Source organism: Anguilla anguilla, chromosome 13, assembly GCF_013347855.1.
Source record: "Anguilla anguilla isolate fAngAng1 chromosome 13, fAngAng1.pri, whole genome shotgun sequence".
Lineage (NCBI taxonomy): Eukaryota > Metazoa > Chordata > Actinopteri > Anguilliformes > Anguillidae > Anguilla > Anguilla anguilla.
Window position 1 is genome coordinate 39,330,274 of NC_049213.1, and position 72,089 is coordinate 39,402,362.

General features: G+C 46.4%; 2 protein-coding genes across 3 annotated transcripts; both read right to left on the reverse strand.

Annotated features, from left to right (window-relative positions):
- Positions 1-9,396: 9,396 nt before the first annotated feature.
- On the reverse strand, positions 9,397-26,301 carry LOC118210759 (protein Wnt-2b-A-like). 2 transcript variants are annotated; one of them, XM_035387168.1, is made up of 7 exons: positions 26,203-26,301; positions 25,716-25,916; positions 20,773-21,710; positions 17,086-17,306; positions 14,203-14,480; positions 12,906-13,170; positions 9,397-10,922 (listed from the first exon to the last, which is right to left on the reverse strand). In XM_035387168.1, exons 3-7 carry the CDS (start codon positions 20,967-20,969, stop codon positions 10,693-10,695), a joined length of 1,191 nt encoding a protein of 396 aa, XP_035243059.1. In that variant the 5' UTR covers positions 20,970-21,710; positions 25,716-25,916; positions 26,203-26,301; the 3' UTR covers positions 9,397-10,692. The 2 variants fall into 2 exon arrangements, with proteins under 2 accessions (XP_035243059.1, XP_035243058.1); XM_035387167.1 differs by lacking the exons at positions 25,716-25,916; positions 26,203-26,301 and adding an exon at positions 23,422-23,533.
- A 5,065-nt stretch (positions 26,302-31,366) lies between these two features.
- On the reverse strand, positions 31,367-57,539 carry cttnbp2nla (CTTNBP2 N-terminal like a). The gene is made up of 6 exons (XM_035386818.1): positions 57,418-57,539; positions 52,854-53,003; positions 37,606-37,851; positions 34,781-34,888; positions 32,449-33,155; positions 31,367-32,349 (listed from the first exon to the last, which is right to left on the reverse strand). Exons 1-6 carry the CDS (start codon positions 57,421-57,423, stop codon positions 31,863-31,865), a joined length of 1,704 nt encoding a protein of 567 aa, XP_035242709.1. The 5' UTR covers positions 57,424-57,539; the 3' UTR covers positions 31,367-31,862.
- Positions 57,540-72,089: the final 14,550 nt, after the last annotated feature.

Consider the following 72,089-nt stretch of genomic DNA (forward strand, 5'->3'; position numbering starts at 1 on the left):
CCCCCCCGAGCGGTCCACCTGACCGTGCTTCTGTGCACCTTCAGCTAACAAGGGCGAGAAACACTTCCTGTTCCTGCATGAACTTCTGTGACCTCTGACCCCTGTCAGAGGAAGGAAAGGCCATGGTCAGTCCGTAAGGAGCAGCATGTGAGTGGAGTGTTACTGGAGAGGAGAGGGGGGCCTTTGTGCTGATAGATCTGTGCAAAAATGACTGTGAGCCACTAATGAGAAACCCGTGTTATTCCCAGAGGACATGACAACCCCCCCCTCCTCCCCAAATAGGTGAAAGCCTGGGAGGTAGGTCCCAGATTGATTGGTTATGCGTGAGAGCGTCTGTGTGTGTGTGTGTGCAGGTATGGAACACGTGTCTGTAAGTGTGTGCACACCTGTGAAAGGCATATGTGTGCGCAGGTATGGAACACGTGTCTGTGCGTGTGTGCACACCTGTGAAAGGCGTGTGTGTGCGCAGTGGTTTGTCCAGACTGAGACATTAACCAGTGCCTTCTTTTCGGGCTGTGTGACGCAGTGCTGCCGGGGCGTGTGCTGTAACACTCCTGAAGCGTGACGTCGTTTTAAAAAAGGCCATTTCCACAGGGTTTGTGACCCCCCCCCCCCCCCCCGTTCCCCGGTATCTGTGGCATGCAGTTGGCCGGTGTGAACGCGAGCGCCGCGCGGCTCCCCGCCAGCCTCGCTAGTCTGGAGGGAGAGACGCTGTGCGTGAGGCCTGCCCAAACCAGAGCGGAGATTTACCGCCTTCGCTGCGTCTGCAGTGTACACAAAGGGCCCCGCTCCGCGCTCGCCGCCGCACGGCGCCTCGGCCTCCACGTCACCCCGGCAACCCCGGCGATTAGCGCTGGTCACGGCATGAGGCTCGCGCCCCTGACACGCCGAGTCGGTGTTTTCCTCTCTCTCCGCTCACGCAGGTGGGCCGCGTGCAGCCAACGCGCCACGCCCCACTCTTAGGCCCGGTCGGCTGCCTCTCGACCCCAAACGCAAGACTTGTTTTTCTCCGCACTGAGTTTCAGCGCAATAAAATGAAAAAAATAAGAAAATTCTGTTGGCCCCGATTCAGGCATGTGACTCTTCCGATTGGCCATAATGAAATACTGCCGTGTTGCCGTTTCAGTTCCAGTAAAAGTGGTGATATTCTCACTTTACAGCGTCATGACCGTGTGAAATGTGAAATCTGTCATCAGCAACTATCAGTGCCCTTTCAGTTTCTACAGTGTTTTGTGTACTTTTCGGTCAGTGAAATGTAAGCAAATGGGTGGGCCGCGTACAGTGATATTTCCAAACGCTCGTTGCATTGTCCTGTAATTTATCCTGATGTGCTGTTGAGCAAGCTGAGGACAGACTGAGTGCTTCTGCAGAACAATGTGGCTAGCGTCCGTGGCGGGGGGGGGGGGGGGGGGGGGGGGGGGGGCGTCGGGATAAACACTTTAACAGAGAGCAGATTTTTATATTTACACACAGAACCACTGTGCTCTGCTGATGCTGCTCTTGTCCTTTCATCAGCGGAGGCTGCGGGCTTCTCGTGTCACGACCGCATGCTTTGCGCTGAACGGTAAACTAAAATAAGAGCAAAGCAGCAGTCAGTCACTCTCGCTGGGGAAACGCTGAGATTGAAATCAAAGCCTAAGTGAACATTCTAATGATGATGTCACAGTCACTACTGGTAATCGAAAGCAGCGGAGTTCTAGAACACTGGCGAAGAGTTTTGAAAAAAGAATTAAAAAAAATAAATAAAAATCTGCTCTTCAGAGGGTTAGGAGTTACAGCCTGGAGGTGGTCAGGCTTGGGCCCCATGGCCTCATGGGAAGGCCATGTCCTCCTCCTGTGCCGGACAGCAGCAGCTCTGTTTACTCTCGCGTGTCCAGCGGGGCTTTTGGGAGGAGGGAGAGCTGGAACTGGAACCGCCAGCTCTTCAGTGCTCAACGGCTGAACGGCGTCCAGGGTTTGGTGTGCAGAAATGAACAAGGGTCGCATGACTGCGAATCATCAGCAGAACTGCACTTCCTCAGCGGGGGCTGTGACAGCCAGCGCCTCGTCTTCTCACTGCAAGTCCCTTCATGGGGGGGAGTGTGGGCGACAGTGTAAACCTCATTTATCAGCAAGGGCGGTCACAAGGTTACAGTGCAGTAAAATCATTGGTCATACAGCGTTGCGGTATCCATTTTCTGGTGTGTAGGGTGAACAGCATTGTGTGTGCAAGACTATAATGGCTACCGTTCTCCTTTGTTACAGCTTCACTCGTGTCCAAGTCTGGCTTGTCTGTGGAAAACACAGATGGAGGGAGGGAGGGTGGGGGGGGGGGGGGGGCGGGGCGGGGCAGGGGGGGCGCAGGTGTGGGCAACAGTGTGAACTGCGACAGAGGAAATACTTCCGTATAATGAAATTATGTTTAGTGATTGAGTGGGTCATTTAAATAAGGATACAAAATAAGAAAATACTACCAGCACACTGCTATTATGCTCCCAAGTGATTTTTATTTAACTAAAATCTGTGAGTAATGACAACGTGACGAAGACCTGACGAAGACCGAAATGGTCGAAACGTTGTCATTACTCACAGATTTTAGTTAAATAAAAATCACTTGGGAGCATAATAGCAGTGTGCTGGTAGTATTTTCTTATTTTGCATTATTCTTCTCTTTTACCAGGCACCTGCGCTAAATTTTGGATGTGCTTTTGCCTTTATTATTATAATTACGATCATTTAAATAAGGAGACTTTTCTGCAACACGCTCTCCCTTTTTAGAGTAGGCTGTGCATTTTCACTCAGACCACCGCACTCCTTTTGACGGAGACTGAGTGTGTACTGTAGTGGTGACCTCACTGGGGCTTCCAGTGTTTTCCCATGCTAAGCTAAGTATGAAAACGAGGTTGGAGCACGCAAGTCTGACTTTAGAAGGGACGGAGTCCGGCCGCGCGTGTGATCTCTCCACTTGGGTTCAAGTGTGGCGGCGCTGGGGCTGGATGCCGTGTCAGACGCCAGCGATCACGCCTGGGAAAAGTCTCTCCCCGGCGAGCTGTTTACAGACACGTTCCAGCGTGAAGAGGCTCCGGCGGGGGGTCCGTACACATGTTCGGTGTCACCGGGAACCCCAGACGGTTGAGAAACGCGTCGCCTTCGCCTCTTCCAAACATTTCAAAAACAAACAACGGGAAGCAGAGTGGTGCCTCTGAACTGCTGCGCGGAGTAAACAAGTGAGTCCTTAAGGGGCTTATCAGCCGAGGCTCATCCAGGATAATCGCCAGTGTGCTCCTATAAAATGGCTGAGGGTGGTAGAGTGGGGCATTATGGGTAGGGAACTGGGGGGAATTCAGGTTCGGTTCCCCGTTAGGGCACAGCCATTTCACCCCCAAAACAAGATGCTGAACCTGAATTATTCAGTGAATATCCAACCGTGTGAATGGACTGTATGTAAGGAAAGCGAACTGTGTGAGTTTCTCTGTATCTGCTGAATAGCAGAATTAGTAAAGCTCTGATGAAGGCTCATAAACAGTGGCTGATGATGATGAATTTGTGAATCTGTGGCGAATTTGTGAACATCTGTGTTCTTTAGAGGTGTCCAGTCTTATCAGAAAAGGATTGGTGTGGGTGCAGGACTTTGTTTTAGCCCACCACTGCAACATCTGATTTAGATGTTCAACTAATCATGCTCTTCAGTAAAGACCTTCAGTAAGTAGAATCAGGCGTCTTAGGGCTTGACTAAAGCGAAAGCCTGCACCCACTCCGACCCTTTGTCAGATAAGGTTGGACACCCCAGCCACAGAGGCACCTGCTGTGCGGTCAGATAGACCCAGAGGTGGTTGCAGCGGGTCGTTGCGCTGCGATGGGCGCCGCCCGTCACTGACCGGCTGCCTGACCTGGCCTCGGTCTTAGCGCCGCGGTTTCCCACAAACCCCCCCCCAGGCCCTCGCCCCCCCCCCCCCAAGGCCCTCGCCCGACGGCGGTCTGGAATTCCCGTTATCCGTCCAGGCCAGCGCCGTCTGCGTCCCGTCAGCTTGAGGAGTGAACGTCTCCAGAACCTGCACTGCACGAGATGTTCCTCTGCCCTCTGTCACGCTTCACACACACACGCACACACACACACACGCACACACACGCACACACACACACACACACACACCTTGCCTTCTCACCGTTAAACGAGGGAAGGAATGCGGAGCATTTGACCCAGAGTGCTTTGTCCAAGCGGCTGAGCCTGACCCGCTTTGCTGGAAACCCCATTATGACCGCGCGTCTGAAAACCGCTCTCTGTGGGGCACAGGCTGATTTATGCAGGAAAGGACAGAACAGTACGACACACCCATTTGGCAATTTGTGACTAAATAATGGTAAATGGACTGCATTTATATAGCGCTTTTATCCAAAGCGCTTAACAATTGATGCCTCTCATTCGCCAGAGCAGTTAGGGGTTAGGTGTGTGGCTCAAGGACACTTCGACATGCCCAGGGCGGGGTTTGAACCGGCAACCCTCCGACTGCCAGACAATCGGTCTTACCTCCTGAGCTATGTCGCCCCAAATAAGCAAGAGTTATGCGCTTTGCCTAAAAAGATCAGTGTCCCTCAGTCAGACCTGCTTGCGATTATCCGACACCAGGAGGAAGAGGGCAGCAGCTGTAATGCGCTGGTCCCATCTCCATGTCAGCGTTCCTGCATTCACATTATTTGCAGCCATAGAGACTGTAGAGCTCAGCATGAAGCAGGTGGCTGACAACGAGCTCTGGAGGGTCACCAAGCACAGCCTAGTGCACGTGGAGGATCCGCCAGATTACTGCCTCAGGAACAAGGCCGCAGGTGGGTCCAGATCCCCTGAGATACTGCGGAGCCCTGGGGCACCATCACATTTAAGCTTTTAACAGACACTCCAGACATATCCAGAGCAACCTATACAGCTTATATTCTTCACATTCATACAGGTGGATATTTACTGAAGCAGTTCAGGTTAAGTATCTTGTTCAAGGGTACAACAGCAGTGTCCCACCTGGGAATCAAACCTGCAACCTCAGAGTTGTAAGTCCATAACTGCTGTGTTAACCTGCACCCTGTGAAGTGTTTAAATGGGGCTGATCTTTGACAATGGGTGGAAATAGGAGACGGAGCAAATTGTACAGAGCACATTTTCAGAATCAGTCATACTCTTGTTTCAGGAGACCGGACATTTGAGAGGCAATTTTCATCCGTGTTTATTATATCTATTAAGAGTAGACGTCCTGTATTTATGTCTCTTTCCAGACAATTGTGTTATAAATGAAGCAATTCAGGTTAAATTTGTTGTCTGATTCCCTAACCACTGTGCTACCCTGCTGCCCATTAAGCAAGGGTGCATCGCTCAGAAAAACATTTGCAAAGACATTTTTGCCTTTTAACCAGAGCAACTTGCACAGTTTACGCGCTTGTTTGACAGTTTTACGGCTGTAAATTTCACAGAAGCACTTCAGGTTAAGTGCCCAGCTCAAGGGTCGAACGGCAGTGCCCCGCCACGGAATCGAACCCACAGCCCTCGATGATGCTGTGCCCGGTTCTCTAACCACAACGCACCGCACTGCACAGTGTCCTGGATACAGTGCCCTATGAGAGGCATTCCTGTCCCCTGACGCAGAGATAAGGGCTTGTTTTTTTTTTGTTTTTTGATGCGCTAATCCTCCGCTGTCGGGTGCATTCTCTCGCCCCGACTGCAGGGCGTTTTTTCTGGGCCGGCCCGCCCTGTTTGTGAGTACTCCCTCGCAGGTCCCCGTGGGTCATGTAAATATTAGTCCAAACGGCCCTGTAAATCTGACCCGTCCCAGCGGCTCATTATGGACACTATCTCTGACGGCTGCTTCTCCAGAAGAGCAGCCTCGCTCAGGCCCAGACCCAGACTGGCCTTTAAAAAAAAAAAAAAAAAGTTATATAATTTAATATGTGGCCAAATAAGAAACCCAAAATACTGATTTTAATATTTTAATATCAAAATATGTCAAAATGTACTGCATTTATAATAGGATATTACATATTACCACTTTGACAACTACAGCTTTTATGCACATGTAGTTGAGCAATCCTTTATGTAATTTTATAATATAATCCTACATATTTTTTTTTTTGTAAAACAAGGTGCACATAGTGTCCTGATGCTCTAGGACACATTTTTTTTGTAATTAAATATTAACTCTGTAGATTTTCTCAGATTTTTTTTCTTTCTAGCAAGACCCCCCAGAAGTAATCAACCAAGAATGAATAAACAGAGCGGTGCCTGTGGGAGCTGGGCATAGTTAGGGGTTATTCGTGCAAAGAACTCCCTCCTCACACTTTCACCGGGCAGGCAGCCACTGAAAGATACCTGCTCCTGATTGGTGGGTTATCAGGGCGACAGTCCCATAGCAACGGTAAGGCATTGGGAAAAATAACAAAGCAAATAGGACCTTGGCGTTAAGAGCGTTTCATTTATATCAAATTTTGGAGTCATAAATTTGATCTATACTTGAATCAGGGATGGTCAACACAGTTCCTACAGCCATGGGGATGAAAATGTAAAGGAATGAGCAAAAACAAGCAGACCCCTGCAACCCTCTACGAAATGAGCTACAGACCGCTGATCTGGGTGGATTCACAGCGAAGTTAGCGCTATAAAACCCTGCACACACAGGGAGAATGCTCTAAATATGCCTTTAGTGTGGAAACCATCGCTGTATGTTCTCCCAGTAATAACTTCTAATAAGCCGCTTGTCCAGAATTGCTCTGAATGACATTCTTCATATCCAGGGTCAGATGCGTCTTTTTTTTTTTTTTAATTTTTTTTTTACTGTCACCTGGGTTTTGCCACGGCCACAGAATAGTGTTAGAGTGGCAGATGTTTTCTGATAGACCCTTCCCAGTTGTCGACAGTTATTTTGGCTCATTGCAAACACTCAGAAGGGAGGGGTTTTAAATAATCTCGGAAGGGAATATTCATCAATACTTTCCGTGTTTTTCCTGACTGGTACATAAGGGACATGGGGACATAAGGATTAGGGGAGACTGGTTGAGGGGAAAAGACAAGGCGGCAGCAGCGTGTGAGTTTTCCCTTCTTTTTCACAAAGGAACAGACAGAAAACGGTGTCCTGGTACCGAAGGAGGAAACACAGTGAGTCATCAGTACACAGTCGCAGGCAGGATTATCGCTGGATGACTGTGTGACCGCGCTCCCGCGGCAGTGGCAGAGCCATTACGGGAATGCCCGAGTGTCAGACGGATGCTCACGCCCCCATTGCCACAGCGTGACCGCAGCCTGGCCAGGAATGTTCCACCACCCCTTTTAGCAGGTCATCAAAGCAAGAACCCCCATCGACCCTGTCGGAGTTAACCACCCTGCTGTAGAACCCGTTCGTCCGTTCGTTAGTCGGACGTCTGCCCTAGACCCCGCCCATCCCCGGTCTGGCCCCTGCCCCCGGCGTGCCCAGACTGTTCCACCCATCCATGGTATGGCCTCTACCGCCGGCGTGCCTGGGCTGTTCCACCCATCCCCGGTATGGCCTCTACCGCCGGCATGCCTGGGCTGTTCCACCCATCCCCGGTATGGCCTCTACCGCCGGCATGCCTGGGCTGTTCCACCCATCCCTGGTATGGCCTCTACCGCCGGCATGCCTGGGCTGTTCCACCCATCCCAGGTATGGGCCATACCCCTGGCGTGCCCGGATTGTTCCGCCCATCCCCGGTATGGACCATCCCCCTGGCGTGCCCGGATTGTTTCTGTTTCTCATCTGCATTTGGCTGGAATGAACAGTGCAGGTACCAGAGCTGAGGTGGCAGTGAAGCTGGCGTTCGACTCCGCCCGGTTATTTTTAAACTCCCGTGGGACAGCGGTGAACTTTTATTGCGCTTCGATGACATGTAGACGGTCTTGCGTTGTTGAGGGTATGGTTACACTGGCCTTTCACAATAGGCTTCTGGGACCAAAAAAAGCACGGTTTGAGTGGGTCATTAATTCTCTAATTATTTTTCACTGATGTTCTGCTAGAAGAATGCCTTTTGACTGCCAGAGAGTTTGAAAGACCCATCTGATTCAAAAAACACAATGTGTGTGGCGTGCTTGCACTGGAAATTGAACTCTGACGAAAGTCAAATGTTGCAAACACTTCGTCTCGCCTAGATGTGAAAAATTTGTCACAAATGCCCAATTCTATAACTTGTGAAAGCCAGAGAGAGAGTCCATCCTTGACTTGTAATAGCATTCATAAAAATATAATATGAAAAAGCTTCTGATGAAATAGAATAGCCTGTGGAAAAGTCAGTGGAAAAAAAAATTTGTAAAAGTGAAAGTGTAAAAATTGCACAATTGTTTATATGTACTCCCTCAACTTCAGATGTGAAAGCGAAAGTCTGTCTTAGGCCCTGTTTACACTTGGTTTTAAAATGCGTTTCGGTGATCCAAACACAAGTGGACAGCTGAGACACATCGTCGTTCACACCTGTGTCTATCATGCGTCTTACAACGTAAACAGGGTCTTGTACACTTACACACTACACTTATACATAAATGACCAAACATATCTGGACACCCTTTGGTCTGGGGCTGTTTCTCATGGTTAGTTCCAGTAAAGGCAAATATTAATGCTATAGCATACATTGACATTCTAGATGATTCTGTACTTCCCGAACAGTTTGGGGAAGGCCCTTTCCTGTTTCAGCATGACAATGCTCCTGGGCACACAGCATGGTCCATATAGAAATGGATTTGTCAAGAACGGTGTAGGAAAACTTGACTGGCCTGCTCAGAGCCCTGTACCTCAACACCATCCAATGCCTTTGGGATCAATTGGAAAGCCAACTGTGAGCCAGGCCTAATTGCCCAATCAGTGCCCAACTAACTAGTGCTCTTCTGGCTGAATTGAAGCAAATCTGTGCAGCAATGCTCCAACATCTAGTATAAAGCCTTGCCAGAAGAGTGTAGGTTGTTACAGCAGCAAAGGGTGGACCAACTCCATATTAATGCCGATTAATTTTGGATGAGATGTTGGATGTCAGATGTCCACATACTTTTGCCCATGTAGTGTATTTGAATAATCAATGAAAGGGTCATTACAATTACCGGGGTTGGTGTGAAAAAGGAAGGATGAAATTAAGAGATGCGAGACGGAACAACAAAAGTAGAAAGGGAGGTCCAGGAAGAAGCTCGAGAAAGAGGAGGGAGAGTACAGAAATGAATGTTGTATAGAGCCTGAATGCATCTACTAAGAGACATCCGAAGGATACTGAAATCTGAGAAAAATGTAAGTTAATGTTGCAGTTTGACAGTAAAATAACATTGTAAGGTTATTTCTATAGTAGGCCTTATGAGGAATCTGGAAGCACATGATATCTCACTATTTACAAATTCTTTGGAAAGATGTGACACTGAAATATCCCCCCCCCCTCCACCAATAGGCTTTTCATTCTGAGTACCCTAAAAGCAATCACTGAGATCAGTGAAGAGAAGACAGAAGCCATCGGTCATTCAATAATCAAGTCAGGGGTTCTAATGATATATTAAAGCCATATATTTATATATACATCTGTTTATAAAATAAAGAATCCTTTTACACAAGATACACAAGCAAGCCAGAGAACAGAAACAGAGGTCAGCATCCCCCCTGCTGACTGAACAGTTCTTCACGTAAGGCACTAACTGAACAGAGATTTTTTTTATCAGTTAGGAATACAAAAAAAAGTATGTGTAAATGTGTCTAATTCACTCACTCTTCAGCTAATGGCCATAGTGCAGTTTCATCTTCAGAAAAAGACCACGATTCCTTGCTCCGATTCTCCTTTAAGGCCAGTTCAGACCAAAGATTTGTGATTCAATGAGCCGCAACTGGGGACTTTTCAGTGTTCTAAAGCTTTCTGTCTGCGATTAGACAAGTTTAACTGCCTGCAGCATCAAGCGCCATCATCAGACGAGGCGGGTAGTTCCCACTGCTGCAACTTATCTCTGCTGCATCCTAAAATGGTTTCATTGCATCACAAAACATTTGGTCTGAAATTGGCACTACACAGCCTTTTGTCCTTCACGCTTGGCTTCAGGGCAAATAACCAGCTTGTTTGAGCATCACTGGACCATAGACTGATCCCGTTTAGCTCAAGGACAATTATGATGCTTCAACATCTTACTCATTACCACAGACAAGCTCAACCAAACTTCAGAAGCCTTGGTCTCAGTCACATTCTACTGTCTGACATACAATGCACTGAGCAAAGTGGTCGAGTGTACACTCCCTGGTAGAGAAACCAGCAGTCTCCAAAAAATTAAATACACAAAATCATCCCTCTACAACTGCAAAAGGTGAAACTGAAAAAATATATATATTTTAAAGCTTTTTTTTAAAGCAGCTTTTCTGTTTTGTACTTTTCCCACCTCCAAGTAAAAATAAACAAAAACTCAAATGACATATTTCCCCCTCCCAAAAAAAAAACACAAAATGGTCATAGCTTATGAACATACTGTTGCTTGCAGTCCCATAATTGCCCCATTCAAAACAATACAATAAACCAGATCTGCAGGGCACAGGGAGGGGGCTTGTGGGAAATGTGATGTTCTTAGTGCTTTCACAAGGACAGTTAAATAAAGCGACATGACAGGGAAATGAAGTGAGGGGCTGGAACGGGGGTTCTACAATGGTTCTGGACTCTGTCTCCCAGAATGCAATGGCCTGAGGAAAATCCTGATTTGGGGGATGCTGGAGGCAGCCTTCAGGTGTGGTTCAGCCAGTTGACGTGTCTGGGGGCCTTGCAGGTGTGCACGTCCACCGTCTCCTCGCAGTCCTTGCACTCCACCGCGCAGCACCACTTGAACTTGCACTCGCACTTGGTGACGCGTCTGACGCGGGTGGTGTCGTAGCCCCGCCCACAACACATGACCTCGCAGCCATCGCTGCCCAGTGAAGACTTGCTGCAGACACGCCCGGAGGTGCCCAAGGAGCCTGGAAAAAAGTACAAGACAAAGTCATATCATATGCAAGGTTGTGTGTGTGTGCGCGCGTATGTGCGTTGTGTGCATCTTTGTCAGCCAACTTACAGTGAGACAAACAGAAATCAGCTCACCAGCTAAGATCAACAATGCCCAGGTACGATACCTAGATGTTCAAAATGCTGCATACCCATCAGCTGGATACAGTGTTCTGAATTTAATATACTAGTACTGTTTAAGAATAGCAAATAACAGTAACCCATTTATAACAAGCAAATAATGTTCACAGCTGTAATCGGGCCCATGTGCTGCACTGTGTGCCTCTCCTGTGCCTGGATGGTTGTAATGGATTGGCCAATAGGAGAGAGACAGGTCCTCTGTTTTCTTCTTCAGTTTTGAGATTGTTATGATCGCTTTGATGCTCACTCTGATAAATGCAGTCTCACTCAAGTTCATTACCCTTTTATGAAATATGGTTTTCTGTTTGAGAGACCCTGATTAAGGCTGAGTAATTGCAGACCAGCAGTGGCCAGTGTTGCCACATACTGATGATTTAGTGGCGATTTAGCAGACGTAGACTGGGTGGTTATTTTCTCTGCACAGTGTTTCGAAAAACCCCTTGAGGAAAAACAGCTACACAACTCCATTAGGACTGTACTGTAATGCATGATGTAATCCACAGTTCGGCATTCAAAAATGATGTGATGACATCATCGAGCCTGCAGTGGGGAGCGCATTCATCTAGACTGCACGCGGGGTCCATTGGGGTGGAGTATAAATTTTTACAACAGCAGCGCTTTTTTTATTTTATAAATTTGGCACCCAACGTGGGGGCTGTGCATCTCCAATTCCCACTCTAATTTGGAATGGACAATCATCTGCAACCACAGTCACATCCATGCTGCGATCTCCACTGCTGATTCGCGACAGTATAGACATCCACGGTTCTACTCCGGAACACGTGATGTCACCAAATGCTTCTTTTCACACCGCAGACTACAGCTAAGCTTGCAGGGAGTGGAAGTGGAGGAAGACTTTTCATAGGCGGCTGTAGCATGCAGTCCTCGAGTTCCCGATCAACCAGTGGGGGGCACTAACAGCACAGCAAAACAGTTATGGTCTAACCAGTATTTTTACACTTTTCAGTTTCATAATCAAGGTGCCTACTTCTTACAAATTTGCATGTTTCCCATTAAAAATAACAAGGAGATATGGAGAGCTTGCTGAGCTCAGTTCAGCAACCCCACAGATACCACTGAACTGGGTCAACAGAACCCAAACATCAAAGCGCTTTCAATTAGGTGCAACTAGAGCGCAGTGAAAGGTCATGTGACTGTGAACTCTGGTGGAAGAGACGGCGAGCCCCCAGCAGCTGGAGGTTGGGTTAGAGATCCTCCACCTCCTCCCTTTATTTACCTAAAGTCTGACTGCCTCACTACTCAACCGTAAAGACAAACAGCAAAGCTAGCAATTCTGTAGATCACCTGTGAATGATCTTCCCCTCCCAAACTTAATAAAAGCGGCCTTAACTGATGCCAACCATCTATAAGGCAATTGTCTGACAGCACAATGAGTACAGGAAGTTTTTTTCAAAATGGGTTTGGTGTTTATAGAAACCTGGATGAAAATTGCCTCTCACTTGTCTGGTCTTCTGTAACAAGAGTAAGACTGATTCTGAAATTATGCTTTATGTAATTTGCTGCTGATCCTGTTACTACCTATTTTCAAAGATCCACCCCACAAAACACATATTAGCATACTAGTTGGGGAGCTGGACTTCTTAAAACTGTGAGGTTGCAGGTTTGATTCCCAGGTGGGACACTGCTGTTGAACCTTTGAACAAGGGTACTTAACCTGAACTGCTTCAGTAAATATCCACCTGTATGAATGTAAAAAATGCACGCTGTATAAGTTGCCTTGGATATGCATGTCTGTTAGAAGCTCAAATGTAATGGTGCCCCAGGGGTCCACAGTATCTCAGTGGATCCGGACCCACCTGCGGCCTTGTTCCTGAGGCAGTAGTCTGGCGAATCCTCCACGTACACCAGGCTGTTCTTGATGGGCCTGCGGAGCTCCCTGTCAGCCACCGCAAACCCCGTGCCATCCTGGTTCATGGTGACCTCTACAGCCCCGTTGTACTTCTCCCGGAGGTAGTCCCCCGTCGTGCGGAAGTCGGCCATGGCCTGCCAGCACGTCCGGAGCACGCAGGAGCCGCTGACGCCGTGACACTTGCACTCCAGCTTCATAAAGCGCTTCACCGCCTGCAAAGGGCAAAGGGTCACATGACCACGCTATTCTGCTGGACGCTCACTGACTGGAAACATCCGGTGTATGACCATCAGAACTCAAGTACTTGCATGACAACTGACTGATGGATGTGTTTCCACACCATGCCTGGATTCTGCTGTGAATAAACAATCACTGACTAGAAACATCTCGTTGAGGACAATCGGACAATGGGAACTTGAGGAAACGGACCGCAGTACAATTTGTGAATGCATAAACAGTACGAAGGATATTGTGATACACAACAACAGATCTATCATAGCTGACAGGCACCAGGAATCAAGGTGCCATCTTTAAGCAAGTGTTGAAAGGTCCTCCACAGGCATGGAATTACGACCCACTCTCACTGTAGAGTTACCCTGAACGAGACATAAAGATTAAGGATGTTCTCCTGGAATTGTTAAATAATTTGTCTATATTTCCTTGGCACACATTTATTCCTTCACCTCAGTTTTGGCCAAGAAAACCTATCCTTTGGAAACTCACCAAATGAACTGCGATTACTTCACACTTTCAGTATGTGAGTGAGTGAGTTGCCTCACACATCACTGGAGAAAGGAGGAAAGCAGAGGACTCAGTCTAGCTTATAATACATAAAATATAAGCTGTAAACTGGTCACTCGGAACCTCAGTGTCTGTAGGTTTCTACTCCGAGAGACTCTACACCAGTGGTAACCAACCTTGTTCATGAAGATCTACTTTCCTGTAGGTTTTCATTTCAACCCTAAGAAAGAACATCTCATTCAATAGCTGGAGATCTTGTTGAGCTGCTAGTTAGTAGAATCAGGTGTGCCAGATTAGGATTGAAATGAAAACCTACAGAATGGCAGATCTCCAGGAACAGGGTTTGGCAGCCCTGCTCTACACAGGCTGATTCAGAATATTCATCATCTTCCCTGAACCAGTTGCTGGAACCCCTGCTGAACGCTCTGCTTTATTACAGTACTGTACTGAGCATCCCATGTGACCAGACGGTTGACCTCAGAGGTCACGGGGGGGTCACCCACCGTCCTCCCGCAGCGGTTGTTGTGCAGGTTCATCAGCGCCCGCGCATCCCGGACCGCCCGTTCCCGCGCGTCCACGAACGCCTTGGCGAACTTGATGCCGTAGTTGACGTTGTCGCTGCAGCCGCCCCAGTCGAAGTTGCCCCGGTCGTCGCTGGCGCGGCCCCTCTTGTGGGGGTCGCAGCTGCAGATCTTTAGCTCCCCCTGGCTGCAGGCCCGGGTAATGGCGTAGACCACTCCGGCCGAGGAGATGGCGTACACGAAGGCGGCTTCGCGACTGCCTGTGGAGGACAAACCATGACCAGAAGCGCCCGTCAACCACCGACAATAAAGTGCATTATGCATGTACATGAGTGTCTGCTACATTATATTCATTTACCGGATGCTCACCTCAAGAGCATCTTACATGAGAAACATAAGTGCATTCACCTGATTCATATGAGCAATAGAGCCAGATCTGACTAACAACTTTCACAGAGCAGCTTGTACAGATGCTAAATCATGAAAGCACCAAAGAAGCTAACTATGTTAACCAGGAATCAAAGTTCAAATTCTGTGCATACAACACGATGGTTCCAATTTAAACAAAAATAACCACAGACATGTAAATGCAATGTCAGGGTTGTCAGGTGGATCATTGAACGAACAGGCATATCACTGCTCCATTTTAAATATTATTATATGTGTAAGTCGACTCAGATGTTAAATGCTCTACTCTATAAACTGTTTAGAGATATCCTTCTGATACCTAATTTATCACTGCGCTTGTGTATTTTGATGGAAAGACGAGAATTGTGTTCTTGGATCCAAGCGGTCTGCTGCTACGTTTGCGTGAGCCATGATTGATGAGGACCGGCACAGTAAATGAGTTTTCATAGAAGCCTGGGTTGTGTATATTCTGTGCTTCTATCTGTGGTTCTGTTCCAATTGATTAAACAGGCCAGTGAATGCACAGTGCTGGTTTTATTTCTGCATCAAGTTCTCTGAGATTTCAGAAGCTTAAATGTTTTTTTTGTTTTTTTGCCTGTGTTGCATGCTCACTAAATAAGTAAAATATACTGAAGATCAGTGAGACCAATCAGATGCAGTCTCATTTTACACGCACCACATGCAGTATAGTTGTAATAATACACACAGGATTTGCCATAGTAAGAGCATCGAGAGAAATGCGTGCATACTATCTCCCACCAGTGAAATATTTTTTCCCGCTTTTATCATTTGTATACCTTATACATTGACTCCTCATACAGTTCAGCAAAAAGCAAAAATAAGTAGCACTTGCAGTTCTAAACTTAATTGAACTTAAATGAAGGTTAAGGATAAAGCAGATTGTAGGGTTGTTTTTATTTTGTTTGCTTCTTGATGAAAACAAACATTTGTTTGGAAACAGTAACTCCAGTTCACCTTCTTCTTCTCATGAAATACAAAACGTCTGTAGACAGAATCAAGAACCCATCAAGCTATTCCAGAATCATCTGAGAGATGTGCTGTAGATAGTTTAACAAACCTGCTAAACCATTATCAATCGATTCAATGAATGATGTTTAGAGACGTATAGCAAGCAATGTCCTTGGCTTTTTAATAGTCATGCAGAAATAAGAACCCTTGGTGTGAAATGTCTCATTTGAAAGATGGCACCCAGAATATTTATGGACGAGGCTTAAATTCAGCATCAAGAGAAGCTGTTAGAGTATGATAAAGTAAAAAAGTAAAAAGTATTAAACCTACTGAACCTTTCCCTCCCAGCGGAAATGCTATAGCCAAATGTGCAAAGTATTGAGGTGATTCTGAACCAATGGACACTATATCAATCAAGGCCTAGGGCTTAGCGGGATGTTAAATGGTAGTGAATATGGCGGTAATTGATAATGGCGACAAACGAGCAAACTGGCAGCCGCAGGGGTTGAAATATTTCCACCATTCCGTTAGCTTCAGGCCGTCCGTCAGAAACTATGAGCATCCAGGGGTCAGAGCTACTCTGCAGCGTTCCAGTGATAGATATTAAAGGATGATTTACGTGCTTCCCTGTCTGGCACACTCACATGCACATACACACTTGCACTCACACACACGTGTGCGCGGACGCATACACACATGTACACACACACACACACACACACACACACACACACGTACCCTCCTCACACACACACATACCAGACAAGCTCTCCTGCCAAGCAATGTACCCTTGAGTTACATCACTGTCAGAATGCAGGGAGCCTGATCCGGGCTGCATGTGACCGTATCGTCCGCACCTGTGCGTGCACACACACACTCACTCGCACACGCGCTCACACACACTCACTCACTCGCACACGCACTCACACACACACACACACACTCACTCGCACACGCGCTCACACACACTCACTCGCACACACGCTCACACACTCTCACTCACACACACATACACGCACACACTCACTCGCACACGCGCACACACACACACACACACTCACTCGCACACGCGCTCACACACACTCTACTTACTCATACTCACACACTCACAGACACTCACTCGCACACGCGCTCACACACACTCTACTTACTCATACTCACACACTCACAGACACTCACACGCGCGCACACACACACACTCACTCACTCGCACACGCACTCACACACACTCTACTTACTCATACTCACACACTCACGGACGCACACACACTCACGGACGCACACACACATACACACACACTCACTCACACACACACTCACTCTCACTCACACACGCACACACACATACACGCACACACACACACTCACTCACTCACTCACACTCACTTACACACGCACACACACACTCACACATACACGCACACACACACACACACACACACTCACTCACACACGCACACACACATACACGCACACACACACACTCACTGCGCAGCATGACGCGTCCAAAGACGGTGTGGTCGCGGTCGAGCGTGCTGCAGTTCCAGCGGTGGTGGCGGAACTGGTGCTGGCACTCGTGGATCCACTCTTTGGCTCCCCGGCCGATGGACTGCATGATGTCCGGGTGCCTCTGGCACAGCTGCCGCTGCTTGTTCACCAGGCCTGGGATGTTGTCACAGATGACCCCCGCTCCCAGTGCGCCAATGTACCTGTGGGACAGAACATACTGTCACAACACCGCTAAAGCTAACTATCGTCAGGTCATAAAATCACATCTAAAGTATGACTAATGTGACTAATGTGTGTGCAAGGTCGACAGCCTATTTTAGGAAATTATAGTTCAATTTCTTCCGCTCCCTTAGATGTATTGTAGGATGGCACAGCAAACTGAATGTCTTGTAAAATGTATTCTATAACACTTGCATAGAATTGTGTTCTTATAATTTATTTAGCCAATAATTAAAAATAATGCATTTTTCTGGACACCAGGAAACCCTTGAATCTTTTGTTGACCTTAGCAAGTCAAGGCCAATGTCTCATATGAGATACACTGTGTCCTACAATGCAGTGTCCCCATCACTGGGCAGCAGTACTGGTGTTCTAACTGGCCCAATGGGAAGATCAGTTCTTGCTGGCTCTACCACCAGTGCCAGCAGCAGCCCGGATCAGTTGTTTGACATGTGGATGGGTTTCCCAATTGAGCCAACTTCTGCCATAACAGATAAGAGGGAAGAAGGCTGGTGGGGCTGGATTAGAGATCACTTGCTTATATACCGTTCAAGAATTCAACAATACACACCTACAGACTTTTCACTACAAAACAAGACCAGGTCAAAACCTAGTATATAGCTGGACCTCTCCGGCCGACCAATGGTGTAACTTCATAACTCGGCCAACCAATGGTGTAACTTCATCACTCATTCACTCTGTCTGATCACTCAGTCACAGACGTTCGCATTTGTAGGGCTGGCCCCGCTGTTGCGGTCCAGCCAAATAGTTCACCGGGATTAGTCGAACTTAAATTTAGTTTGTACTCTGAAACTGAATGTGTGCAGCAAGCATGCAGCGGCAATTCACCGGAGTGGTTCGCCAGTGAAAGCACTGCAGTGTCAGGATCTCACAGCGCCCACGAGGCTGCCGTAAGCCGGCACATTTAGACAAAGTCAAGATACGGAACCCAACACACTGAGCGGATGAGGAATGTAGCACAGTGGGTAAGGAACTGGGCTTGTAACCGAAAGGTCGCAGGTTCGATTCCCGGGTAGGACACTGCCGTTGTACCCTTGAGCAAGGTACTTAACCGGAATTGCTTCAGTATATATCCAGCTGTATAAATGGATACAATGTAAAATGCTATGTGAAAGTTGTGTAAGTCGCTCTGGATAAGAGCGTCTGCTAAATGCCTGTAATGTAATGTAATGAATGACACCTTCGTGGGGCTGCATCCCTGAGACTGAAAGCCACGGTGCGGTTAACGTGTCATCGTGCCAGGGCTCGCTCCCATGAGCCTTCATTCTCATTGTCATGGTAACGATCAAACTGCGCTGGAGACGGGGAGCGGTTTCTCCTGGTTCCTGTCGGCTTCCCCCAAAATCCCTCCTGGCAGTGCTACCGTACGGAAGCAGCGTTTTGTTGTTTCAAATATTTTTATGGGCTTTTTATAGCTTTATTGGACAGGACAGTGTAGAGAGACAGGAAGAACAGGGAAGAGTGAGGGAGACACATGCGACAAAGGTCGCGCGGTTGGACTCGAACCGCCGATGTCGCGGCTCGTAATGAGCATGTGGACAGTGCTCTACAGGCTGTGCCACGAGACTCCCCAGCAGTGCGTTTACTCTTCTGTCAGACAGCAAGCGGTCAAGACAAACCTGGTTTTGTCTGCTTCAGCTACGGTCGAGAAACGGGCAGCCCGGGGTGCTGAAACACTACTTATCTAAACCATCATGATGACAACTGCTTCTCCCCAACTCTGAATTATGGAGAGAGAAATGCACACAATACTAACCAGAATGGAAATCGGAAACCAATCGTATCATGGAGGTTCATTCATAGCCATTTTTCTTGCGAAGGAGAATATACTGTACCTCTAAAATGTGTCATTTAATTGCTGACAACCTTTCCATACTATTATATTTCACAGCGGTGTTCAATGTTAGAAAAATGTTGCTGGAACACATACTTAGCCAACAGCGATTTACTACTTAAATGTACACTTAACCTTTAATCACGTGGTCCTAGCTGACATGATCTTCTGGAGATATTAACTTGGGCTTAAATAATGAGCTCATTCATGACTGCTGACCCAAATTTGCAGTCAAGCATACCAGAAAAGAGACTATAAAAAAAAAAAAAGTCATGCAAAAAAATTCCAAACGAAACAGATTCATTCTGGCACAATACAAACTAAAAGCACCTTGGATATGTTTTACGTTATCCAGGTTCCTGTAGGATAACTCGGCATCGTTTCTAAGCAACCTAGATATACAACCATTCTACAGCGGGACAACAATGGACAGGACTTACCGCAGCGGTCATCTGCTTTTTAGGAAAACAGAAACAGTTTTAATTGCGCAAAGCTGCATGCTGCAAGTTTCCCTTTTACTCCACAGGATTAATGTGAGCAGGTAAAAGCCAAGACACTGTGCCAGCAAAACTCTTCTGGACCACTCCTTAAAATTCTGCTCCTTCGTCATCCTGCACTTATTTTTAAAATACCAGTCAAAACCGCTTCTTCATCCACAAGGCAAAGACAATGTGGGCTGGCCTGATGAAATGTTTTCAGGCATGAAAAATAAGCTTTCAAACTATGATCCAGAAACATCTGGTGGTGAAGACCTCAACATGTTGAATGTCTACATTAACTGTGTAAACATAACACAACCATGTCCTTTCAAATTTCAATCAAAATAATAGCGCACCTATGTTGTTAAATCGCACTCATCATATAATAATAAGCAAGTGTTAAATCACATCTAACAAAACCCAATGACTTGCCACTGACAATTGTCATTTATATTTGTCCTGCAAATTTAACAATGAGTGTCACATTATAAGGAACATTCATAACAACAAGTAATTATAAACAAAGTCATGCAATTGTTGCTTTAGCATGCGTTGAATGTGACATAACCTCAAAAATGAATCGATTATTTATAACTGGTCTGGTGCATCTAGAATATTCGTCCTGCTGATCCTTCTCATGTATTGTATTCTGATAACCAGTTAATGAGGTGTGGAAAGACGTATAGGGTGCCTTTATGCAAGTACAACCATTACAGACATTTATTTACCCCTCTCTCAGTAACACCCATTAATAACCCACTGGAGGTGGATAGACAAATTGGTAGATATAGATGACAAATTGGCATACCGATTGACCGACTATAATATGAGATGGTGATGTGAGTATGTTTATATTGTAATGTATGAAACTGTGAATGTGAAATGTGAGATGTCTTGTTTTTCTTTTATGCAGTAGGATGTCTCTGATCCAAGACATTTTCTCCCTTGGGAGACAATAAAGTAAACCTTAACCTGAAATGTTCAACATCTCCACGACCTACTCACAAGGATGCAGATACTAAACCATCAAAAAGAACAACCTGCCATAGACTCTTTCACTTAGCAGCGAACAAAATACATACAAAAAGTATCTGTGAGAGAAAAAGTACTTACCACCACGAAGAATCCACTCTGGGTGTGAACAACAAAAGAAGCAATATAAAGGCAACGTATAGCCTTGAGGTAGCGTGTGAGCCTTCCGAAGAGGATACCAGGTTTCTCGATGTGCGCCTTAATCCCAATCCGCTGGTGGCTCCCGAGGCGTCGCTGCGATTCCTAGAAAAGCCTCGCGCTTTACTTAAACCGAACATTTTACAACCGTTTTCCAGCGAACAAAAGAAACGCTCCTTTGTCGTTTGATTTCCGTCAGCGCCGGTCAGCTGTAACGGTCGGTAACATTTTCTTCAAGTGAACAGCTCCGTCCTACGTCGTAAAAACGCGGTGTTTATTAGATTCACGCACCTGACATGTTCATTTACAATACCGTGTGAATTGTGTACCTGTATTCCATCCAAGTTACCAGGTAGTGAAAAGCAACGCTCATAATCCAAGTCAGAGGGGCTGCGCCGCCAATGTAATTTATCAGGACTTTTGGAAGTAAACGTCGCCTCAGTTATGTTCCATTTTCTCTGACAAAACACAGTACTCCCGAATTGTTTGGCCAGATGTGTCATTTTCTTTGATATTACGCATGGCTCCCTTTGTTGATGCAGGCGAAGAACAAAATATCGCTGGACACTTTGGCAACTGATCCTTTTTTTCCCAATTTGATATTTCTCGTTGTCTAGCCTACTGACAGTAATCAGTCCCCGTCAGTGATAAACCCACGTTCTGAACTGAAGAAATTCTGAGAAAAAAAGCAACCAAAAAACAACTGTAGGGGCGGCGGGGAACTAAACCGGACAGCTCTCTTGCCGCTCTGTTCTCATTGGGTTCAACCAGCGGGGGTCGAAGGGGTGTCTTTGGTTGGGGTAGTGGGGTATGCTGCTGTCCCCTAATCTTCGGGCAGGAACGGAGAGATGCAGAAAATGACGGCACTATATCACCTGACCCTGCCAGAAACAAATGCAAACAGTCAGACGAGCTGCCTTTTGAAAGACGCCAACACAAGTGCTGAAAGAATGACGCCGCACACTTGCATGCAGGCTGTGGGTCCGCTATTCATGACCACGCCCAGAAATTTCGATAATTCATTCAGTGCGATAATTCAGATCAGACATGGATCAGTGTTGTCCGTAGATTGATTAAATGTTAAACTTGTAAAGTTAATTTAAATAAATAATAGTACAATTTACAATTTGGCCATTTAACATCGTTTAAAAAAACCACTCGCGTTGGTGATAATGAAAGCTTTCGCTCAAAATTAATTCAAAAAGTGGCATAATTCTTTGCAATCAAATGTTAGAAAACCAGCCACTTTTACGCAGATGAATGAATTTTGCGAGATGCTTTGTGAAACTTGTGTCAAGATATTATACATAATGAATGACGAACTACACATTAATTATTTTTTGAGAAAATACACGTCAAATGTATATTTACAATCAACGCTATCATCAGGGACATTTAGCTGCATACTCTGGGACACGTTCAAGCAAAGCTTCCAATAAAGAACAAACACCACGCACAACTTTCGCAATAACTTTCGATGTTAAAAGTGAAGAAAAATAATTAAAAGGCGTCCTAAATTCGTTATCACGAAATGTAAATAGATGGTGGCGGTTTTGTTTTCCTACAACCACTGAAGTATTGTGCATGTTCTGGACTCTGATAATATGTGCACAACGTAGAACCGTACATAAGCTGGTCTTCTAACCAACGCGCAAATATTGTGCCACTGCGCGCAAGGCACAGAACTAAGGCGCATATCAAACAAGGTAGTCCTCAATGTCAAGTTCTCAGAATAGTTCGTGAGATAGATGTTCTGGCCGGCAGTTCACCTGAACGCAGTTCTGAGAATGAGCCCTGGTTGGGATTCTCTACACTAAAACAGCTGCAGATTGTAACATCGGTTTAAGACTGGATGCAATGCTCCTGGATTTTAAAATACAAAACACAAATATTTGGACAATGTTTGCCATCGCGCGTAAACAAAAACAGTTATTTTTTAAATAACCGAGTGCAGCGGTTATGATTTTGTATGTCTGGTTAGAGCTCTAAAGACAAGAAAAACAACAGTATGCTTTCACCAGCTGTTTCGAAACGGAACCAATGCCCCAAATGAACACAACGATTACTCGTAGGCCTAACGCACATTAATTTGTCTGAATGTAAAAAATAAAAACCACTCACAATTTTTTATAACTGACTGATTCAAATACCTAGTCCCTGAGTGTTGTTAAATTAAATAGACTAATTAAAACGATTTAGTCTTAAATGCTTTCAGTAACGCTAACTTTATTTCTTAAACGTAAGAAAGGAGCACAGAAGTCCGCCCTTGAGCTAACTAAAATGTGCCTAAAATTTTACTCTTTTTTCGTTGACTTCCTCAATGAATTAATCTTTATGGATTGGTATATTTTTGGTTTAAAAAAAATAATCAGGCTAATAAATATTTTGATTTATTAGCAATTCTAGATGGCACTAAAATTTTATCTGCTCCTTGTTTTCCATGCTATCAACCCCGACGACACCAAAATACGTTTACTTCTGAATTGTAGGAAAGATGCGGCTTTTGGGGTAACAGATTACGATGAACGAACATGAGCCAACGATGTTTGGCGGACTGTTTGACAACTAACTGGGAAATTAAAATGAACTTACTGAAACAGGAACATCGAAGACCAACTCCGGCAACTGAGGCCTGAGCTGGTAAAAAGCCTGTAGCCTGCACAGGAGCGCGTCACACTGCCCCCGGACACCAGGCGGTTACAACTGACCAAGGTAGGTCGAGTAAACAATGTAAATCACGCGCGGAGATTACATGCATGCTCAAGATTAAAATGACGACAGTGATAATGAAACCTTTTTTTTTTGCCTGGTATATTTTGGCACTTTACTGTTGCTTAGGAAACTACATGGACTGAACCCGCTGCCATCTTTTCGGTGGACTAAGTATGTTCCGCATGCTATTTGCTAAATCGATCTAACAAGATAACACGTTTCTTGTTTAAAAATATAAAGGCACAGACTAGTTTTGTTATATTTGGAAAACCTGTGCACGATAACGCAATGGGGAAAGACACAGTCAGACCCTCCACCTACTCCCTATAGTAAGGATAATGATTTTTTTTTACATACATATTTTCCTCCAAAATTAACTAGGTTAACTAGGACTATATCATGGACCCCAAACTTTGGTCTTGGGGAGCTGCAGTGTGCCGACTCTTTAGATAAATGAATGACTTAAAATTAAGCACTTAAGTGCAGGAACACATCACAATCCAACAGCCGCTGTGGCCTTCCAGGATTTGAGTTGGAGATCCCTGGACTAGATTATGTCTTGAGAGAAATTTGGGTTTTCATATTTGAGGGCAGTGAGGTCTGATAAACACATTCAATTAATGTAGTTTTGTTTTGTTTGTTGTTGCATTTTAAATAATTTTAGCAGTAAATAATAAGTAGTCAAGGTGTAAATGCGGGTTATTTTTATTCTTTTATAATGTCTGATGAATGAGCGTGTGGCTACAATTTTAAGACTTGAAAAAAGTGCTCTGTCACACTCAGAACAGAAAAAATGTTTAGTGGATTATTTCAGGAACTGGAGGGGAACAACCAGGGAACCTATTTTTAATCCAGTAAGCCCATTATTCATTTATTTTGGGAACTGACATTGCCATTGCCATTGCCCACAAGTATGGTTCATGGCTTATTTCACAGTATGAATTAAAATAAGTAGAAACAATTTTATTTCATATTGCCTTCAACTGAACAATGACATGTTTTTTTTCCTTAACATCCTGCAATCGGTTGTATTTCATAGTTACTAAATTAGGCTTAATAATGAAAATAGTTATGGGCCATTTTAATACAGAGAGCTTGGAGGTGAGGTACCTGAGGTGTACCTGGTACTCTCTTTAATCAAGGACTCTGTGTCAGTGACTTGTTTTACCTTGCGCACAGGCAGCACGCTGGCCAGTGTGAAAACAAAAAAAAACGACACCCAAAAACTGTCAGTAACCCGAGAACCGGACTTCCCCTGTAGCACTGAGGGACAGCTCCATCTATCCTAAAAGCAGCGCTGCGGGCTGAGAGAAAGAACCCCATACCCAGCCAGCTCTGATCTGAGGCTCTGAATGACGTCCAGGGAATGGGGCCGGGGCTGGGACGCAGGTATGCGGGCGGTGAACCTGATCTCTGTGTGTCAGCGCGTGTATTTTGGGGCCCCGGGGGGGCGAAGGGGGGGGGGGGGGGGGGGTCAGTGCAGGTGGTTCCCCGCCTGCCCACCTGTTCGCTCCAGAGCTCGCCGTGCTTGTGGAGGAATGCTATGGGGAGCATCGCTGGCAGACGCAGACGCTTTTACAAAGATAGTCTCTGACCTCACTGTCATTTTAATGGGTAATCGCCCATCGTGGCTGTGTGGCACAAGGACGTCTGGCTGTGTGTGTCTGCCCTCTCCGAATCCCTGCTCTTTATTAAACCTGTGAGTACCGTGAGATGGCTGTGTGTAGCTGCCCTCTCTGAATCCCGTCCTGCTATCTGCTCTTTATTAAACCTGTGCAGTATTCATTTTCTTTAAAAAGTTTTTTTAAATAAAGTCATCCATTTTAAAAGAATGACCCGGTATAATTTGAGTACCGTTAACCTTCCTTGTTTCCTAATTGCAGTTTTACGTTTTTAGGTCATTTAACGTGGTTTTGAGAACAACTGAAACGTTGCGTTCCAGGCAGCAGCTTCCCCGTTTTAGAGCAGAGCACCGCCAGAACTTTAAAAAAAAGCTTCTTTGAGGATTTTCCAGCTCAGGACTTCATGCCGGACACCGTGTGTGGCAGGGCTCTGGTACAAACCGTAAGCACGGGCTGCATGAATGTGCGGGTTCACTTTAATCAGCACAAATCCACGAGCATTAGTCCTAAACCAAAGCAAAGGTCGAAAGCTATGCATCATACTATAAATACCGCAGAGCAGGCTGATGTGGTGCAGGAGGTTGAGGATGGCGGATTTTCCCATTTGGTAGACTTTCGTAGCTTAAAGGATCTGCGGCATCTTACTCGGTTCATCATCTTGTATTTATAGCTCTGTTGAAGACAGTCACGCCTTTTCTCAGTTCCATGGTTACCAGGTTTAGGATTCCTGTCTCCTGCAACCTGTAGTTAATTCTGTGAATATAAGACAAGGAAGGAATTGGTTAATGCTGTGTGTTTCCTCTTGCCCTGTCACACACACACACACACACACACACACACACTTGCAAACTCACAGATTTGCATACACACGTATACACAAACACACTTGCATACTCACACACACACACACACACACACACACACACACACGCTTACATACACACACTGACACCCACATGCTTGCGTACACACACTCTCACCCACACCCACACACACACACACACACATACCAGACAAGCTCTCCTGCCAAGCAATGTACCCTTGAGTTACATCACTGTCAGACTGCAGGGAGCCTGATCCGTTCCGCATGTGACCGTGGCTTTCTTTGTCCCGGAGGCCGGATGGGTCGCATTGTGCTGTGATGTCCCGGGTTGAGTTGCATTGTGCTCTGATTTCCCGGGATGAGTCGCATTGTGCTCTGATGTCCCGGGTTGAGTCGCATTGTGCTCTTATGTGCTGGGTTGAGTCGCATTGTGCTCTGATGTCTCTGAGCGGGGATGAGTCGCATTGTGCTCTGATGTCTCTGAGCGGGGATGTGTCGCATTGTGCTCTGATGTCTCTGAGCGGGGATGTGTCGCATTGTGCTCTGATGTCTCTGAGCGGGGATGAGTCGCATTGTGCTCTGATGTCTCTGAGCGGGGATGAGTCGCATTGTGCTCTGATGTCCCGGGATGAGTAGCATTGTGCTCTGATGTCTCTGAGCGGGGATGAGTCGCATTGTGCTCTGATGTCTCTGAGCGGGGATGAGTCGCATTGTGCTCTGATGTCTCTGAGCGGGGATGAGTCGCATTGTGCTCTGATGTCTCTATACTATTACAGACTCTTAGAGGCTGGAGCATGCCACTGAGTTCCACCATTTACAGTTAAGACCTCCGGCAGGTCAGAGATCACAGACCTCGTGACATTAACTCCCCCCCTCCCCCCCTTCAGCTGTAGACTTAGGTACAGAGGCAGTGCCGTACGCTGACTGGATCCTTCTCTCGCCACTGTCTGTGACCCAAAATATTTGAGACGGAGACAAAAAAAATAGTGAATCGGACTCACACAGCTGATTCTTCTCATTTCTTGTCATTTCCAACATTTATAAATTTCCCCCGAATGCTGCTGGGGTGGGAAAATGTAGGGTGAGGTTTTGCAACCATTTCTGTGCAGTTGCTTAAGACTTTTTTTTTCAACCTTTTAATATAAATATTCCACATATCTGTGCATTCTGTCAACTGTTTTATAGCTTCCTTTCTTAAATCTGAATTTTTCTTTCCTACTCTCTCTCTCTCTCTCTCTCTCTCATACACACACAGGCACACACATTATTAATTAATGCATTATTATTCATTGTTTAGATTAATTCAGAGGAGCATTTGGATTTTGTAGTTTTGACAGTCATAGTGGTTTCGCAAAACTGATTTCTGAACAATGACGATTATACTGGACCTGTTGATAACTGGGATTGTACCACCATAAATCGACAATTAGGGCTACTTTTTCAAGCAATTCTATTTAATTGCTTGTACCCTTTGTGTTAAATATTTGTACAATTGCTTGTACCCTTTATGTTCAATATCAAACGGACCAAAGGGTACAGACAGCCTTTTCTCTTTAAAGCGACAGCCAAGCGGTCAAGGTTGTTGTGTATAGGCGTGATTAATCGCGGCCGCGGTTCTTCACACTGCGCGCGAGTAAGGGCGCGCGCACTGTGGGAGAATGCGTCGTCAGCAGAGCTGTCAAGTCGCTTCGGAATCGCGGCGCATTGATTTGGCTACGAAGCCCCGCAGAAATCCAGCGCCAGACAGCGGACCCGCGGGCCGCAGTCCAGAGGAAGTTAAGGGGGAGCAGCGAGATTAGTTCGCTGAATCGCTGGCCTTGACGTTGTTATGATTGTGCAGCTAATTGACGGCTAAGCCAGGCAAGTGTTTGTTTAGCCCCATAAGCTTCCGTTTCCTCGCTGTGGGGGAAAAATGCATACCCTCATTAAATATGCAGTGATGGCACATAGCAGTGTCTGAAATCTTCAGTAGATTGATCTTTCAGTTAGATACTGTGGCGCTGTAAAATTTGAAACTGAAAAACCAATAGGGAAGGTATCAGAAAAATTGGAACAATTCCTCAGAGAGAATGGTCAGTTTGGGATATGCATTCAGCATGATGTGTTGACAGGTTTTCCCTTGAATGTTTTCCCTAGACCATGCTGATCGGTTTCCGTTTGTGCAATGTTGTGAAGGGCCATTCACTGGCATTAAAATTAGGAGCTCTCATTACAGGACCAATTCACTGGTGAACTCATATAAAGATTATATGAGATTATGTTCACTTCAGTATCAGTAATCCCCTTTTTAATTCATGAAGGGGATTAAGGTGAAGTACAAGAGATTTTTCAGGTTGAGTTCTGTTAGCAGAACAAGGGGACATGAATGGAAATTAGCAGAAGGTCAATTCCAAACAGACATTTCTTCACGCAGAGAGTAGTCAATGTGTGGAATAGCCTGCCAGGTCACGTAGTAGAGGCAGAAACTCTGGGGATTTTCAAGACCAGGCTTGATACAGTGTTAGATACCATCTTGTCTGTTGGTGATCAGAGCACTAGGTACAATTTAGATAAATGTCAAACATTGTTGTGCTGAATGGCCTGTTCTTGTCATTATGTTATGCTTTGTTGTGTTATTATTACTTTTAAATGAACTGCTTACCCTCTCCAGAACATTCAGTCAGAGTCTTTGTGATTCTGTTTGCTCAGTGACGCTGATGATACCTTTACCTTTATCATTTCTGTAGAAGCTCATTTTCCCATGAACTATGCTAAGAGCTGAAGCTTTGAACCCATTTCCGAGGTGCACCTGTACTTGTGCAAACAATTAAAAGGCAGACTGGGAGGACCATTTAACTAAAAATTATATGAATTAACAATAAACTTTAGAAAATACCAGAATATAAAACAAGGACTCTCCCTGGATGGCTACTTTGAGAAGCCATGAAACTGATATGAATTCATATCTGAAGACCTGGGTCACTGTCAGAAGTATTACATGGATCTGGGACGCTACACAGAAAAATAACCAGTGTTAAATCAACTCGAGCAGTGTTAAATCAACTCTAGCAGAGACCAAAGGGGACACTATCATAGTTAAAATTACTCTTGTAAGAGTTTATTTTATATTGATGATTTTGCTGTGTAGCAATGGGATATCTACTCTGTTGATATTATTTGTTCTGTTCAAGTTTATAAATAGAAAATATGTAATGATTTTATATGACTTGATATTTTAATGTCCATCCGCGCCACAGTATTCCCACTGAATGTAAATAAGTAAATAACTTGATCCAACTGCGCCATCTAGTGGATACATTCAAAGCCACATGACAGGAATTTAAAACGAGTAAACAAAAGACTGCCCAACTGCAGTAAACTAGTTCAGCAAAACAATGTTTGTTTGATATTTGGAGCTGGACCAGCGACCGCTAAAGATACACAGATCCACTGGGGAGATTTACTCGTCATCGTCTGACATCTGCCGTGAACTTGCAGACCGTTTTAGTTTCTGTGGAGCAGAAACAACGCGACACTGATTGCAGTTCAGAGCGAACTCTGCAGACTCGGATATTTGAAACATGTGTGATTTCAAAGGCTCCTGAAACTGGGTGTAAAGGACATCCTCTTCTGACTGGCCAAGCGAAGAGCCGCAAAGAATAGCAGATTTCTTTGTACGTGGACCAAAACATTAGTCATAGCCAGATTTAATGAATGGGATTTGCTTTGTATGCTTTAAAGAGGATATAATAAATGTGCCATACAGTGCATGTTTTTATAGTTAGAATATGTCTGATGAAGATGACAATAATAAAAGACAATGGGCCACATTTTTGCTGACTAAGCTCAAACTCGGCTGTTTTTCCTGAGCCGAGTTTCAGACCCCAGGAAGATTTCTTCTTACTTTTGTTCAAAACTCGTAATCGAAACTAATTCTAAGGGTCCGTATCGACACCAGTTAGTGACCGTGCAGAGGTCCAACACGCTCGGGCAGGTCTGATAACACAGACATTACTGTGTGATGAAAGGAATGAAAGCAAACACGTGCATTTTATATTCCGTGTTGATATTAATGAATGGCATTGTACAGAGAAACACAGCGATGTACAACAGAAGGCCTTTTTTATGAAAACAGAGGGTATCCGTAACGACAACGGAAATGCCCTGTCTGCAGGAAAAAGATGAAGAGTGACACATCTCCCAACACACTGCTCTGGATCATTTACATGAACGTATAAAAGACTGTGGAGAGAACGACTGTGAATTAAAATAACAGGAAATTTCCAAATACATCTGTTAAAATGGACTGCATGTTGTCAACTTTAAAAAAGTTTTCTAAATTCAGTGTCTGCCAGCCTGATAACCATTCTATTTGGCTGCAGACACAAAAAGGCAGATTTATGCATAGTTTCATCTTAGGATACAATATGTAAAAATAGCATACATGGTATCATGGTCTTACTCTGTAAAAAAAAAAAAAATTAAGATTCAGTGTATTTACTTTTATCAATACATTTATCAATATAGACGTGCACATCCATGTCCACTCACACACACACGCACGCACGCACACACACACACACACACAAACGTACACTTTTAATAAAAAAAACAGTGCTATTGGATTTGGTCCTTAATGTCAAATGATTGGTGGTGATCGGTGAAACAATTTTGAGGGAATATATATATATCGATTAATATACATAAATGTGCATAAATTACTTTGCTTTTCTTACAAACATGATTTTAAAATGTAGAAGCTGGCTTCGATATGCTTAATGTCAGAACCTGTCCATATGAACTGTTTGAAGGGAGAGAATCCCTGTCCTGTTCTAATATGCTCGTGACCTTGTGCAAATGGAGGTCACTTATCTGGGAGGTTAAGTGCCGAGCCGGGTGGGTGAAAAGCACAGGAAAGCTAACGAGGCTAAACTAGCACTGGGCGGACGGTACCTTCTTCACTGGCTTTTTGAAAGATTCCACTACTGCCATTCCGTGGCCTGAAAACCTGCCCCTTTTGATTTCCCTGTAAGCAGAGACAGTTTTCCTCACCATTATTGGAATCAATCAATAAGCCAAATCACCCATGAAGTACAGAATAATAATCATTGAATGAGTGACGCCTTTTATAGAGACTTCTGAAAGGAAAGGCCTGTAGTTTGGGTTAAAAAAAAAACCCCACTTAATTACATTTGCAGAAGCGTAAATAAGGAGCCTTCGTTGTCTCTCCTCTCCTCCAAACTGAGGCAGAATAGGCCTTTTCATAAAAGCAGCCAATAAGAGTCCTGCCTTTTAATTTAAACAACCAATAAGAGAGGCCTGCCTTTTCATAACAGCAGCCAACCAATCCCATTCTAGATTGTGAGGATCAACTCATGGCAAAGGAGGGAATATCAACTGAAGCAGTGGGTAAACACTCACTCTCACTGACATTTCACAGTGTTGCTGATGCCCCCCAGAGTTAATGGACTTCATTTCCCAGCAGCACTCTGCTACTTTATGTACTTTATGTTTTATCTAAATGCATAGCAGCTCTCACCAGCTTCCTGATTCCTAGCTGACTTCTTTTGTTCTGTTCAAGACAGAGAAAAAGAGATACAGAAATGTATGCTGCTCACCTGAGAGAGCAGTTAGGCACTTCAGCCAGAACTATTCATTACATTTTATATTACATTTTACTCATCATTCACTCGCTGTGTTGAGTTAATATCAGTACCCATAACGGCCAAGATTTTCTGCACCCTTGTACAGGCGGATATAATGTAGGAAAGGTTTGAAGGTGAAAAACTGAAATAAATAAACTGGACAGTGTTTCAGATATCTGAGTCTTTGAGTATAGGGGGGTGTGTCAGGGTGTAATGTGCAGTGGGAGGGGACAGGGGGCGCTGTCGCGCAGGTTAGCTGGTGGAGGACAGGACCAGGTCTGGCTCTTTGCTGCCCTCCTGGCTGCTGGTGAGGCCGCAGGTGCTGGAGAGATCGTGGAAGTGGCTGGCCCGGGGCGAGGGTCCGGGGGACATGGGGGTCTGGGCCAGACCGGGCTTTTTTGGGGGTATGGGGGGTGGGTGGCCCCTCTCGGCACGGGGAATGATGGGGGACTTCACTCCCGGGGAGATGGGGCTGGTGACCCTGGTGGGGGTGGGGGCCGCGCCCGGAGGTGGGCTGCGGCAGTCGCTGCCGGTGGGGGAGCTGGGGGGGGCCGCAGGCTTAGCGCCGCCCTGCTGGCCAGTGAAGCGGGACAGCGCCTGGGTGAGCGTGTTACGGGCAAGCTGCTTCACTGAGGCGGGCTCTGGCGGGGCGGAGGGGGGGGTAGGGGTGGAGGGGGTGGGCGGGTCAGCGGGAATGGGCGGGGTGGTTGGAGCGGAGGGGGTGGACGGGGCGGAGGGGGTGGGTGCGGTGGGTAAGGCAGACGGGGTTGGAGGGGCGGCTGGATTCGGAGACAGATCTCGGGGGGAGCGGGGTGTGGCGCCGCCCTGCTGGTCCTGCTCCGGCTGGCCCTGGAACTTGTGTCGCGTGGCGTGGAAACGCTGGTGGATTCCCGCCTGGTAGGACGCCTGGTAGGAGGGGCTGGATGGAGCCACGCCCACCGGATGCCGGGCCAGGAGGGGGGAGGAGCAGGGGGAGGAGCCGAGGGTGTGGCATGGCACGGGGGCGGGGTTTTGCTGAGGTTGTAAAGTAGGGGGCGGGGCCCTGTTGTCACACCCGTTTTCCTTGCAGGCCTCCGCCTCCCTGTCACCATGGTGCCCGTTCAGCTTGTGTGGGGCAGAGGAGTCACCGCTCGGCTTCTCCCCCGAGTCAGTCTGGGTGCGGCTCTCCTCCTCCGCGCCTCCTCCCAGCCTGGCCAGCGCGCTCCTCAGCTGCTCCACCTCCGCCTGCAGCTCCTGGCCCCGCCCCTCCTCCCTCCTCAGCCACGCCCTCAGCTGCTCCTTCTCCGTGTCGAACTCGGCCAGCTGCTCCTCCGCCCGCGCCTCCGCCCGCAGGGCCTGCCTCCGCTCCGCCTCCAGCTCCGCCCTCAGCGCCTCCGCGGCGGCCCGCTCCTCCTCCAGCCTGTGGCTCAGCTCCGCCCCCCGCTGGCCCTCCTTGGCCAGGGAGGAGGTGAGCTGCTTGTGCTGCAGACGGCTCTCCTCCAGCTGCGTCCTCAGCCTCCTCTGCTCCTTCTGCATGCGCTTCACCTGGGAGCTCTCAAAGCCCAGCTACACATATACATGTACACACCACAGATACACACACACACACACACACACACACACACACACACACACACACACAAACAGGCACACATACACACACACCACATGCACACACACAGGGGAGGAAAGAGGAGAAAACAGCTCATCACAACAATGAATATGAAAGGTTAGAAATTATAGAAGGACCTGTGGCTAGTTATTTTCCTCTTCTGTACACTAGGGGGAGACAAAGTACATTATATAAGCTTTCCGTGTGGGGAAAATTTCTCTAATAAACCAACAAAAATAAAACAAAGTGAAAACATTCTAAAATATTTTTGAAGATTTATGTTACAGGAATATTTTTGAATTGTTTAGTTGCTTAGTTGATTTGCAATTGCAATGTGACTGCTGACAAGTTCACCGGACTTTTTGTCCACCATCCAGAAATTTAATTGAAGCAAAGCCTATACACACATTTGCATTTTTCATGAAGAGTGAGATTAACAGTCGAGCTGAAATACTGCTCAAATGGGGAAATGAAACCGGCCGCTGTCATCAAAATAAACAAGAGCGAATCGGTTGTGCTGAACACAGCGAGCCCCTAGGGCCTCATCGAGGTGTAAATGAATCAGCGTGATTTCACACAGATGCGCTGCAGCTCCTCACGGGGCAGGAGTTCTGATGACGGGGCGGCGGCGGCGGTAACGGGGCTAAATAATGGCGGTAATCTCAGCCGTGAAGCAGGCCTGGGCTCTGCGCTCTGCGCTCTGCGCTGTGTGGGAGAGCAGGAAACGGCTTACATAACGGCACTTTGTGTGTGTGTGTGCCTGTGTGTGTGTGTGTGTGTGTGTGTGTCTGCCTGTCCCTGATCGACCAGGCTTCGCGCGGGGCCTTCTGTGCCCCCCCCCCACATAACCAGACAGCCAGCTTCCCCTCCGCTGACTGCGCTGGAAGGGGCGGAGCTTCCGTACACGCTGGCCCCTCCCCCTGTCTGCCCGAGAAAGAAAAAATAAAAATGCAGCGCGGTTTCCACGGCAACTTGCTTTGGGGAACCAAAAAAAAACAAAAAAAACACTGAGGCGAAGTCTTTGAGAAAAACTGGATGAATGACAGCAAAAAAAAAAGAAAAAAGTCTTCAGCAGACGCTTACCTCAGTGATACCAAACCTCTGCAATGCTGACAGATGGACTTGGGCCCCGAGTGCTGTAAACTGCACCTCTCTCTCCTGCTGGCTACGTAATAGGGACTCTGTGAGTACTGAGTCTTTGCCTCTCTCTCTCCATACATCTTTTGAGGGCCTCATTTGGCTTTTCTTGGAATTCAACACAGTGCCTGCCCACAAAACAGTCTGCATGTAATGTATTTTGTGATGTAATGTGATGTAATTTCACATCCATGACGTGTTAATATGGACAGTCCTCCTGTTTTGGAGGTTTATGTTCGCTGATAAGCGCCAGTGGAGAGGCCGAAAGCAGCTCCCTGAAACCCTGATTTTTACTGTGAGAAAGCGGCTCTCTGCTCCAGTCTCTAATCAGCATGTGCCCGCGTTATGTAGGGACGTTAGCCATGGAGAGTCGTGGCGGTCCAGGTTCTGCGAGGCGGGGAAACGTTTATCAGACGCTGGCAGAACGTTGAGAGAACCTCACCTGCTGCAGGAGCCGCTCCCGCTCCTTCTCCAGCATGCAGGTGACATCATCGCCTTCCGCCGTGTCCTGCGCATGCCGCCGCTTCTCCTCCTCCAGGTCCGCGATGACCTGCCGTGGACACAAGGGGGCAGCGGTGAGACGTTTCGGGCTATCCGCTCCGGGCAGAGGTGGAGACCACGGGGTCGGAGAGTTAAAAGTCCTGCCATATGTTTCTTCCACTCGTGAACTCAGCCAGCTAATATCACTCATTAGTTTGACCTCCTGACCGATGACGTGGCTTCAGACTGACGCCTGACTGAACAAGGCCTCTGTCCTCGCGTCCTTTTCTCGAGTCCTTCCGTGGGTGGAGCAAAGGAAGCGAGGAGAGGACGCAAGGAAAGGATGAAAGGAGGTAAAATAAGCGATGGGAAAGAGCCCTTTTGCTTTCTGAACCTGGATTTTCCACCTCTGGCTGATCAGAGCTATTAGACACAGGGAAGAGAGGTCCGGGTACTGCAGACCTTAGCCGGATCCAGTCCCTCTCGTTCTCCATCTTAATCTGCTCTTCCTGCAGTGACTCGGCTTATTATGCTGATTACGGACGTCTGGGGACGCACGTAAGAGTCACTGTGGTCCCCAGGACACAGACTGCAGTGCACATTACACACATTTTCCCCTAATCGCCCACTAATTGAATACAGGCGGTAAACTGGTTGTAATGTTCTGTGGGGCTATTCCTGGAATGGCTTTCAAATGGCGCTTCATACGAAGGTATCAGGATTTACACGTCTGATTTGAATCTAGGAGTTTGTTCTTCCATGTGTATTTCTACACAGATTATTCTCAGTGTGTGTGGTGGTGGTGGTGGTGGTGGTGGTGGTGGGGGAGCCGAGGGGCTTGGCTTTTGGCTGGCAGTTGGTGACCATTTCTCAGGCGATCATGTGAGCCTCGCACACCACTGTCATGTGACGGGGTCCTCATAACTCCTCAGAGCGTGACTGTGTGAAGCATTCGCTACAGTCTGATTCATATCTGAGTAAGGCTGCCGATGCCTTTCTGTTCCCGTGACAAACAACAGCCCCTTGTGGGTTCCTGTCGGGTCAGTGTGATGCAAAGACTTGAGGCTCTTTCACACGAACAGTGCTTTTGGTTCTGTGTAGTGGTATAGCCGCATCTTTACAAACAAAATTAACTGTTTTTTTTATTTCATTCTCAGAAAGGGCCAGTGTGGGTGCAGGCTTTCATTCCAACCAAGCAGTTACACACTTGATTCTACTAATCAACCACTGGAGTCTTTGCTAAGGACCTTGATTAGTAGAATCAGGTGTGTAACTGCTTGGTTGGAATGAAAGCTTGCACCCACACTGGCCCTTTCTGGATAAGACTGAGGACCCCCTGTTCTAACCGGTTCAGGAAAGTTATGTTGCAGGAGGAACAAAAGAACAGAAACCTTAAAATTCAGATTCTGCTCAGAACTAAATGATATAATTTTTTTTTGTTTTCAAGCCCGGGTTTTTATGAAGTGGGATTTGCGCGGTGTTATAAAGCGGTGGGTGTTTTTGTAGCGCGATTTGCGCGGTGTTATAAAGCGGTGGGTGTTTTTGTAGCGGGATTTGCGCGGTGTTATAAAGCAGTGGGTTTTTTTGTAGTGGGATTTGCGCGAGGTTAAAGCGGTGGGTGTTTTTGTAGCGGGATTTGCGCGGTGTCATAAAGCGGTGGGTGTTTTTGTAGCGGGATTTGCGTGGTGTTATAAAGCGGTGGGTGTTTTTGTAGCGGGATTTGCGCGGTGTTAGAAAGCGGTGGGTTTTTTTGTAGCGGGATTTGCGCGATGTTGTAAAGCGGTGGGTGTTTTTGTAGCGGGATTTGCGCTGTGTCATAAAGCGGTGGGTTTTTTTGTAGCAGGATTTGCGCGGTGTTATAAAGCGGTGGGTGTTTTTGTAGCGGGATTTGCGCGGTGTTGTAAAGCGGTGGGTGTTTTTTGTAGCGGGATTTGCGCTGTGTCATAAAGCGGTGGGTTTTTTTGTAGCAGGATTTGCGCGGTGTTATAAAGCGGTGGGTGTTTTTGTAGCGGGATTTGCGCGGTGTTGTAAAGCAGTGGGTGTTTTTTGTAGCGGGATTTGCGCGGTGTTATAAAGCGGTGGGTGTTTTTGTAGCGGGATTTGCGCGGTGTTATAAAGCGGTGGGTGTTTTTGTAGCGGGATTTGCGCGGTGTTATAAAGCGGTGGGTTTTTTTGTAGCGGGATTTGCGCGGTGTTATAAAGCGGTGGGTGTTTTTGTAGCGGGATTTGCGCGGTGTTATAAAGCGGTGGGTGTTTTTGTAGCGGGATTTGCGCGGTGTTATAAAGCGGTGGGTGTTTTTGTAGCGGGATTTGCGCGGTGTTATAAAGCGGTGGGTGTTTTTGTAGCAGGATTTGCGCAGTGTTATAAAGCGGTGGGTGTTTTTGTAGCGGGATTTGCGCGGTGTTATAAAGCGGTGGGTGTTTTTGTAGCGGGATTTGCGCGGTGTTATAAAGCGGTGGGTGTTTTTGTAGCAGGATTTGCGCGGTGTTATAAAGCGGTGGGTTTTTTTGTAGCGGGATTTGCGCGGTGTCATAAAGCGGTGGGTGTTTTTGTAGCGGGATTTGCGCGGTGTTATAAAGCGGTGGGTGTTTTTGTAGCGGGATTTGCGCGGTGTTATAAAGCGGTGGGTGTTTTTGTAGCGGGATTTGCGCGGTGTCATAAAGCGGTGGGTGTTTTTGTAGCGGGATTTGCGCGGTGTTATAAAGCGGTGGGTGTTTTTGTAGCGGGATTTGCGCGGTGTTATAAAGCGGTGGGTTTTTTGTAGCGGGATTTGTGCGAGGGCCTACCTTTCTGTGCCTGCTCTCGGCGGCGGCGAGCTGGGCCAGCATCTTCTCCTGCATGCGCTTGCAGTGGGACATGACCAGCTTGAGCACGGCCAGGGGGCTGGGGGGGGCCGCCGGGAGGGTGGGGCTCACCTGGCCCGCGGGGCTCCGCCCCCTCATGACCTCACCGTCCCGCTGCAGGGCCAGGAAGGGGTCGCTCAGGTTGTACTTCCCGTAGCGCTCCTGCACAAAGGCATCTCTGCGCTGGGCCTGGAGGAGAGAGGAACATTGGCTCAGACCAGAGGAACCAATCACAACACAGCTCAGATCGGAGCAACCAATCACAACACCGCTCAGATCATGAGAGGAACCAATCACAACACAGAAAGAAGACCTGTCCAAACCTGTGTACCCTGCATGTGTAATGCATAACAGATATGCACACACTCACATACACACACGCCCGCCAATTATATAACTCCACAAGGCCACCTCTGCTACAGCTGCAATCCCACTCATAATAACGCACAAATGAGTCAGCAAAGCCAGTGTCTCTCCCTCAGTCTACCCCAAGGGGACTGGGCTAAGTGGGACTATATGGGACTATGTGGCAGTGACATGACCTGTGCGTGGATATTTCATGTACTGTGAACTGAATCACATCAACAGTCAACTAAACATGCCAGTTCAATTTCAGTGTGCTTAGCTGGAGTTTCAACCACAAGTTTAAACCTCAAGATTACAGAACTGCATTAAAACTGGAACACATAATCCTTATTCCACATCCTTGGACAACTGTTCCAGTTGTAATTCAGTTCTGTGGTCTAGAGGTTTAAACTCCAGCTAAGCAAACTGCAATCAAGCCGACGTGACTATCAGCATGCTGTTTACCTACATTTCATCCTCATGTGACGTCAAAATGTCTGGTGAAAAAGTTGAGAGAACATCTGTTTTTTTATCAAGAAGACATAGGATTGACTATCAATAGAATCTCAATAAGTTGTTAGTTAGTTCAGTGTCACCTTTGGCAACTCAAACCCCAATTTTAGAAGTATTAAATCAGGGCTGCCCAACCCTGTTCCTGGAGATCTTTTGTCCTGTAGGTTTTGACTCCAACCCTAACAAAGTATGCCTCATTAAACAGCTAGAGATCTCATTGAGCTGCTAATTAGTAGTATCAGGTGTGCCAAATTAGGGTTGAAACAAATACCAACAGGATGGTAGATCTCCAGGAACAGGGTTGGGCAGCCCTGTGCTAAATCATAATTGAAATCATTCCTGAAAGCAAATCAAGCATGTGATCACTGAACCATAAAACAGCTATAAACAGTGTCGTATTTAAAAAAAAAAAAATTCTTCCCATTTTATCAATAATGGTGAAATGATTGCATGTGTTTCAATCTGAATGTATAAGGATTATGCACAATTGACTGCATTTTATTGGTACCTCCCCAGGAACATCCAAGCTAATTTAGTATGTGTAGAAGAAGGTAATAACCCAGGTTTTGATAGATTGATTTAACTTGCATGATGAGATTAAGCATGAGAATGTGGCAACAACCCGGATATTTGATTGGATGACTAATTAGTGACAACGTGACTGAGCATGAGAATGTGGCAGTAATCAGACTTTTGATTGGTTGAGGAATAGGTGGCAGCGTGTGTAAGCATGGCAATGTGGAAACAATGCAGGGATTGATTGGCCGACTAAGTAGCCAAGCGGTTATAAGTGCTGAGGTTGAGTTGTTGGGAAGAAAAATAAGGCAAAAATTGAAGTGTAGCGTGTAGGCTAGGAGACTGCGGACTTGATGCAGGCATTAGTTCATCTGTACGACATGAAATGCAACAGCATTTCAATTAACTTCATTTGTAGGTTTTACTGCCCTAATTCACAAGCAAGATTCCAATGAGTCTAACGTTGTAGACTACTGCTTGCTAAAGTAATCACGCTAACCTTGCTTTGTGCTCATCTGCGTCTAACTTGCAGTATGCATTTGCACTGCAATGTAAAATTGGGGAAGGCATTTGCTAGCATGGCCAGACCAATACTTGTTATTGGAGTTTCCATTCTGTGCGCTCCTCCCAGTTACCTTGGCTCAACTGGCAGGTGTTCTTTTAAAACCAACGGCTGTTCAATTCAAGATTGCATCATAGTGAAGTGTTCAGCTGTTATCTTTTGGAGGAGTATAGTAAATGCTAGATCTTATGATTGGACTACTTGTATGGGCAGGAGTTGATATGAGACCTTCAAATAGGTGTGGTCGTCTTTCCCCTCTCCTGCTCTACAGGTGGATTTAGAACTTTGAGTAGCCACCTCACTCAGATCATTCACAGCTCCTCTCTATAGCCCATATGGACAATGAGCGCTTGGGTCACTGATGCACTCTGGGTTAGCCATCTGCATTTCTGTGGTGGTGACTTCAGGGGTAGGCAAGCGTCTTCACATCTCCTTTTAAGCCATACTGGCTTCTCTCACTGTAAACTAATTTAGGTAACAAGAGTCAAACCTGCTTTCGGTTCCAAACCTCCCAGAAATGCTCTTGGACTTGACATTTAGACTGTTCTTCCTCTTCAATGCTGTTCACGACCAGTTTCATGTTTAATCTGGCTTTTTGCCATCCGGTAGCCCCAACCCAATAGCCGCCAAAGTCCCATGGGTCATAATGATCCATGTACTGTAGTTGTGTGTGTGTGTGTGTGTGTGTGTGGTTGTTTTCTCTGAGCCTGGCATGGTGTGTGAAATGCACACAAACACCCAAACTCACCCAGGCTTGGTTAATGCCCCACATTCCTTCCCCACTCCCATCTATTGCATAAGCCCTGCTGGGTGTCAGGTTATCCTCTGATACTTCCTCTGCCTGAGAACAAATTGAGAATGTGAATCTATCTGCCCAACAGATTAAAGGATTAATGCAGAGACCAGGTTGAGCTGTTAACCTTTTGGGGTTTTTTTGTTTGAAGACTCCTTTCAGGGAGGTTGTGAGGGGTACAGTCTCAATTTTTGGGAGGGGGCTTTGAGGACACTCTTGAACTCTGGGTAATGTTCAGTCAATAAGCTCTGATGGATGGTCTTCCTTCCTTGGCAAGGTATGAAGGACATAGGTCTTCATTCCTCTCACTATCAAAGTACCATAACACAGTTAAGCAAGTACAGCTTTGTGTGTTTTTGTGGAGAAACTTGGAGCTCTGGGAAGCTCTGGGATTTTAAGGTTTTTTTGGTGCTTTCTCACACTGAGTTTTTGGCTGCCAGAGAGCAGTTTCCCCCTGCTGAAGAGACCCAAGCACCTTCCTGCCACATGCAGGCGAGGACTTTCTGCAGCTGGTGCTCACCATGGGGATGCAACTCCAGCGGTTTCCTGTTTGACCGAAACATCTGTAACCTTTCTTGCTTGCTGGCCATTTTTCAGTGTTTTTCAGAACAATGAACCCCTACCATGAGTGTGCAAAATTGGAAAAGTGTCTGTTTATGAATAATCCCTTGTTGAACTTTTTTTTTAAATTTTTTTTTTTAGTATGACCTATTTTAACTTATGATGGGGGGGGGGGGGGTCCCTTGGATGCCTTTGAGTCTGGGTGGGAGGTCCCTGGACCAGAAATGTTTGAAAACCCCTGTTTTGGCTCAATGTTCTTATGGCAAGTTTATTTTATCCTGTGTGTGTGTGTGTGTTTGGACGACTATCTGAATGTGGCCATGGGAATAAAGTCACTGGCTGCAGCTTAAATTCTCCTCCCCCCCCCCCCCCCCACATTTGGGGAGAGAGGGGGGGGGGGTCCTGGGAACAGTGGGCTTGTGAAAGGAACTTAACTCCAGACCTACAGGAATCCAGTCCATGACCGTGAAATGCACATCTCAGGTTATGAGCAAACGGGCAACGCTGCAGGGTATCATCTTGCTTTCTGGCAGAACACCGCTGATTTTTCTCCGACCGGAACCGTGGCCAGAACTTAGGCTAACGCGGGTGTTTTAATAAGCCTGGAAGCGGCTTCACTGCAGAGCAACGCACAGTTTACATCACGGGGAGAAATGTTTCAGAGATCTCTCATCAGCCGCCAGAATTGGCAGCCAGGGTGCGTGCTTTCAGCACTGAACCAAACACCGCCCCTCCACCCCCCACCCACACCCCCACCCCCAACACCCGCCAGACTGGCTGGTGGAGTTCGAGCAGAAACTCGCTTTTAATTTTGCGTGTGAAGTTATGCGAGATGAAGGAAAGCAGGGCATATCTCTCGCGCAGATCTGGCTCGACCCGCATCCTGGTCCTGACAGATAAGCCTCGAGCAGGGACACGGGATTCCCAACGAACAAACAAAAACACAAACTCCAGTGAAGTTGTGGGAACCACTGGCGAACTCCAAAAAATCTCTGCAGAGGGTTTTTTTTTTTTTTTGTGTGTGTTTCAGTGGCCCAGAGGCCTCAAAGAATTTGCCGTTGTGAGCCAGGCGTTCTCCTCTCGCCAGCGCAAACCAATCAAATCCTCCTTGGCTCCGCTTCCACGCTTTATCCCACACGCTTTCCAGGGGAAATTCAACATGGAGCCCCTCGCTGGAAATCAGAGGCTCGCCTGGCTGTATGCGTCCTGGCACGAAGGCCCGTTAGGCCTCTCAGCGTCTGTCAGTTTAAATAAACACTCCTGACAACATCCAGATTTAATACTGGTCCGCTGTGCTAAAGCCTCCACGCGGGCAGGCAGGCGGGCAGGCAGGCCCCAGAGTGGTGGAGCTGGATCCTACGCTGCTGTACGGGTGGCGTACCGTCCACCCGGGCTAGATGGCGCTAGGCTAACGGTAGCACGTTAGCAATGCAGCTTTCTGCACCTGAGCCAAAAGCAACCTTGACCGGAATCCGCCGCTCGGCTGCCCAGCTTCATTACGGGCCATTATGCCGATTTGGCCCCATTATCCCCGTTGCATTTCCTTCGTCTATTTTTAGGATCCTCCGGCTTAGAGAATTTTTTTTTTTCAGGCAGCGACTTCTGATAGTCGCTAATGAGCCTGGGACAGCCCTTTGATCCGCCAGTCATCTCCTGGCCTGGTTTATCTCGCTCGGTTACGGTCTCTAGGTCAGGGGCTGCCTGGTCTGTTTCCTGGTCTGTCCAGGAACATGCCCAGTCCCTACTGCCCCAGTCCCTACTGCCCTGGTCCTTATTGCCCTGGTCCCTACTGCCCCGGTCCTTACTGCCCCGGTCCCTACTGCCCCGGTCCTTACTGCCCCAGTCCTTACTGCCCCGGTCCTCATTGCCCAGTCCTTTGTTACAAATGAAAATGATTGGGGGCAACATAGCTCAAGAGGTAAGAGCGGTTGTCTGGCAGTCGGAGGGTTGCCGGTTTGATCCCCGCCCTGGGCGTGACAAAGTGTTCCTGAGCAATTGCTCCTCTAATTGCTCTGGTGAATGAGAGGCATCAACTGTAAAGCGCTTTGACTAAAAGCGCGATATAAATGAGGTCCATTTATGATTGACGGGTTAAGCAGGATTGGAAATAGAAATTTAACAGTAGTGAAGAATTTGGTAGGTTAGTTTTGTTTTTTACAGGTATGGGGTCATACCTTGTACAGCCTGAGGGACTTTTAATGATTACATTGTGGGACATTTATTACATGTGCCTTGCTCAAGGCTACGACGGCAGTGTCCTACCTGGGAATCGAATCCCTGACCTTTAGGTTACAAGGCCAGTTCCTGACCCATTATAAAATCCTGCTCTAAATGAGTAATGAGTAAATTGTCATTGGGTAGCCTGTCCTGGACAAGGGAAATTTCCAAGCAGATGGGCGATGGTACACTTGCTTTGAAATGGGACCAATTTGACAGCCATTTTGGCTCGATCTTCAGCATTTTCTTTTCTGTCACAACATAGCAGAGGCTACTGCAGTAACGTGTCACAGCTTGCCTTACATCCGGCTCAATGCTGCCACACACAAACTGTTCTGTTCACATGGCTACACCTGCAGTCACATGACCTTGTGCTGGTTTTGTGATGTCATTGAATGTTTCTCCTATGACATGCCAAATGGGGCTTTTTCATGTCTAGGCTGCTTGTTGAATAAGGTCTTTTAAAGAAATTACTTTCTTTTTTTCTTTTATATATAAAGTTTTTAAGATTAAACTTTTTGAAGTTTTATGATCGGGGAAAATATGAGTTGAACACTGTGTGTATATGCTTCATTTCACATTATTTTATTTGTGTCAGTGTTCTGCAATGTTATCATATCCATCAAAATACTCCTTTAAAGGAAACAAATCCTGAAAATTATGCAGCAGAGCAAAACATAAGAAAATACAGAAATTTTTACGGTCCTGCTTTTTACCATCTGAAATACTGAATGTGCAAGTCCTCACATTGTGTCTTAACATAAAAAAACCAAAAGAAAACCCATTCCCTTAAAGCAAGCCTGCTTCCCACATATGCTGTTAAATTAAGCCATCAATCAAATTTAAGGATTTGAGGTTATGATGTTGATATAATATTCAGATCTCTGCAAAGCTATGACTTGTTCTTTAAGTGTGTGTTTATTAGTCTGTTAAATGGACTAGGTGTTCCAATTCAGAATTTAATTCTCTTCCAATTATGTAGTTCATTAATTTTTAACAATTTATTAAATTAACCATGAACACAAATGCTGGCAAACCTTTTATGCTCATTTATTCTTTATTATGACTTAACTGAAATTTACTCTGGAGATCTGAACAAAGCAGAAATTGTATTTTTTTTTAAATTCCTTTATTATGTTTTTTAAATACAAATTTCTGCCTCCCAAGGGGTCAAGTCCTTTTTCCAATACCTTCAAGCTCAAACTGGGTCTGGAGCATTTGATAATGCTATTCACGCATTTCCAATATAACTAGATTGGCTTCTAAAGAGAGCATTCCAGTGTTCCTGGTAGAACAAGGAAGTATCTGTTGTGAAACTATTTACTTGGTAGCGTTTCAAGATTACCAAGTTTTGGGAGTACAGTACTGTATCCAGTATGTCTGCGTTACTACAAAGGGTGTTGCTTAGTGTGGTAATTCTGTTGTATTTGTGAATATGAGTAAGTCTCTGCAGCGATATGCAGTGTAGCTGATTCGGCCATATTGGAGATGCATGGCCTCACAGGGCACTGCAGGATCATCCTGACCACGCTGGGAGGAAGTGAGGGGTCCGTGTTTGTTAAAGCAGGAATGCTGGGCCATGTGGCGGTCCATGTGACACGAGGCCCGCTGGAGTTTCTCACTTCCTGTCGCTAACGCAGCGCAGCGCAGCGAGGCCCCCGAGAGTGGCGGGGGGAGATGACCCATTACCCCCCCCCCCCCCCCCCCGACCGATACAGCCAGGCCGCTCCCACACGGCAGGGTTAAGCTCTGCAATAACAGGGAGGCAAACGCAAAGCGCGCTCGTTCAGGAAGCAGAACTGCCGGCACCTACACACAGACAGACAGACACACACACACACACACAGACAGACATGCACACACACACACACACAGACACACACACACAAACACACACAGACACCTACACACAGACAGACATGCACACACACACACACAGACAGACATGCACACGCACAAACACACACAGACACCTACACACAGACAGACATGCACACACACACACACACACACACAGACAGACATGCACACGCACAAACACACACAGACACCTACACACAGACAGACATGCACACACACAGACACACACACACACACAGACAGACACACACACACACACAAACACACACAGACAAACACACACACATACACACACAGACACACACACACACAGACAAACACACACACATACACACACAAACACACACAGACACCTACACACAGACAGACATGCACACACACAAACACACACAGACACCTACACACAGACAGACATGCACACACACAAACACACACAGACACCTACACACAGACAGACATGCACGCACACAAACACACAAAGACACCTACACACAGACAGACATGCACACACACAAACACACACAGACACCTACACACAGACAGACATGCACACACACAAACACACACAGACACACACACACACACACACACACACAGATAAGATCTGCAGCTCTTTGGGCTGTGCATGGCCTGCTCCAGAAGGATGTGTAAGAGCTGCTGCTCTGCACTGCTTATCACTGTCTCCCTCTCTGACCTGCCCAGGAATGCTGTGGTGTACAGATCCTGAAAAAGCTTCAGCACAGGCACAGTGCCTCACTGGACTAATTCATTTATTTTAATGCATTTATGTTTTTTATGTTGCTTCGTCAGTTTTGTTCAAACGCCTGCAGGCTAATTGTGCAGTTTCAGCTCAGTCGCATTCCTCTCAAACGCAGTGGTCAGAACGGTTTAGTCTGAGCTGCACAATTCAGACTGAAACCTGAGCCTGGACAGAAATGTGTGTGTGTGTGTGTGTGTGTGTGTGTGTGTGCATGCCCTTTTCTGCCTCTGACGGCTCTAGCTTCCTGCCTCTGTCCTAACACACACACACCGCTTTATCACATAGATATCTGGCTGAGAGGCTGTGTGGCCTATCTCTCTCTTCTGTCTCCCTTACTCTGTCCATCTCTTTGCCTTTTGTTCCTCTCTCTCTCATCCTCGTCCTCTCTGGAGTGTCATTCCAGTCCTGTCCATCCGTGCCAAACTCACGTCCTTCCTGACTGAAACGCCCACCCAGGGAAGTCTTAACCATCCCGGCAGAAACTTCGCACGGGCTGCCTAACACAAGCCTGAGGACTCAGACTGTTCAGACAAGCCGTCCCCGAAGTTTATTCAACGGACCAGGGCTCAGATCAAGCTTCATTTCTCATTTTCTCTAACTTTTATCTGTTGGCCCCGTGGAATACTGACTTGGCTGCAGTGTTAGAATCTGTTTTTTTTTTTTGCACGTTGCAGTAATTACTTCTCTGTTCTATGAAAAATAAGAGACTGGGGGGTGGGCGGGGGGGTGGGCACTTCTTGTTCTAGAGGAAGTGGCCAGGAACAGGAACAAAGTACAAAATTTGGGGACCTTGAAGTTCTTTGGTTTTTGTGTGCTCCTATTTAGAGAGAGATGGGTCATATGAAAACCCTCCGAAAAAACACTACAGCTGGTCGACAGGCATGATAAAATAACACAGACGGCCGTAATTGCTCATTCCCGCATTGCCCCAACTTGCAGGACACAGACTGCAGCAATAATATCCCACTTGTGACCGCAAATTTGCTTTATGCTTTATGATGACAAAGCAAACCCGAAACGAATGAGGAACCTGCAGAAAATGTTAGCTGAACCTGTCTCATGAGGTGAAAGGTCAAGAGGAACGCTCTCGCGTGTCAGACAGCTTTGGCCAAAAAAAACCCACAAAAATGTCACAAGTATGTTAGTCATATTTATACTTGGGTCTTATTTCTATTATTTTTTTTGCTGAATAAGACAAAAGGATTGGTTGGTCGGTTTGACTCATTTCAAAATTTGCCAATTGGATACTTTCACTTCAAGAAAAGTTAAGCAAAGAGCAACTTGAAACAAGCTGATGCCTTCTACTTGCAAGACTAAAACGCTAGAGACTTTTTTACAGTGTGTCAGGAGAGGAGAGCTGCCTCGGTCTGAGTGCACCGTGGGCCACCGCCAGCCAATCAGGAAGCCGCACGTCAGGGATAGATGTTTTCCCTAGCCATCACCAGCCAATCAGGAAGCAGTAAATCAGGGATGAGGCACTTGCCCTGGCCCAAGTTCACAAGGAAGATCTAATAGTATGCAGCAGGAAAAGGAGCCTTCTCACGCAATGCTGCAGACAGCCGGTTCACTCCAATCGCTTATTTTATCCGTCCTCGTCTCCTCAGTCCTCGCGTGACCGGGGAATCGATTGAGGTCCGCCATCTTTAAGGACATTCCAGTATGTTAAATGCTACTTGGAGGAGCGAGGAGGCTCCTGGAGGATGCTTCAGTGAGGATACATGAGTGCAGCCTTAGCGGAAGTCTTTTTTTTGGAACATGTGACGTATAAATGATTCACATCTGCCACATCTGTAATTGACGTGGCTTCAAACCGACACTTGACTGAGTGAGGACTTTCCATTTGCCTAGTGCACGTCCCCTCGATTCCTCCGTCCTCGTGTCTCATCCTTGCATCTCTTCCTCGCAGCCTCCATTGGGTGGCGCTAAGGAGCATGGAAAGGATTCGAGGAAGAGATGCAAGGAGTGAAAACGAGCCACTGGAATGAACCCAGAGTGAGCTATTAAAGCAAAAATGTTCCTTCGGTTTCTTGGCCAGACAGGTTCGGGCTCTTCCTGTGTGTGTGTGAAACGGGGGAGAGTTAGACATTTGGTTTTCGACAGCCGCCATTGTCGCTATGCCTATCAGACTGGTGAAGAGTCCATAGAACAGGCTGTCTGAGGACTGAAGGCACTGCTATGCACACAGGGGAAAAAATAACTAAACTGCACGGCTGCAGGCAAACTAGCCTAGCCGATCCCCGTGATCCTGCGTCAGGGAGAGAGTCATGTGACAAGCTCAAGGGCGAGGTGAAAGAGGCCGTTCACTGAAACGGAAACGTGACTAATTTTATTTATGTGTTTATTTAAAAAAAAAACTGGGCCCTGGAGGCGTGGAAAGCAGCGCAGGTCACTTCAAAGGTCGGCAGGAATGGCCTGAAGGCAGGTGGCCAGGAGTGACCTTTAACGGCTCAGATGTTTCGGTACCTGCAAGCGTGCATAATCCGGAAACCACGGCAACGTACTGGTGCCCTTTCCTCTCCCATCCCCCCCCCACCCCTCCCCACCCCCCCCCAGGGCTGAGTTTCAGCCTGGACTGCAGCAGTGGTGTCGGATGTGAAAAGACTTGAAAGTGCTGGAGAGGACTCCCCGTTTATCTGGCAACCCGCGCTGCCAAGCGACTCTGGGATGCGTAGCGATCCAGATTTTCATATTTTCAGAAACTTTTTAAAAACGCCACGCGGCCGTTTTCAGTTGCGCTCGCTGGTGTCGTTTTTTTTTATTATTATTATTTTTTTTTTTATTCCGCTGCTCTTGGAATCGCTTTGGGATAAATGGAGGAATTGGCCGCGTTCAAAAGATTATCCTTAAGCCGTGCGAAACTAAATGCCCCGCTGGCACACGATCACGATGCGCTCAAAACAGTCTCTCTCTCGAGGCCACGGGGAGACTCGCTGTTTGTTGACATTCTTTCCGTTCTGGCTCAGAAAAGCATGAAATTCAGGCCAAAAGCTACGCTTGTTTTAAAATATATTAACACCGCTCATCGTCCTTAAATCGCCATGCCACATTTCCATGTTGATGAGTCAAGCCTGCAGCCACTGGTGATGTCTTAAAGATGTGACACACAAGCTAAAGAGCTCTCGCAAACAAAATCCCCGGAAGAGCCCACCCGCTCAGCTGAATGGAACCAGTTTTCCACAACTCTACAATCATTTTAAGCTTTCTGAAAAACTAATAAACTTGAACCGATGAACCCCTGAGAACGTTTTGTTCGATATTTATCCACGGTGCCTGAAGTATGTCCAGCCAAATGCTTCATAAAACCCTTGAAGAACACAGGGAAATGGCCAATTGCATGGTGGATGTAGCAATTATTGGTGCACGGGTTTTATTTTCTGAGTATTATTTTCTCAAACATCTCAAGGAGCCCCAGATTATTTTTTCTGGCCCAGTTTCATCATCTTTGGGTTTAACGGCAGGTTTGAAACCCCCAAATGCATCAATGCCACACACACATCCCAGCATCCCTCTACAGCATCAATGGCACACACACATCCCAGCATCCCTCTACAGCATCAATGCCACACACACATCCCAGCATCCCTCTACAGCACCAGCCCCCCCCCCCCCCCCTCCCACACACACACACACACATCCCAGCAACCCTGTAGGTCATTCATGACATCCCACACAGACATGGCCTTTCCCTACATCTCACAATATAGCGCTTGCTCTGTTGTTTCAGGCAACAGCCACATGTCACACATTCCAGGAGGACATTAACCTCCAGAAAGGCTCGGTTTCACGGACAGTAAGACATCCAGCCAACGGTTCCCCAGTGAGCACATCTCGTGACTCAAGACTCTGAATCCCATACAGGAGCCTTCCACACCAAAGGCAGACCCATTTAGTTCCGAAGTGCCAGATGGCATGGCCTGGCTTTCGCCCATGTTCGACCGAGAGGCTTATCTGAATACACAGGCCTACACAATCCATTTTGAGATGTGTAGCTTTGGGGGGAAAAGCCAAAGGAAGAAATCGATTCCTTTAAGGACCAAGGACTGCCATCTGACTGAGGCGTGACGAGACCTCAAAGGGATAAGATATCGGTTGAGGGCTGAGAAATGAAACGGCTCTGTCTGAGACACCGGGCCTGCGCTATTCTGCCTGACAAATGACCCATAAAACCTCTTCGGTTTAGGGAGGAAACTAATTTGATGAACTGGATGATGAAGCACGATTTATGCCGTGAAGTTCATACCAGGAGTAATAACTTTTATAGCTCGGACAATTGACTACTGAAATTTGACTGTACGTTGTAAAATGGATTCCATATTGATGGTTTATCTGCGTTATGAATTTGTGGCAGAGATACCGGTGAGAGGCAGTAACAGCCAAGCTGAGTAACGGCCAAGCTGTCGGACTCTGAGCGCCTGATTTACCTCCTCCCCCCCAGGACAGAGTTGGGGCTCGTGTTATTTTACAGGGACTCCCGAAATGCAGTGGGAGTCTTTAAGCACGGGCGGTCTGACCGCTCTCAGAGAAGCACAGACTGTGGAGAGGGACTGCTTTCCCAGGCTGGGGGGCCGGTGTTCTGGGAAGGGGGGGGGCGTTGGGTGTGAAGGAGGCTCAGGAGAGGGTAGATACGGAGTTATGTCACATTTACATTTCGGCTGTATATCAGAGACCCGGTATAAGAGTGTCTTCCAGATTACATTCTTTTACATACCATTCATTTATACAGCCGGGTGTTTTTACTGAAGCGGTTCAGGTTTAGCAACTCGCTCGAGGGTACAATGGAAGTGGCCCACCTGGGAATCGAACCGGCAACCCTTTTTTTTTTTTGAGTGGCAATCCTGGTTCTCCCCTGGTCATCGTGCTACCCTGGGCCTCCTCAGCCGTCTGTGACACGCTGGAGGTGGGCCTCTTCTCTCAGACCGAGAGTAAACAGGCCCGGTCCCCGCTGGGCTTACACAGAACTATTTACGGCCTCCGTTTATTTTTTCACTCCGCCATTCCCAGGCCTGCGGACGCAATCAGCCGCACCGTCCGCCGCAAAGCCCCCTGGGTGCAGAAGCACGTCTGTAAATCTGTGCCCTAAATCTGCAGGGCTCGAGTAACTCTGCAGGAGGGCTGGAGTAAATCTGCAGGATAGCTGGAGTAACTCTGCAGGAGAGCTGGAGTAAATCTGTAGGAGAGCTGGAGTAAATCTGTAGGAGGGCTGGAGTAACTCTGCAGGAGAGCTTGAGTAACTCTGCAGGAGAGCTGGAGTAACTGTAGGAGAGCTGGAGTAAATCTGTAGGAGAGCTGGAGTAAATCTGCAGGAGAGCTGGAGTAACTCTGCAGGTGAGCTGGAGTAACTCTGTAGGAGAGCTGGAGTAACTCTGCAGGAGAGCTGGAGTAAATCTGCAGGAGAGCTGGAGTAACTCTGCAGGAGAGCTGGAGTAAATCTGTAGGAGAGCTGGAGTAAATCTGCAGGAGAGCTGGAGTAAATCTGCAGGAGAGCTGGAGTAACTCTGCAGGTGAGCTGGAGTAACTCTGTAGGAGAGCTGGAGTAACTCTGCAGGAGAGCTGGAGTAAATCTGCAGGAGAGCTGGAGTAACTCTGCAGGAGGGCTGGAGTAACTCTGCAGGAGAGCTGGAGTAAATCTGCAGGAAAACTGGAGTAATTCTGCAGGGCGGGAATAACTCTGCCAGGGCTGGGGTAACTCTGCTGGTTCTGCAGAATGCTGTAGATTTGGGTCCTTGCACCAAGGCGAGATCTGAGATCCACCATCCACTTCCCATGGGAGGGGAGCTCACTAACATTCAGAAACAGAGGATTATGGGATTGCATGCATGCAGGCTTTACGTAAGCAGGTAAGACCAGTTCAAAGCAGGGTCTTGTTTTCACTGACCGCCTGACAATGACTCAGTGGCCATATTCCATCTCATGTTCTTTAGTCATATCCTTTTTCTGTTTGTCTTTTTCTCTTTCTCTGTTTGGTCTTTGAATTTGCCTAAAAGATTTCTGCAGAATCAAAAGCAGACATTTGCTTACACAAACACCCTCCCAGCTGAAGCGGTGAGCACAGGTAGATAAGGTATGCAGAACACTGCTGACATCACTGCACAGGTACGAGGGCCAAGCCCCACCCGAGTTTAAAGCGTTAACACCCTCTGGTGTGAAGTCCGCTGGCTTTGCTGCTGCTTCAGTCCTACCTGAGGTGAGCCGTGAGGGCACCCTGGCTCTCTCTGCACCTGACTGGCTCAGCTGTTATTGGATTAAAAAACAAGGCCTGCGGCCCTCTCAGGACACCCCACGCCACCCCACCCCCCCCCTTCACAGGACTTTTATCAGCAGGGACAGATCTGGCTCGCGTGCACCCCCACTGTCCCAAAAGCCGCTCCACTAACTACACGTGGCTCCCATTTTCCCCGTAGGAAAATAATACGTAAATGGCCAAAAACGGCGAGATTCAGGAAAGAGATTTAATTTGCAGTTCTGGAAACATCCGTGGGATTGAGCGCTGAAGGAGGGACAGAATTGTGACCGTGACACTGAGTCGGACTGAGCAGGGGCACCGTCGGGGATTTTGGGCCCCACGTTGAGCCCCACCCCACCCTACAGCACAGTTTTGAGGGCCCCTGTCAGTAAGGGGCCTAGGAATCATCCTAAACCCCCCCCCCAATATGGCACCCCTCAGTCTGTGTTACCGAAATGTAGAATATGAATGTAAAGGCACTGACTGAAGTGAGGTTTGTGATGGGACAGTGTGACAGCTTGTGATTGGCCTGTAGGGTGTGACTGATCGTGATGGGCCTGCAGGTGGTGATGCGTTGTGATTGGCCTGTAGGGTGTGACTGATCGTGATGGGCCTGCAGGTGGCGATGCGTTGTGACTGGCCTGTAGGGTGTGACTGATCGTGATGGGCCTGCAGGTGGCGATGCGTTGTGACTGGCCTGTAGGGTGTGATGCGTTGTGACTGGCCTGTAGGGTGTGATGCGTTGTGATTGGCCTGTAGGGTGTGATGCGTTGTGACTGGCCTGTAGGGTGTGATGCGTTGTGATTGGTCGCTTTAGCGTAGCGGCGCCCCGGCGGCCTACCCTCAGGGACTCGATCACCAGGTCCCGCGCCTCCAGCTCTCCCTCCAGAATGCTCAGCAGCGTCAGCAGCTCCTTCTGGCTCAGGCTCTCCACATTCATCCTGGTTTCCTGAGAGGAGGGACGGCAGACGGTGAGAGATGCTTTCGCAGCCTGAGGGGTGAGGAGTTAGGGGGTAGTGGTTAGGGGGGTTAGGGGGTAGTTTGAGAGCAAAAATGAGTTCCTCTGCTGCCACCTCTGGCAGAGGAAGAGCCCCATGCACTGGCACATGGAAGGCCCAGTCCCCCCTCCTCTTCTTCCTCCTCTTCCAGCCACCCAAAAACAGACCAATCTCCAGTGGTAAGCCTTCAGTCTGGTCTGCTGTACATAATAAATACCAAGCAGAAGGGGCCCAAAAGGCCAGAGTTCAGGTAGTGAGGATCAACAAGGAAGGTCAGTCCCAAATTCGTTCACTGTTGTCTACCTATTGGAAACAGGCCAGCTTGTAACCAGGAAGTCATTAACATCCTTGCGAAAGTCATTCATTCTCCCCCCCCCCCCCCCCCGGCTCGAGAGCGAGAGAGAGAGAGTCTGTTGTATGTCACGGGTTGTTCTCTCCTCTCCTCCTCAGTTTCTGAGGAAGACTGTGGTTTTGTCCTGGGCGGACGGTGTTGAGTGGAGATGGCTGGAACATGCGGTGGTTTGTCACAGGAGAACCGTGCGTGCCCTGTGCCAGGCTTCTTCTGACTCGGCCCAAAAGCCGTGCTCCAGCGCCCAGCGACTCGGCCCGGCCCGGCCCAGGCCGCGTCAGAACCGCCACCTGCAGCCCCTCATCAGTACCGCCACTCTTTACCAGGAGCAGAACTGCTTCAGCTTTGGATTCAGTACCTGCGTAGGCCGGCACTCGTGCTGAATGGGCTCGCTGCCCTTTGAAAATTTAAAAATACGATTCACAAAACATAACTACGTCACATTCTCCTGGGCTTTTACGCACGTGCTCCCTCAACGCCGACTCAGCTGAACTTTTTTTTTTCTTCTGTTTTTCCTCCCTGTCTGGTCGTGGAGGACGAGAGGAGCGTGTCACTGTCGCATAACTAAAGCAGAACAGCTGGCTTGTGGGGGGAACCTCACACTGACTACTTTGAACATTCAGAAAAAAAAAAAAAAAAAAAAAACTTCTGCCGTTGCACGAATCTCAACAAGTGGTCACATGACCATTTCTCTCTCTCTCTCTCTCTCCAGTTTCCTCTGTGCTTAGCCTCTCTACCCCGTCTCCAACGACGACTTCAGAAACATGCATAACGACAAGCTGTGGAGGCATACTTAACACACACAGCAGTAAAAAAAAAAAAATTTAAAAAGCTAACATGAAGCAATAAACAGCTTATGCAGCAGTAAACAGCCCAGGCAGCACCTCTGAACAGTCCTTCATTCACGCTTGATCCGTCTGAAGACTGCTGTCTGTGTGGGCTGCTCGATCAGCCAAGAATCCAGTCCTTCCATACACAGACAAGGGCAGGACTGACGCGTGAGATCGTGCTGTTGGACCATGGCTCACAGTGGGCTCTTAGAGAGAGAGAGCATCCTCTGGGCTCCCTTGATTATCATAAAATAATCTCAGATGGGCCATTGGAATAGGCCTGCATGTGTCCAACTGCTTTCATATGCATTTATTTTCATTTTTATTGATGGATGTTTTTGTCCTTAAAGATGAAGGACAGGAAGTCACTGCTGCCTTCTGTTAAAAGTCTTGAAATAAAAACCCGTTTGAATAAACGAGAGCGAGGGGAAAATACTACACGACGGGGGGAAAACCCCGCTTTTATTCCAAACGTTGACTTCGCGCTCGTGTGTGCGCGCGCAGCTGTTTGACTTCTCTGCCGCACAGAGCTCCAGTCTCTCAGCGTAACGGCACGCGGAGCTTCTGCAGCCCCTGCGGTCTGTGGTTTGGCCACTCGCACAGCACGCTTATTACAGCGCCAGTCCGAGAGAGAGAATGCATTCAGCGCTAACGTTTCTTCCCACAAATTAACTCCACACCTCCCTCAAGTTTTCTGCGTGTCGTTTTCACCCCTCCGCTAATTTCACGCGCTCGTAATTTTTTTTTTGCCAATGTGAGCGAGACCGAGCGCTGCTGTACTCATGACATTGAAATACATTTACTAGAACGTTCGTTATATACGTTGTAGAAGTACGGCACAGCAGTGCGGTGTACTTAATGTCCTTTTAAAGGCACGGCTGTCGCTAGAGGGGTGAAAGGTAGTGACGATTATAGGGGCCCACAGCTTAAAATAAATAAATTTGTTTCATTTAAAAAACGGGACCCAGAATTCCTAGCTCCACACAGGTCTTCATCTGAGACGCTGTTCTCGCTGTGGTCGTGGGTCACAATCGGCGGTGTTTGTCGTAGGGAATAACATGTGGGAGGGAGGTAAAAGGAAATGTGGGCTAAACTGTGAGAACTAAACATTCCCAGGCTCCTCTTCTCTCTCCCAGTCCCCAGGGCTCATCCTTTATTCTCCAGTTCATATCCCAGCAAACGCCCCCGTTTCCTTGCCATGCAGTGTCCAAAATATCGGCGGGGTTCTCTTTCCGTGGGCTGTCTTTTAATTCCATTTTCAGTGAACGATTCTTCAAACAGGGACACGTCAATCTAATCTTTTTTCTTTTATACTTTTTGCTGCTTCTGAACACTTTTTGCTGGATTCAAGATGCTGCTCTCTCTGAACTCTGCTTCCACAAACTGATATCACTGGCCGATGATGAAAACGGCATTCCACGTGACGGGAACTGCACGGGCTCAGATTCCGACCGAATGAACGCTGTAGCCAACGGTTGCGAGAACAGTAACGGTCAGCCAGCAGGCTCGTGGCATTCCAGAATGCATTCAGATTATAACAGAATTCTCTTTCTGCAAAGCCTGTTAGGGATGAATTTGCCTCCACTGGTATGCAATCTTTTACGGCCTTATGGAATGATGTGTCTGTATCTGGTGCATCTCTAAGGACACTAAAAGGCTCTCATATTGAGTTATGAGTTATGCATTAAACTCACGTATGTGCTGTATGTTTTTAACCAAACAAGCCTGGACGAACGAATGCTAATGATCTAGATGCAGCCACTCCTTTTAATCAGCGAGAGAGGGAGGCCGGACTCTATGACAGCAGACACGATATGATGGCTGCACGTCCCACGATTTATGAAACGAAAAGAGCCGCACGGAGGGGGTGGAAGGGTATGTGAACTGCACCAGGGTAGGTACGGATCTCATTGACCGAGAGCCCCAACAGAGATTTATGAATGGGCTGAACACCTTCATCTCTGACGTCATTTGTCATCTACACACCATGGCACATTTCTATTAGGTGGGCTCATAAGGTCATCTTGTGCGTCTGTTTCGATATAGAGCCACACAAACACTGTCCAGTTGACGTGTGGAAAAACGTGCGCATTCCAACAGCCTACGGTGGAAAAGTTTAATAAAGATTTCAGAGCTGATAAAAGTAGGCTATCAATCTTCTATCTTTCATTTGTTACTAATTTAATAAAGTAGCGAGACACCGGTCGAGCCACATTTGTCCCTTTTCAGTCGCCCTAGGGGAGAATTCACAAGTTATAACGAAGCTTGTCACCTTCGTCAGCAAGTGCAAATTCAAGCTTGACTGCATTTGTGGCCACCTCCTGGTGGCGTCACTGTTACCTTGAAAGAAACGCCCATTCTGAGTCTCCCCCGATCCCCAAATGGGAGAAACAGCGGGACTGCGGAGGGGCACTTCATGTACCCTACAACCGTTTTTAGACACACTAAAGCAGACACGTAAGGTTGCTCAGAAGTTTATCTGAAAATTATAATTATGATTGAAATGGTAGGCTATATTTGGAACGCAATACGTCCTTTAGAAATCGAATGGGACACGTTGATTGCGTTTCCAGCACAAGGGACCTTTTGATAAACACTAGGCGAAGTCAAAACGAAATTAGTTTTTAACCCAATTTAGTGGGCCTGGACAGTTAAAGGGTATTGAAAAGCAATGTTATGCAATATGACTCGGATACGAACCCCAAACTGAAACAGCGCGCAAAGTTTTCCCAGGAAATCTACTGACCAAACTGATCAACATCAAAAAGTCTAAATGCACCATTACAGGGTAAATGTTAACAAAGAGTGAGTTTGCATTAAGTGTTGTGATATATGATGCACTTTGCATGATTATTTTGAGAGCCATTTAATCTGTAGGTCAACATACACTCGGTCTTAAAACAAGGCATTTTCACTGTCTCCATACTGTAAGTAGATGTCCATTCTTCCATTAGCTATTTTCTTGTATTTTGGTAAATCTTTTCAGTTGAAGTTGCGTTAGCGGGGAAGACTATAATCTGTAGCCGATTCGAGTTTAATCGTTAGTTTGTCCCCCTTTCTTTGCAATATCCTAGTTATTGTTTATAGTGCTAGTGTGGTATAAATACGCCTGGATTTCTTCCAACTTCACAACTTCAGAAGTTCCCATTAGAACAATATGTGCCAAAACCAAACAAAATAAGCAGTGAAACCCAAGCGACGATAAAAGAAGACAAAAATGCAACATACCCTCATGTGTCCGGTCCTTTTGAATCTTTAATTTCCCCACATCCAAACGGGAAAATGCAACAAAATTCGATTTACTGTGACTATTCTAATCCCAGCGGAAACTGTGGGATGGCAGTCTCTCACAAAACAGACAGCCTATGGGGAGGAGGGATCTCGTAGCTTTGGCCAATGGGAGTCGTTCTCGGTGGAAGGGGGCTTTGAGAGGGGCGGGGTTGTCCCGTTGGTTTCAGATAAATCTCTTTGTTTAGACTTTTTTCCTCCTGTGCTTCTTTGGACGAGTGCTGTTCAATGAAGTCACTTCCTGCATATTCCACATGGCTACCTCGTACGTTTCATAGTCATCTTGTGATCGTCTTTTCCTTATGGTGGAGTAATGCGTTTCACTTTAGTAATTTGACGGTGTAGCTGTAGCACACAGCCTCTGTCTGTAGTCAGATTTGTTAAAACTTTCACACTTTTCGACACGGTGTTACGGGACAATCCGTGCAAGTGTGAGAATGGAATGCATTTGACGGGTCACAAAAGCATCTTAAAAACAAGACGGGAAAACGCATTATCAAAAATAAATGTAGCCTAATCGACTTAGCTTTAACGTACCCTTTTAATTACGTTACTTTACAATCACATACCCAGAGCCACTTGCATCAATGGAGAACATCATTGGTTAGTCTCAGGAATGCAAGTGAGGCATTACCAAGAAGGCACAAACTAACTACTTAATTAGCCGAAAAAGCGAGCAATTAAATAATTAAATCCACATATAGCCTAAAATATGTTATATGATGTAACATAGAGCCATGTTCTTGACTTCAAGGATATTTAAATTGTAGAGTGTGGATGTATTTCAATGGCCACTTTTGAATGACTAAACCCTAAATTAATACTAAACTCTCCAGTGAACAATTTTAAATAGCCAGAGGATGTGACATTTAAATGATGTGACACTTAACTCATTCGCCTTTAAAATAGCAAAGAAACCTGTACAAGAACTAATGAGTAAATTGGTATTTAAACGCCATCTGGTGGCAACGAATATATTTTACATTCCTACTCTCTTGCAACGGTAAACGGTACTCTATATTGCAACACGTAGGTCTAATGCCTAACATTTCATTATGTGGGGGTACATAGTATTTTTTCCATGTATTACATTTTTTCTTGACGCTTTAATCCACAGTGACCTAGAAAGGTTACATGCTTACAGTCCATGAAATCAGTGCTCATCCAGGTAAACGGTGGTAAAAGTGTAATGTCACCAGTCCAGAGGCATTGTGCTATATTCATGTCTTTTCCATATCAATTCGGGAACATGAACTGAAGTAAAAAGAGTGGTTCTGGGTTTTACTCAGATCAGTTACACAGCTAACTCACTAATCCTGCTTCATGAAACTGGGCCCAGAACTGTCAGTTATCCCGTTTTGGCATGTATTAATGTCTCAGTCATGAAAGCACACTGATGTTATTAGTACGCCAAGTTGTTTTGCCTTGGCTCAGAATAATGGAAACAGACATCAGTTAATCGTGTCTCTCCCAGTGAAGATCAAATGAACATTCCGTTTATCTCAGCTGTCCCATCTGTGAATGTGAAATGGTTTCCTGTGCGAAAGCTTGAGGGACATGTTGATTGTTTTTTTTATTTTTTATTTTGCCGAATTCCAGTGAACATAAGCAGCTGATTTCCCATACTAAGCCAAGATGGTTACCAAGAAAACGATTTACAAGATTGACAAACTTCCTCGTGGAGGACACAGTAAAACGGGCATTAGTCAAAAAAAAAGAAAAAAAAAACCTTGATTGTTTTTCTGATTTCAGTCTGTCTGATTTCCAAAACTTTCAGTGAGGTTAATTACTGATTGTATAAGAGGTTAAATCTAAGTTTTTCTAAAGTGTAAAAAAAAAAAAAAAAAAAAAAAAAAAAAGAAAAAAAAAGTTTGTAAAGGGCAGTTTTCTGAAAACTATCATTGCGTTAAATGAAGAGCAAGGTCTTTACATTAAGTTACATGAAGTTTTAATTCCTTTTCCTGTTTCCCTGAACTCCGGCTTCACACACACACACACACACAGGGCTCTTACTGTAAGCAAACGCGTGAATTTGAGTCATCAGTCGGCAGTTTTGTTTCACGTTGCTGAGTGCTGAGCTCCTCCTCCTCGGTCATAAATAACCCGCTTATGGCGTGCCGTGGTGCCTTTAATGAACAGTAAATTATGAGGGCCGGTCTTTTTCCAGATGAGCAGCTGCTTATTAATGCAGTCCCTGGGCAGCCGCGTAGCGCCGGGGCTGAAGTGAAGTAGCTAAATCCCGAGCGGTTAAATTCATCTCGGGACCTGTCAACAGAGCGATGTGTCCACCCCACACGCTTCCTCGGTGAGTTATTGCCCTCGTCACAGAGCGGACCACGCTGCTGTGGTTACCACATCTCTCCTCCACACTGGCTATTTGACTCATATGTGTTAGACCCCCCTTGTAGTTGAAACTGTGACCTCGCGCTGACTTGTTGACGATTGTTATGATTTTTTGGCTGGACCGCAACAGCGGGGCCAGCCCTACGAACACGAATGTCTGTGACTGAGTGACTGAGCGATGAAGTTACACCATCGGTCGGCCGAGTTACGAAGTAACACCATTGGCCGGCCGGATCACGTGTGTTAGGTCCAGCCATATACTAGGTTTTAACCTGGTCTTGTTACCCTTGAATGGCAGGCAGGAGACTCACGTGTGATCGCGCTCTAAAAATCATGATCCCGACGGGAAATTATTATTCATTCGCTTTCATTAAGAATATCTGTACGGTTGAGTACTTGGAGATGTGTCGCTGTTAAATGGCAAAACCCATTGAAATATTTGGTGCAAGAAAGAACTATGCAAAGCAAACTATCATTTTTATTCACCTTCAGCTGTATGTCTCCGCTGTGTTTCTGGCAGTTCTGTCACACTGGGAATCATTTTTGCCACACAAATCAAATATTTCATGTTTATGGTTTAAAATGACAAACACCAATCAGATGTTACACCAGCACAGTAGCCAGAAATGCTCACATAGTTGGCTTTGCATAGAACCAGGTGTGCCAGAACAGCCTGGGTGGCCACTCACAACTAGATATGGTAGTTCAGCTAAGATAAATAAGATAAATGGCAGAGCCAAGATACTGTTTAGGTGGCCGTAAAACACCCTGGCCCACACATGCCTGTGCCAGTGTATTACACATTTATTACACATCTATTACACATCTACTAATGTCATATTACTCAGAGGGGACTTCCTGTAATTCATCGATTTTTTTCCATCCTGGAATTAGAGAAGACTACGGCTATAAAATGGACTTTAAACTCATGTATTGGGCACTAATCCCAGAAATGGTCATTACTTTGTGATGGTGTCCCCTAGTTACTTATTAAAGCACGGAGGTGGAAAACCCAGGTGCAGAAAGTAAAAGTCCCCCCAGGTATTTTATTCCAATCGCTTGGATTTACTAATTAGCACAATTCTTCAGCCAGGAGGTCGAACTAATTAGTGAAATCAGCTGGCTCCAGAGTTCACGGGTGGAAGAAACGCATGGCAGGGCTTTTACTTTCTCTGTTGAGGCGTATCCTTCAACTAGCTGCTGCTTAGCAACAGGAGGTTGGCGTGACGACACTGGCTGGTGCCTCTGCAGCCTGGCTGACCCGCGCTGTTTCAGACGCCTGTATCGGTGCAGGAATCGCAGGAGAGGGGAGACTGTGGCGATGAGCATCTATCTCTGAGACAAACAGCGGGATTTATTGTCCCTCTCTGTATCCTCACCTTTGTGGAGCCCTTCAAGTTGATAGCCTGCTCTCAGCTTGTATTTTTCCACTGTATTCAGACAGGGTGAAAGCAGAGAGTGTCACAAAGAGAAGAGAATTCACAGTACAGAAAGTGTCAAAAACCCTGGCCAGTATGGGGGTTTTTGTATATGAGTTTGAGAGCCTGAAACTCTACAGATGTCTTGCTTCTCAGTCTCGCCCATCCAACAGCAGTTTTAAACTGCACTCAGCCAATCAGAGGCTGTGTTTGAGGTGGGCGAAGGTGACTCCAGTGAGGAGACTGTGTCAGCCGTCCCCTCTAATGGCAGCTAGCGTTGTCGTGGCAGCACCCTTGTGTAGAGTGATTCATGGCTGACCGGCATCTCCTCAATGCTACATGCCCCCCCCCGCCCCCATTTCTGACTTTCCTCAAAGTTAATGGTGTCCTTATTGGGTCTTTTCCTCCAAGAAGTCCCATCCCCGACCCCCCCCCCCCAAACCCCCCAACCTCTCCTCCATCCCTCAGTGACCCATAGGCTAATATCACCATTCCCACAGTAACCCCCGTGTGTCTCAGGTGTACAGTGTGACTTACAATGGAGGTGAGTGGGCAGGTGGCTTTGACCACAGCAGAAGCATCCGGAAGCATCCAGTGGTGGTGTGGTAGGGGCAGGAGGGGGCGATTAATGGTTTTAAAAGGTGAAATTAATTCTCCAGAGCTGAGAGGTGAACTTTTAACAGTCAATGTATAAATATAATCCAGGCCAGTATTTTTAAAAAGCTGTTTCATTAAACTGTCAATCTTTTGCACACCAGATGTAACATTATGACATCATCATATAATGACTGCATGTGTTTTTTTCCAGGCTGAAAGCAACACAATTTCTGCTGTTTTGGTAACACTCTGAACATGAAAACATGACATAGCCATTGCTCATGTTGTTCATTTGTGCTTCACTGTCAAAGTTGTACCACACATGCACATGGGGAAAATGCACCACAACTGCTGAACTCTTAACTGGAACGAAGTCATTCAAACACAGCACAGAGTGCTTTGAGTCTGCACTGTGTTGATTTTTATTTTTATTTTTTAAATCTGAATTATTAAAATCTGAATTATTTGCTAGATCCCTAGCAGTTGCCACATCAGCCAGCAGAGGGCAGTCCTGCACAACTGAGCACCACTGATATAGTCACTAAAAACTCAACCAGCATCTGCTATAGAAGGCTAGGGGGAAAAAAAAAAAAGATTTGGAGAGAGAGAAAAGAAAGAGCAACTGTGTCAGTAACAAATTTGTCTCATTTGGCATTTATATTGTAAGTGCGCATGCAGCTATTTGGAAACTTACAGACCGAAAACATCAGTGGCAGCTGTAGAGCGCGTAAGTGCATCTCGTGTCAAAGTAATTTAAAAATGACGACGGCAGCAGCAACAATAAATGGCAGCAAATGCAAGCAATTGAGTGGCCTATGCACCCTCACTATAATCTGTGACCATGTGCATTCCCCTTCTCTGGATGTTATTAAAGGGGGGGAGGAGGGGGGGGGGGTCTGTACTCTCTGGCATCTCCGCCATCGCTGGTGTCAGGCCTGGATGAGCAAAGGAGGAAGGTTGTGCATGGAGCTAGCATCCCTGTCATGTAAAAACCCCATTAACTGCTAATTAAACCTGTACCAGAGATGAGAAGACCAATGGCTTGGGGAACGATGCCATGCAGGACACTTGACCCATGAAGAATGCCAGCCCAGCCGAGTCCAGCTCAGCCCAGATCAGCCTGTCAGCATAGCAGTGTGACCGTGCGGCTCTCGCTGTTAGCATAGCAGTGTGACCGTGCGGCTCTCGCTGTTAGCGTAGCAGTGTGACCGTGTGGCTCTCACTGTTAGCATAGCAGTGTGACCGTGCGGCTCTCGCTGTTAGCGTAGCGGTATGACCGTGCGGCTCTCGCTGTTAGCGTAGCGGTATGACCGTGGGGCCCTCACTGTTAGCATAGCAGTGTGACCGTGTGGCTCTCGCTGTTAGCATAGCAGTGTGACCGTGTGGCTCTCGCTGTTAGCATAGCAGTGTGACCGTGCGGCCCTCACTGTTAGCATAGCAGTGTGACCGTGCAGCTCTCATTATTAGCGTAGCGGTGTGATTACCTCGACAGACTAAAGACCCAGGTCCCACGCTGATGGTGTGTAGAGTCATAGTGATTCTTTCTTTAGTCTGAGCATGTGAGGTCATGCTGATCTCCCCAACACAACCAAGAGGATTGACCAACTGGAGAAATTTCTTGAATGGGCATCATAGTTTTGGGACTCTGAGTGCAACATTATATCTAGGAAACTGGTGCTTTCAACTCCAAGGTTGCGGGTTTGATTCCTAGGTTGGGGCACTGCCGCTGTGCTAATTCAGTAAGACACTTAACCGGAACAGCTTCAGTTCTGTTCTCTTCTCTAACCCAATCTGTCCCCCAACCACACCCCCCAACCCCAAATTCACAGAGCAATCCAGCTCCGCCCCTCTCCTGCTGCAAGCCCTTCCCATGATGCAACCTGGAGACCCAGGTGCATCAGCATGCAGCTCCTCATCTGCATATTAATAGAGACTTCTTCTTTGTTTGGGTTCTCGGGTTTTGCCAGCTCGTTTATACTTGAGGCTATAATGTTCCCACAGCCACTCTGTTTGCTCTGATAGATTCCTCATTATCTGTGTATTAGCATTTAGCTTATCTTTAATCTATTAGCACCGGGCCAGTGGGCAGGGGACGGGCTGCTCCTGAGGTTTCTTCCCACTGGGGTGTTTTTATTGCTTGTCACTGGAGAGTTTTTTTTTTTTTTTGAAGGGGGGGGGGCGGCGGTGGGCTGGTGGGCTGGTGGGGAGGTGGGATGGTGGGAGTTCAGGCTCTGTTTTCCCAGTTTTTTTCCCCCCATTTCTTTCTTTTTTTCCCCATCTTTGTGGCAGTGTCTCTAAAAAGCACTGTACAGATAAAATTGAACTGGAGTAGAGTTATTGAGCCGGATAAACAGATTGTATATACAAAAGAATATACGCTGTGTAAGTTGTTGTGGATAAGAGGGTCTGCTAAATTCCTAAAACCTAAAGGTAAACGACACAGGTTGAATAGAACAGGGGAGGGATTTGATGGATTACCTCATATGTACCTGAAATCGTTAAGCTAGCCTCTCCCACCTATTATAATTTAAGTCTTATGACTACAGACTGACTTCCTAAGCCGGGTATCAAGATCGATGATAAATTCCACAGAATATTGCTTCTGAAGGCAAATTTATACGGTGCACCGAGGCACAAAGTGTGCCTGTATCTATATCCCTCAAACAGAAGGGAAGAGTTTAAACAAAACTGCAGCATCAGCATTTCAGTGTTTTGTTGTCTTTGTTTTTTTATTTATTTTTTTTTGCTTGTAAATGTATATACATATATATACATATATATATATTTCTGTCTCCGCTCCCGCTGACGTGATCACTGAGATGGCGGGTTTTGCGCATTCGTAAACAATTTGCGCGCTGTTGCACTGGCATGCTGTCCAGAGTGTGCCAGGCTGAGAGAGAACCTCACGCTGCTGTGGAACTCTCCGGGTTCTTGAGGGAGAGAGAGAGAGAGAGAGAGAGAACCTCACATTGCTGTAGAACTCTCCGGGTTCTCGAGGGAGAGAGAGAGAGAGAGAGAGAGAGAGAGAGAGAGAGAACCTCACACTGCTGTAGAACTCTCTGGGTTCTCGAGAGAGAGAACCTCACATTGCTGTAGAACTCTCTGGGTTCTCCGTGTGGCTGGCTGTAAGCCCGTTAATAAAGAGAAACCCACAGTGTTTGCACACACACTCCCTCACAGAAATACTGTATCCTGCAGGAGATTACAGAGCTTTCCACTCTGGATAAAGCAATACTAGACGTGTGAGTTTGGGGGGGGGGGGGGCGTGGGGAGGGGCGGAACTGTAATTTACTTCTCCACAAAAATGGTGTAGCTACCAGGAGAGGAAATATTATTCCTGGAGTTGTCGGTTCTATGCAAACTTTACTGAATGATTCAGAGCGCATAATATTTTAACTTCCCCCCCCCTCCCCTGTCAACATCATAAATAGCCTTTTTGCATGAAGTATGGCCACAAAATGTACTCCCTGGGACAGTAGATATTTTAGGCAGGGAGATTGCAGCTTCGCTGTGCATTTGGTCTGCTCTCCTGGTTACTCATTGTCCTCTTTCAGGCACTGCATCCTGGAGTAAATTGTGCTGAAACAGTGTTTATGTTGTTCTGTAGAAGTTTACAGCTGCAAGTAAAGTACAGACACACACACACACACACACTTGTATAGTTCCCTAGAAAGTGCCAACTCAAGGTGAATTTCTTTTATTTTTATTTTTTACCGTTTTGAAATCTTTGGTCCCAAGAACAAAGGGGCAAAGAAAGTTGTGTGCACTGTAAGAATCCAGCATCCTATTTCTTGTTGATAGTTTGGCTGAGGTGTCCAATAAACCCTTTGTAGCGAGATGGAACCTGAGTCGAGCTTAGTAATGGGTCCCTTAGCACACATAACATGAAGCATACCGTCAGGGCAGTGGAACTGAGGAGTCTTTCAAAGATGGGCGGGTCTTTATAAATGTTCTCTTAACCATGGTCTCCATGGCTAAGGCTAAGCTGCAGTGAAACACAGGGGCTATGCAGAAAACTTTGGATACGAAACAATTGCATACTGTTTTCAAACAGAGAACAGTTGGTGAACAGAGCATTTATTCAAGAAATATGATCAAATGCAAGTGCCAGATACTCATATATTAGAGTTTGGGGGGAAAAAAATAGGCAAATGCAGAATGTATTCCTCAATGTGTGAATAATTTCTTAATAAAAAAAGGTGGTTTAAGAAAAGAAACCACAAGAAGGGTTTGGGAGTCCCTGTTCTGTTTCCAAAAACCGATTCAATCCTTCCGTTCATAAAATAAACCTTCCACGTGTGCAGTTAGGCTGCAGTTCCACCGAGAAAGCCATTGTCTGGATTTTACGCTCTCATATTAAACAAAGAAACAAACAAACTGATTGTTTCCACTCTTGCATGAAATTCATTCAGCTGAAATCCAGCCGGCTCTCCGTGGCGAGCGTGGAGTTGCCGAGGTCTTCCTACTAGGGCTCGGCCCCAAATTTATTCCAGGCTTTGCTAGAAAATTAGATTCTTAATTGCAATCTGTTCCACACTTCTGGTAAAAGCATTTTAATCCATCAATGTGAGTGTTGTGGATAAGAATGTTCTCTCTCTCTCATTTTTATTAAGTGGTCCCTAGGTTTCTCTTCAGAGCTGAAACAGTTCCAGACCGCAGAAATAAATCCATATTTGAGGCCTACGCGGGACAATATGATGTAAATATGACATGTAGACATGCAGCTTCTTCTTTTATGCGAGGCCAGAAACAGACTATCACTGGCAGATGTAATCTTCATGGGGCCCTGGGGCATTGTGGGATACTGGCAGACTCACTGAACTGAAAAAGACACCGTTTGGCTATTTCGCACGCAAATGGAAAACGGGCTATTGCATATGCAAGTTTTCTATTTTTTATTCGGCCTTCGTTTTTCATCGTTACGTCGCGTTACGTCACACTCCAGTCATTCGACAGAAGCTCTTATCCTGAGCAAATGAGTAGTAGTGGAGAACATCAGTGTTGCCACATTCGTGCATCCCTGGGGGATTCTTCACAAAGGTGCAGAGGTGTGATATTTACCTCACAAACACCCGCTTGTATGGTAACAACAGAAGGTACGATTGGAAAGTCAACCACATCTCGCACGCCTATATTTTCACAGTTGCCGTGTTCCTGGAGACATACCATCCTGTAGGTTTTCATTTCAACCCTAATTTGGCCACACCTGATTCTACTAGTTAGCAGTTCTACAAAATCTGTAGCTGTTGAGTGAGGTGTGCTTTGTAAGGTTGTTTGTGAACCTACAGGACGGTAGATCTCTAGCTGTTGAATGAGGTGTGCTTTGTTAGGGCTGGAGTGAAAACCTACAGGAACGTCTTTATTAATAGAGGGAACCTTATGTGTAATGGACATAGATAAGCCAATACGATCTAGATAGTACTCTTGCAGGATATCAACCGGACTGCTGTAACATGGTGTTAAGCAAAGGAAGAGATTTCTGAATTCACAATGACAAAATGAATTCACCAGACAAATGCAAACTGGTAATTTAATCACATAATTGTTTTGACGCTCACCAACTGGCTAAATAATTCTTTAGCCTCATTTAACCTGTCATGTGTTGTGAATTTTAGTGACAGTTGATGATGGCTGGGTCCGTCCACAACTCTGCAAAGCAATCATTCTGAAAGCAAACTAGTCCATTGCAGTGATATGGCCAGGATGTATTTGACTGACAGTTTTCATGAACTTTCCCATTATATCTATGCCATCATAACACCTGTCAGGATAACAAAAACTGTTTACATTGTGTCAGGCCATCAAGCTACTGAATAAATCAAATCATTCACCAAGAATTGTGTCTCTAGCTTACAGAAGGCCTACTGAGAATGTGGCATGATGGGATATCTCCACACCCCTCAAAAAAAAATTTTCTCAAAACTTTTCCATTAAAGAGAAATCCAGTTTTAAAGTAACAGTGGCAGCGTTAATGAGAAGATTTAATTTAAATGCTGAAACAGCCAAGAGTTGCTTTCCCCCGATGGTAAAAGTACACAACACAAACAGTGTTTTTCACACTGAAATGTACTCTACTGCAAGAACTGTCACCTCATACTGTCACATTTTGTCAATCAGAGCCAATCCTGAAGTTGCAAAAACTATATGCACGTTTAAGTTGATTGTTTTACCCCATTTATGGTAAATGGGGGAGGCAGTGTAGTATAATGTTTAGGCAACTGGGCTTGCAACTTCAAGGTTGTAGGTTCGGTTCTCACATGGGGCACAGCTGTTGTACACATTAAGCACGGTATTTATCCTGAACTGATTCAGCAAAATACCCAGCTGTACAAATGGGTTTTATGTAAAGAATATAAACAGTGTTAAGTAGCTCTGTGTCCGCTAAATGCCTAGAACATTACAGAACATTACACAATGTACGTTGTGTCAGTGGTTGGTCACCTACTTTCATTAGCGAATGCTTTTGTTGATTGGGAACACCATGAACCAAATAAAAGACGGTGTAATTCAATGCAATGGGCAATTAGACAGAAGCACACTGCAATTGCAGATGCCCCTAATTAGGTAAAGCTTTTAAACGAAGAAAAACGTCCAGCTTTGTGTGTCTCTGTCGCAAAGTGCCAAAGTTGTGACCCTGTGTGCCGCCTGAGTTACGATGTCGAGTTGTTCCCCAAACAGCAGATCCCTGCTGGAGGTACAGTGTCCCCCAGACACCAATTTTCACCAAAATCGTTTTCGCCCCCCCTCAGCATGTCCTCAGTCAGTGTGGGGAGCTCAATCGCTGAAGTTCTCACGAAGGCCGATGTGTCATGTGTTGTTTTCTTGGTCAGAACACAGCGAAGCCCGCTGAACCACCTCTGATGTGATTGGTTCTCGTCATCTCTGAAGTGATTGGTTCTCTCATACGCAGCAGGTCTCCACCTTTGCAGTGTTTTGGTTCTGACCACCTCTTATGTGATTGGTTGTCGCCATCTCTGAAGTGATTGGTTTTCTCTACACAGCAGGTCTCCACCTCTGATGTGATTGGTTCTGAACACCTCTTTTTTTTAATTTTTGATTCAATTTATTTGACAGGGACAATGTACAATTTTTAACATAAATTTCAGCAATAGAAATTGCATTGTACCAGATATAACTAAGAGCTAATTTTCATCTGCAGTCCCTGGGCAGGTGTGATTGTTTGTGACCACCTCTGATGTGATTGGTTCTGACCAGCTCTGATGTGATTGTTCTGACTGCCTCGGATGTGATTGGTTTTGACCAGCTCTGATGTGATTGGTTCTGACCGCCTCTGATGTGATTGGTTCTGACCGCCTCTGATGTAATTGGTTTTGACCAGCTCTGATGTGATTGGTTCTGAGCGCCTCTGATGTGATTGGTTCTGACCAGCTCTGATGTGATTGGTTCTGACCAGCTGTGATGTGATTGGTTCTGACCAGCTGTGATGTGATTGGTTCTGACCAGCTCTGAAGTGATTGGTTCCCAGCGGATCTCCGCCTCTGATGTGATTTGGTTCTGACCACCTCTGATGTGATTGGTTCTGACCGCCTCTGATGTGATTGGTTCTGACCAGCTCTGATGTGATTGGTTCTGACCAGCTCTGATGTGATTGGTTCCCAGCGGATCTCCACCTCTGATGTGATTGGTTCTGACCAGCTGTGATGTGATTGGTTCTGACCAGCTGTGATGTGATTGGTTCTGGCCAGCTCTGGGTTAAGAGGTGAATGGGAGCGGTAGCGGCAGTGGTACCGGTGCTTGCCGCAGGCATGTCCGCCCGGTGGAAACGGGACAGGCCCCGCTCGGCAGGAGCTCCGCCTCGCTTTCCCCCCCGAAGAGAACAACTCTCCCCGCACCATTGGAGCGTGGTCGTTATGGCAACGGCGTGGCGAAGGGATTTCAGCCCGTCTGTGAGGAGGATTTGGATGTTTATTTCGGAATGAAATTGTGGAAGCAATCATGTTTTTTTATTTTTTTATTTAAAAAAAAAAAAAAGTTAAAATCCGTCGAGTGTAATTTGAGTCTTACTCAAATCTCAAAGCTGAGAATTAATATAGAGGATTTCAGTGTAGCGCTACTCCTTTGATGTTTATTTAGGACAAGCAGACGCTGAATACAGAGTGAATACCGAGATCATTCTGCTGAAGCTTAGAGTTTTATTTTATTTTATTTACCTTTCATACTGTGATGATAAAGTAAAATTACAAATGAAGAGTAAGTGTTTGTCATGTAATAATGTTATTTAACATTTGGTGCTTGTAAAATTCTTTCTTTTACTCTTAAGGCCCATTTTCTTTTTGATTTGATTGGCTGGTTAGAGCTGTGTGGCTACCTGCTCAGCCAATGGCTGCCCTACCTGTGATTGTGTTAGAATTGATCAGCCAGTAATCATCGCCCACCTTCTCATTCCTTATAGCCTTCGATAGGTGAGCCTAGGAGCAAGGAAAGGATGCGGGGAGGTAAAAAAAAAGAAGGGAATTCAGCCTTAGTTTCAAGTGTTACTTCCTGTTTGACCCCTGTTAACCTTCACTGCAGTGTGAGAAGCAGCATGTGGTGAAAGCATAGGGTAGACATGGTATGAACTGTCCAATGTAGTGTATTCAAAACTTTATTTAAATCCTTCAATATATTTTTCATATGATTGCTTTCATAATGCCTCCTACAACTGTATGTAATGTGTTTTATCAATGATTCCCAGAATGCCGTACTGCTCTTCTGATTCGCCCAATAGGAACGTAGATATGAGAGCTAAAACTTGCAGTTAGTTCACAAGTGAAGACATTTGTTATAAGTTTTTTGGCTTCCAGCAACCTAGAGGACAATATGAATCTGAAGGAGCATTTTGATTCATGAACCCCCCTGCCCCCCCGGCCCTCCCTGCCCCCCCCGGACACCCCCCGCCCCCCCCCCCCCGGACCCCCAGGCTGTTTCTTTTCAGAGTTATTTGGGAAACCTGTGAGAAATGGCCCACTGAACATTCATTTAATTTACAAAACTCTAGCTCCCCCCCTCGCCCCCACCCACCCCCCCCCCCCTTTTCCAAATGGGACCCGGGAAGGTGAGCTGTTCTCCGAGCGGCGGCGGCGATGGCGGGAGGCGTCCCAAGGTCGTCGCGACGCGGCGCTCGCGCTGACGGATGTCTCCCCCTCCTCCCGTAATGTACTCCACTCCCGATGATTTCTCGCCGCGCTACAACGTTTCCTTTGTTCCGTCGCTCTCCCTGCCTGGTAATTTACATTTCAAGTGACCATTGAGGTGATTGATGGCTGCGCCTGGGAAACGAAGGCTCGTTTTTTTTTTTTTTTTTCCCCCGCGACCTGATTTGCCGGCGTGGTGACAGATTGACAGCACTGGAACCGCGTGACTGCGCAAAACAAAAAAATGGCTTCGAAAGTTGCATTCGCTGAAAAGTAGTTTAACAAAAACACAACTATTGCTAAAGCTACATAATAATAATGATAACAATTATAATACAAATAATAACAACAATGATATGATATAATAACAATAATAAATTGATTAAATTGACCATTTTTTTACTTCAAAGCACTTAAATGGAGAAACTTGCCCCAAGCATTAGCAATGCCTAGCCCTCTGCCTGGGTGATGCACGGCAGCCATTTTGTGCTAGAACGCTCACCACACATGGGCTGAGGTGGAGAGGGAGGACCTTAGAGCCAATTAAAATGGCCAAACATACAACACTTAAAATACTAGTGATTTTATATGAGCCAGGTGACTGCTTTGTGCTCTACGGTCTCCGCAGAATGACGGGAGACCTCAGTGGCGATCGGAGGTGAGGCATTTCTCTTACGGATGCCGTCTAGTACTCCGATAGGTGCATCGGCTACATACGGCACATATTAAAAAACATGAAAACGTTTTCCCCATCCATCCATTACCTATACCCGCCTATGCCTGGTCAGGGGCGCGGGGGGTGCTGGGACCTTCTTGCTGCGCTATGCTACCACTGAACCACCGTGCCACCCAAAAAAACATACCGATGTGTATATTATGAGATTGCAAAAAATATGTACAGAGATGTAAGATTGTTACTCTCATGCATGTAGGAGCAGGATTTGGCGCATTGGGATATTTTTTAAACTGGAGTTTATAAACTGTAAATCACTTACTGTGCTCATAAACCATGTCCCAAACTTCCTCAAATTCACCAAATAATAAAAAATAAAATAAAATAAAAGGCAACTTCTTCCTCTGTATTCTAAGAAACATCATGTTTGGAGACTAAAGGCTGTGA

Excerpts from the sequence above, each read along its gene's own strand:
- cttnbp2nla (XM_035386818.1), bottom strand. Across the intron at positions 33,156-34,780 it reads GGGAGCGGCTCCTGCAGCAG|CTGGGCTTTGAGAGCTCCCA; the intron begins GTGAGGTTCTCT and ends GTATATGTGTAG. Across the intron at positions 32,350-32,448 it reads AAGTTCCAGGGCCAGCCGGA|CCCCTCCGCCCCGTCCACCC; the intron begins GCAGGACCAGCA and ends CACCGCACCCAC.
- LOC118210759 (XM_035387168.1), bottom strand. The coding sequence starts at position 20,969 with ATGTTCGGTTTAAGTAAAGCGCGAGGCTTTTCTAGGAATCGCAGCGAC. Across the intron at positions 17,307-20,772 it reads AGAGTGGATTCTTCGTGGTG|GTACATTGGCGCACTGGGAG; the intron begins GTAAGTACTTTT and ends TCTGTCCCACAG. Across the intron at positions 14,481-17,085 it reads TGGACGCGTCATGCTGCGCA|GCAGTCGCGAAGCCGCCTTC; the intron begins GTGAGTGTGTGT and ends TGTCCTCCACAG.